General features: G+C 42.0%; 1 protein-coding gene across 3 annotated transcripts; it reads left to right on the top strand.

Moving 5' to 3' along the window:
- Window positions 1-14,021: 14,021 nt before the first annotated feature.
- masp1 (MBL associated serine protease 1) lies at window positions 14,022-69,161 on the top strand. 3 transcript variants are annotated; one of them, XM_023982730.1, is made up of 11 exons: window positions 14,022-14,130; window positions 14,516-14,567; window positions 22,221-22,398; window positions 22,774-22,905; window positions 34,817-35,013; window positions 44,842-44,989; window positions 45,763-45,884; window positions 55,609-55,687; window positions 58,393-58,530; window positions 66,806-66,880; window positions 67,104-69,161. In XM_023982730.1, exons 1-11 carry the CDS (start codon window positions 14,105-14,107, stop codon window positions 67,985-67,987), a joined length of 2,031 nt encoding a protein of 676 aa, XP_023838498.1. In that variant the 5' UTR covers window positions 14,022-14,104; the 3' UTR covers window positions 67,988-69,161. The 3 variants fall into 3 exon arrangements, with proteins under 3 accessions (XP_023838498.1, XP_023838497.1, XP_070294662.1); XM_023982729.1 differs by having other exon boundaries at window positions 14,516-14,744; XM_070438561.1 differs by lacking the exons at window positions 58,393-58,530; window positions 66,806-66,880; window positions 67,104-69,161 and adding an exon at window positions 55,930-56,209 and having other exon boundaries at window positions 14,516-14,744.
- Window positions 69,162-72,089: the final 2,928 nt, after the last annotated feature.

Below are 72,089 nucleotides of genomic sequence, written 5' to 3'. Positions count from 1 at the left end.
TCAACTTCGGAACTAGCAGCTAACAATAGCTACGTGGCACACACATGTCCAAATCCTCAAAGCGCAATACTACGAAAATTCCGAAAATAGCAATATACTCGCATAAACTGATATAAATCGGTTTAAAATAACTTCGTTATGATGTTTCTAACACCTATATCGAATTAAATCACAGACGGATGGATATATCTTATGCCGATAACGAGAGCTTTTGAGCATGCCATTCTGATGTCCTCTCTTGCGCCTTGACGAGCATTCAAAAGAACGGACATGTCACTCCATGGCCTTTTATAAACTCTGAGAAATACGTAGAGACTCCATTCCACTTCTCATTGGTTACTGACATCCAGGGGAAGGCGGGTGCAGTTCATTTCGACCCATAGGGCACACACAGAGCTTTAAACTGATCTGAGAACAGAGCCTAGTTTTCTGACCTTCGCATGTCCTGTCATGATTTTCGCTGTAGAAAGAGTTCTGGTTCACCCACAGGCATAATTCAAACGGTTTTAGAAACTAGAGATTGTTTTCTATCCAATAGTAATAATAATATGCATATTGTACGAGCAAGAATTGAGTACGAGGCAGTTTAATTTGGAAATGTAAAAAAAAAAAATTGTGCTAACAGCTCCCCCTATTGACAAAAGGTTAACAAAGCAAATTTGAAGAAAAGGATGCCTAAATTCTAACAGTATATCGACTGTAGTACTCGCGCAGCTAAAACACTAGACCGCTGTTATTCCAACTTCCGGGATGCATACAAGGCCCTCCCCCTCCCTCATTTCGGCAAATCTGACCACGACTCAATTTTGCTCCTCCCTTCCTATAGGCAGATAGTCAAACAGGAAATACCCGTTGTAAGGACTATTCAACGCTGGTCTGACCAATCGGAATCCACGCTTAAAGATTATTTTGATCATGCGGACTGGGATATATTCCAGGTAGCTTCTGGGAATAACAATGACGAATATACTGAAACGGTAACTGCCTTTATCAGGAAGTGTATAGGAGATGTTATACGAGCTGTGACAATTTAAATTTACCCTAACCAGAAACCGTGGACAGATGGCAGCATTCGCACAAAACTGAAAGCGCGAACCACAGCATTTAAACATGGCAAGGTGGCTGGGAAAATGGCAGAATACAAACAAAGTAGTCATTCCCTCCGCAAGGCAATTAAACAGGCAAAATGTCAGTATAGAGACAAAGTGGTCGCAATTCAATGTCTCAGACACGAGACGTATGTGGCAGGGTCTACAGACATTCCACGGACTACAAAAGGAAAAATAGCCACGTCGCCGACACCGACGTCTTGCTAAACACCTTGTTTGCCCGCTTTGAGGATAACACAGTGCCAACGACGCGGCCCGCTACCAAGGACTGTGGGCTCTCCTTCTCCGTGGCCGACATGAGTAAGACATTTAACCATGTTAACCCTCGCAAGGCTGCCGGCCCAGACGCCATCCCTAGCCGTGTCCTCAGAGCATGCGCAGACCAGCTGGCAGGTGTGTATCCCAGTCTGCAGTCCCCACATGCTTCAAGATGGCCACCATTGTTCCTGTACCCAAGAATGCAAAGGTAACTGAACTAAATGACTATTGCCCCGTTGCACTCACCTCTGTCATCATGAAGACTAGTCAAGGATCATRTCACCTCCATCTTACCTGTCACCATAGACCTAATTCAATTTGCTAACCACYCCAATAGGTCCACAGACGATGCAATCGCCATCACACTGCACACTGCCCTATCCCATCTGGACAAGAGGAAAACCTGTTCATAGACTATAGCTCAGCATTCAACACCATATTAACCTCAAAGCTCATCATTAAGCTTGAGGCCCTGGGTCTGAACCCCGCACTGTGCAATTGGGTCCTGGACTTCCTGACAGGCCGCCCTCAGGTGGTGAAGGTAGGAAAAAACACCTCCACTTTGCTGATCCTCAACACTGGGGCCCCACAAGGGTGCGTACTCAGCCCCCTCCTGTACTCCCAGTTCATCCATGACTGTTTGGCCAAGCATGCCTCCAACTCAATCATAAAATTTGCAGATGACACAACAGTAGTAGGCTTGATTACCAACAACGACGAGACAGCCTACAGGGAGGAGGTGATGGGTCTGGGAGTGTAGTGCAAGGAAAATAACCTCTCACTCAACGTCAACAAAACAAAGGAGATGATCGTGGACTTCAGGAAACAGCAGAGGGAGCATCCCCCCATCCACGGGACAGTAGTGGAAAATGTAGAAAGTTAAGTTCCTCGGCGTACACATCACTGACAAATAGTGTGGTGAAGGCGCAACAGCGCCTCTTCAACCTCAGGAGGCTGAAGAAATGTGGCTTGTCACCTAAAACCCACAAACTTTTACAGATGCACAATTGAGAGCATCCTGTCGGGCTATATCACCGCATAGTACGGCAACTGCTCCGCCCATAACCGTAAGGCTCTCCAGAGGTTAGTGAGGTCTGCACAACGCATCACCGGGGGCAAACTACCTGTCCGCCAGGACACCTACACCACCCGATGTCACAGGAAGGCCAAAAAGATCAAGGACAACAACCACCCGAGCCACTGCCTGTTCACCCCGCTATCATCCAGAAGGCGATGTCAGTACAGGTGCATCAAAGCAGGGACCRAGAGACTGAAAAACAGCTTCTATCTCAAGGCCATCAGACTGTTAAACAGCCATCACTAACATTGAGTGGCTGCTGCCAACATACTGACTCAACTCCAGCCACTTTAATAATGGAAAAATGTATATAATAAATGTATCACTAGCCACTTTAAACAATGCCACTTCATATAATGTTTACATACCCTACATTACTCATCTCATATGTATATACTGTACTCTATACCATCTACTGCATCTTGCCATCTTGATGTAATACATGTATCACTAGCCACTTTAAACAATGCCACTTTCATATGTTTACATACCCTACATTACTCATTTCATATGTATATACTGTACTCTATACCATCTACTGCATCTTGCCTATGCCGTTCTATACTATCACTCATTCATATATATTTTTTATGTACATATTCCTATTCTTTCCTTTACTCTTGTGTGTATTAGGTAGTTGTTGTGAAATTGTTAGGTTAGACTACTCGTTGGATATTACTGCATTGTCGGAACTAGAAGCACAAGCATTTCGCTACACTCACATTAAAATCTGCTAACAATGTGTGTGTGACAAATAACATTTGTTTTGATTTGATGCAGCCACCACTATGTTTGAACATTTGGAGAGTACTGTAGTACTCAATTGTGTTGTATTGGATTTGCCCCAAACTTGTCCGGACTTCTGGCAGTCTCTATGGGGGTGCCACAGGGTTCAATCCTCCTTTTCTCTGTATACATCAATGATGTCGCTCTTGCTGCCGGTGATTCTCCGATACACCTCAACGTAGACGGAATTCAAATTAAACGGCCTCGTACTCTGTTCTAGATCATACAATATGCATAGTATTATGACTATTGGATAGAAAACACTCTGAAGTTTCTAAAACTGTTTGAATTATATCTGTGAGTAAAACAGAACTCATTTGGCAGCAAACTTCCATACAGGAAGTGAAAATTCTGAAAATGAGGCTCTGTGTCAGGGCCTGCCTATTCAACTGGCTTTTATTTATGGATCTGTATGCACTTCATACGCCTTCCACTAGATGTCAACAGGCAGTAGAAGGTGTAATGGGGTGTCTAGCTTGATGTGAGGCCAAATAAGAGCTTTTGGAGTGACAGGTCCGCTCTTTTGTCAGTTTTCAACTGCGCGCCGGGGAACCTCCACCATTGTCTTCTGAAAAGCGTTCGGTATACACGACGAATTGGCTCCGGCTCTGATTTTATTGGATACATATGAGAAGAACATCATAAAGTAGGATTTTCAACCGAGTTGACCAGTTTATTCGACGTTTATTGGGAATTTTGGAATTTTTCGTTCCAGGCGCCAAGAGTTGATGGGCATGTTCGCGCCACAATGCTAGCCAAAGTTGCTAATTCGACAGAAGAAATGGACATTCTAACAAAAACAACGATTTATTCTGGAACTAGGATTCCTTGCACAACATTCTGATGGAAGATCAACAAAGGTAAAGAAGAATATTTATGATGTTATTTCATATTTTTGTGGTAATGTGAGCACTGTCTCACAATACTGCATGCTGTATGTTTGTACTAAAGTTATTTTAAAAAATCTAACACAGCGGTTGTGCATTAAGAACCGGTGTATCTTTCATTTGCTGTACAACATATCTTTTTTAGTAAAGTTTATGATGGTTCTTTGGTTAGATTAGGTGACTGTCCAAAATATCTCCGGGACATTTTGGCGTATTGTGGCTCAGTATTCACATGTAAAACCAGGATTTGTAACTCTAAATTATGCACATTTCGAACAAAACTAATGTAATTGTATAACATGATGTTATAAAGACTGTCATCTGAATGAAGTTGTCCAAAGGTTAGTGATTAATTTTATCTCTATTTCTGGGTTTTGTGAAAGCTATTTTGGCGGTGAATAAATGGCGTTGTGTGTTTGGCTATTGCGGTGAGCTAATAGAAATATATATTGTGTTTTTGCTGTAAAACACTTAAAAATCGGAAATATTGGCTGGATTCACAAGATGTTTATCTTTCATTTGCTGTACACCATGTATTTTTCATAAATGTTTTATGATTAGTATTTATGTATTTCACGTTGCTCTCTGTAATTATTCTGGCTGCTTTGGTGCTATTTGTGATGGTGGCTGCAATGTAAAACTACGATTTATACCTCAAATATGCACATTTTCGAACAAAACATAAATGTATTGTATAACATGATGTTATAAGATTGTCATCTGATGAAGTTGTTCAAGGTTAGTGATTAATTGTATCTCTATTTGTGGGTTTTGTGAAAGCCACCTATGCGGTGGAAACATGGTGAAAAACATGGCGTTGTGTGTTTGGCTATTGTGGTGAGCTAATATAAATACATATTGTGTTTTCGCCGGAAAACATTTTAAAAATCGGAAATGATGGCTGGATTCACAAGATGTTTATCTTTCATTTGCTGTATTGGACTTGTGATTTCATGAAATTATATTATATGATATCCCTGTCCCGTTAGGCTAGGCTATGCTAGTCAGCTTTTTTGATGAGGAGGATCCCGGATCCGGATGAGCTTCAATGCCATACAACTCTCCTTCCATGGCCTCCAACTGCTCTTAAATGCAAGCAAAACTAAATGCATGCTCTTCAACCGATCGCTGCCCCAACCTACCCAGGCGTCCAGCATCACTACTCTGGACGGTTCTGACTTAGAATATGTGGACAACTACAAATACCTAGGTGTCTGGTTAGACTGTAAATTCTCCTTCCAGACTCACATTAAGCATCTCCAATCCAAATTAAATCTAGAATCGGCTTCCTATTTCGCAGCAAAGCCTCCTTCACTCATGCTGCCAAACATACCTTAGTAAAACTGACTATCCTACCGATCCTTGACTTCGGCGATGTCATTTACAAAATAGCCTCCAAAACTCTACTCAGCAAATTGGATGCAGTCTATCACAGTGCCATCCGTTTTGTCACCAAAGCCCCATATACTACCCACCACTGCGACGTGTATGCTCTTGTTGGCTGGCCCTCGCTTCATATTCGTCACCAAACCCACTGGCTCCAGGTTATCTATAAGTCGTTGCTAGGTAAAGCCCCATCTTATCTCAGCTCACTGGTCACCATAGCAGCACCCACCCGCAGCACGCGCTCCAGCAGGTATATTTCACTGGTCACCCCCAAAGCCAATTCCGCCTTCGTCCGCCTTTCCTTCCAGTTCTCTGCTGCCAATGACTGGAACGAACTGCAAAAATCACTGAAGCTGGAGTCATATCTCCCTCACTAGCTTTAAGCACCAGCTGTCAGAGCAGCTAACAGATCACTGCAGCTTTATCTTGGCCGGGTCGCAGTTGTAAATGAGAACTTGTTCTCAACTAGCCTACCTGGTTAAATAACGGTGAAATAAAAAAATATATTATAAATGTATTTAGAATCTAAGGCACACTTAACCAGCATGGCTACCACAGCATTCTGCAGCGATACGCCATTCCATCTGGTTTGCACTTAGTGGGACTATCATTTGTTTTTCAACAGGACAATGACCCAACACACCTTCAGGCTGTCTAAGGGCTATTTGACCAAGAAGGAGAGTGATGGAGTGCTGCATCAGATGACCTTGCCTCCACAATCACCCGACCTCAACCCAATTGAGATGGTTTGGAAGGAGGTGAGTGAAGGAAAAGCAGCCACCAAGTGCTCAGCATATGTGGGAACTCCTTCAAGACTGCTTGAAAAGCAGTCCAGGTGAAGCTGGTTGAGAGAATGCCAAGAGTGTGCAGAGCTGTCATCAAGACAAAGGGAAGCTACTTTGAATAATCTGAAATATATTTAGATTTGTTTAACACTTTTTTGTATACTACATGATTCCATATRTGTTATTTCATGGTTTTGATGTCTTCACTATTATTCTACAACGTAGAAAATAGAAAAAATAAAGAAAAACCCTTGAATGAGTCGGTGTGTCCAAAATTTTAACTGCTACTGTAGTTCTGTATTATGCTTGTGTATGAATGTGGCTTACTTCCTAGAAGACATAGTCCATGTTACAGGCTTTGGTTTTTTCCATTTTTATTTTATAGTTGCACGTTAGCACAAGGGGTGCACCAATTGGTGTCACCTCATTAGTCAGTACTTGTGCTAGCTTGTCATCTCATTAGTGGGAAATTGTTTCACCTGTGCTGGCCCAGGTGATATTTGAGAGTGGCTGGCCTGGTACTCCAGTTGTTTTGGGAGATGTGGCGTGTTAACACCTTTGGTTGGCGCTCCATAGTTGATTTCTAGACCAACAGTCCTTTATCTTATTTTCCCTGTTTATATTTTGCTCCACCTGTTGGTTTACTTCCTGTCTTTAAGTGTGGTGTGTGGTTTACTTTTGTTTGCCTGTTCTTGGGCAAGTTTACTGGGTGACCATGGTGGGTGTCTTTTAGGTCCCAGTTGTTGTTGCAAGTAAATTTTCAGTGGGTGTCTTTCAGAACCCATCTTAAAACCACCTGTTTCATTTTAGTTGTGGCTAGTGACTCTGGTTGTGGCCAGTGACTCACACAAACTCTTCTGTTTGAGCGACATTTTTATCTTGCTGGCAAAGTAGCAAATTGGGGGCTCATCCGAGATATTGTTTCCCATGAGAATGCTATTCGTTCTGATCACCTACTCTGAATCTCTGCTGTGCCCAGTTATTTGAGTGTTCCAAATACACTTTTGTGGTTGAGTTTCTGTCACTGACTTCCACCTTGAGGGGTTAAAAGATTGGTTAAGTCATTTTGAAAGTTGCATAAACACACAGGCTTATAAAAAAGCCATGGACTTTAAGATGGAAGCATTTGTGGAAAACCCGACATGGGAGATGTTAGATAAATGTATGTAGGTGAATCTGCTAATTGTTGCAAAGCATTATGACATCAAAGTTGCAAATGCCGACTCAAAAGCAGTAGTCTATACTGCTTTGGTGGAGGAGGAAATGCTTCCGGAGAGGGAGGATGATTGAAAGCGGGCTACAGGTAGTGGGGTGAGTCCCATGCAAAATTGGAACAGAGATTAGTTGGAGCTATCCCTACACAAAAAGCAATAAAGCGAACTCACCACCTACTGCAAGGTTTCAGTCCTTTTCTACAGTGCACAAACATAAAGATGGCAGAAATCATATTTTTTTGTATCTGTCAGTTTGTCATTACTGCCACGAGAAAGGACACATTATCTGTGTCCTAAATTGAAACAGAATATTTAGAGAAAGAGATTTTTCTTGTGGGAGCACTCTAGCACATTAAGTCTCTGGTTTGGACTATATGTATGTATAAAGGTTCAATAAAATATACACCACCGTTCAAAAGTTTGGGGTCACTTAGAAATGTCCTTGTTTTTGAAAGAAAATAACATTTTCAGAAACATCACTCCTGTGTTCCAAGACAGAGTTGCCTTGGAAAAGAAAAAGCCATACTTCAGACTGGCCAATAAAATATTAAGATGGGCAAAAGAATAGACACTGGACAGAGGAACTCTGCCTAGAAGGCCAGCATATCAGAGCAGCCTCTTCACTGTTGACGTTGAGACTGGTGTTTTGCGGGTACTAAACTCAGCAAAAAAAGAAATGTCCTCTCACTGTCAACTGTGTTTATTTTCAGCAAACTTAACATGTGTAAATACTTGTATGAACAGCAAGTACTACAGCAGTTGGGTGTAACCCACTGCCCCTCTAGTGCCTACCACCCAGAGTCTCAAGGTGCTCTTAAGAGATCATAAGACCTGAAGTCTGTTGAGAGCTTACTGCATTGAGTTTGAGAAAGACTGGGATGAAGGGGTCCCTCTTGTGCTGTTTGTAGTGCAGGGGGAGGTTCAGAAATCTCGGTTTCAGTCCGAATGAGCTTGTGTTTGGACATTATGTCAGAGGTCCTTTGCGCTTGCTGAGAGAGAGGTTGTTGCAGGGCGACACCTTAACTTCTTATGGCTGGGTGGCAGTATTGAGTAGCTTGGATGAAAAGGTGCCCAGAGTAAACTGCCTGCTACTCAGGCTCAGAGGCTAAGATATGCATATTATTAATAGATGTGGATAGAAAACACTCTGAAGTTTCTAAAACTGTTTTAATGATGTATGTGAGTATAACATAACTCATATGGCAGGCAAAAACCTGAGAAAAAATCCAACCAGGAAGTGGGAAATCTGAGGTTTGTAGGTTTGTCTATACAATATACAATGGGATATTGGTCATTTTGCACTTCCTAAGGCTTCCACTAGATGTCAACAGTCTTTAGAACCTTGTTTGATGCTTCTACTGTGAAGAATAAGGGAAGGAGAGCTCTTTGAGTCAGGTGTCTGGCACGAGCTGAACATGCATGGTCACGTGAGATCAACCTGCTTTCCATCGCATTTCTGAAGACAAAGGAATTCTCCGGTTGAAACATTATTGAACATTTATGTTAACATCCTAAAGATTGATTCTATACAACGTTTGACATGTTTCTACGAACTGTAATGGAATTGTTTGACTTTTCGTCTGACCTGCGCGTCATGAATGTGGATTACTGGACTGAACGCACGAACAAAATGAAGGACATAAATGATGGACTAAATCGAACAAAACTAACATTTATTGTGGAACTGGGATTCCTGGGAGTGCATTCTGATGAAGATCATCAAGGGTAAGTGAATATTTATCATGCTATTCTGACATCTGTTGAGTCCACAACATGGCGGATATCTTTATGGCTTATTTGGGCTCTGAGCGCTGTACTCAGGTTATAAAGCATGGTGTGCTTTTTCCGTAAAGCTTTTTTGAAATCTGACACAGCGGTTGCATTAATTAAGGAGAAGTTTATCTAAAGTTCCATGTTTAATACTTGTATCTTTTATCAATGTTTATTATGAGTATTTCTGTAAATTGATGTGGCTCTCTGCAAAATCACCAGATGTTTTGGAGGCAAAACATTACTGAACATAACGCGTCAATGTAAACTAAGATTTTTGGATATAAATATGAACTTTATCGAACAAAACATACATGTATTGTGTAACATGAAGTCCTATGAGTGTTATCTGATGAAGATCATCAAAGGTTAGTGATTAATTCTATCTCTATTTCTGATTTTTGTGACTCCTCTCTTTGGCTGGAAAAAATGGCTGTGTTTTTCTGTGACTTGGCTCTGACCTAACATAATCGTTTGTGGTGCTTTTGCCGAAAAGCCTATTTGAAATCGGACACTGTGGTGGGATTAACAAGAAGTGTATCTTTTTAAAATGGTGTAAAATACTTGTATGTCTGAGGAATTTTAATTATGAGATTTCTGTTGTTTTGAATTTGGCGCACTGCACTTTCACTGGCTGCTGTCATATCGATCCCGTTAACGGGATCTCAGCTGTAAGAAAACACATAAAACATAAATCTGTTGGTGCACGTTAGTGCTTTGTTAGTTTGCCAGTGAGAATCTGGAATAGGGCGCAAACGAAATTTAAAGTTTGGTATGATAAAAGCTCGAAACCACATTTTCGAGGTTGGTGACCAAGGCCTGGTTCTGTTATAAGTTCTGGGGTCACCTTGGCAAGCTTGCTTTTCAGGCCCTTACCCCATAGTGAAAAAAATTGGTAATCTGGATTACATCAATGCCACACTGGAGCGCAGGGAACCAACCTGGCTGTGTCATTTCAATATGTTGAAACCATACTTTGCTACGGTCAGGTAGTGATGTTCTGCTTATGGCCGCTGCTGTCACCGTTGACTATAGTCTTCCTCAAAAACACAAGGAAATCCCAATATCCCTGGTGCCTGTGGGACAGCTGAGTAATTCAGAGATTCTAGAAAACCTTAATGTCTTTTTGGCATACTTGTCTCTGGAGGAAAAAGTCGACATTGTTGCACTGCTTTTAGAATATCTCTGTTTATTCTCAGATGTGCCAACTCAGACAAATGTACTATAGTATGACATTTACGTTGGGGACTCTTACCCAATCGAACAAAATGCCTATCGAGTGAACCCTGAAAAAAGAGAAGCTCTTCAGTGAGGAGTTCATGCTTGAACACAACATGGCAACAGTCTTGTCCCATTTAGCTCAGTTGGTAGAGCATGGCGCTTGTTACGAAAGTAACACTTTTAGTTTTTTTATTACTCAGAAATCGATAGAGCTTGAGACAACATTCTATGACAAACAATTTATGTCTTCTACCATTAGCAACTGTCATTTAATTTATAGGGTAAATTAGTTGAAATTAAATAGACCGAGAAAAGAGCTACTGCAATGTTACTTTTGTTCCTGCCGGTAGCACAGATGGACACACAGCCTTGGGACGGAAGTAACAGCTGGCGAGAAGTGCACAATATCTGTCTTATCTCCATATTTCTGGTTTTAGTACATTTGTTGAAAGTAACAAGTATTATTATTATTATTATTACAAGTAGTTTGTGTCGGGGGGTTAGGGTCAGTTGGTTACCTGGAGTACTTCTCCTGTCTTATCCAGTGTCCTGTGTGAATTTAAGTATGCTCTCTCTAATTCTCTCGTTCTCTCTTTCTCTCTGAGAACCTGAGCCCTAGGACCATACGTCAGGACTACCGGGCATGATGACACCTTGCTGTCCCCAGTCCGCCTGGCCTTGCTGCTATTCCAGTTTCAACTGTTCTGCCTGCGGTTACGGAACCCCTACCWGTCCCAGACCTGCTGTTTTCAACTCTTAATGATCGGCTATGAAAAGCCAACTGAGATTTATTCCTGATTATTATTTGACCATGCTTGTCATTTATGAACATTTTGAAAATCTTGGCGCTCTCTAATTTTCTCCTTCTCTCTTTCTTTCTCTCGGAGGACCTGAGCCCTAGGACCATACGTCGGGACTACCGGCCGTGGTGACTCCTTGCTGTCCCCAGTCCGCCTGGCCTTGCTGCTATTCCAGTTTCAACTGTTCTGCCTGCGGTTATGGAACCGCCACCTGTCCCAGACCTGTTGTTTTTCAACTCTTGATGATCGGCTATGAAAAGCCAACTGAAAATTATTCATGATTATTATTTGACCATGCTTGTCACTTATGAACATTTTTGAACATCTTGGCATAGTTCTGTTATAATCTCCACCCGGCACAGCGAGAAGAGGACTGGACACCCCTCATAGCCTGGTTCCTCTCTATGTTTCTTCCTAGGTTTTGGCCTTTCTAGGGAGTTTTTCCTAGCCACCGTGCTTCTACACCTGCATTACTAGCTGTTTGGGGTTTTAGGCTGGGTGTCTGTACAGCACTTCGAGATATTAGCTGATGTACGAAGGGCTATATAAAATAAAATAAATTGATTGATATTATCAGCCATAATTTCATGTTTTTGTCGATTTTGAGTAATGATTGCTATAGGGTCGAAATTTATGAAAATGAACCATGCATCAACAACGCAATGTTGCACAACCCCAATATTTTGCCTTACAATATTAATTGTACTAAAATGATCACAAAATAGCTATATTAACCATACATTTCTCATCTCACTTTAATGGGAATGTAGTAGGATATGTTTTCACCATTTTCAATTACTATTCATGTTTAGCCCTACCAATCAGGTGCCCTCCAGCTGTCCTTGTCATGCACACTTCTCATGTCTTGATAGAATAAACGTTTTTATTCTCTTCACAAATGGCAAACTCATCATGCTTATCACATTTCCATAGCATGACACAAGGTAATTGACCCCCAGAATCATAGATGTATATTTTTAAGTCAGTCAATCTGGAACATTTCAAGAACTTTTAAAGTTTCTTCAAGTGCAGTCGCAAAAACAATCAAGTGCTACGATGAAACTGGCTCTCGTGAGGACTGCCACAGGAAAGGAAGACCCAGAGTTACCTCTGCTGCAGAGGATAAGTTCATTAGCGTTACCAGCCTCAGATTGCTGCCCAAATAAATGCTTCACAGAGTTCAAGTAACAGACACATCTCAACATCAACTGTTCAAAGGAGACTGCGTGAATCAGGCCTTCATGGTCGAATTGCTGCAAAGAAACCACTACTATAGGACACCAACATTTTTTTAAATGACTTGCTTGGGCCAAGAAAAACAAGCAACGGACATTAGACTGGTGGAAATCTGTCCTTTGGTCTGGTGAGTCCTTATTTGAGATTTTTGGTTCCAACTGCTGTGTCTTTGTGAGATGCAGAGTAGATGAACGGATCTCCGCTTTTGTGTTGTTCCCACCATGAAGCATGGAGGAGTTGGTGTGATTGTGTAGGGGTGCTTGGCTGGTGACACTGTAAGTGATTTATTTCGAATTCAAGGCACACTTAACCAGCATGGCTACCACAGAATTCTGGAGTGATAGGCCATCCCATCTGGTTTGCGCTTAGTGGGACTATCATTTTTTTTTCTCCAACAGGACAGTGACCGAGCATTTGACTAAGAAGGAGAGTGATGGAGTGCTGCGTCGGATGACCTGGCATCCACAATCACCCAATCTCAACCAGGCTGAGATGCTTTGGGTTGAGTTGGACCGCAGAGTTAAGGAAAAGAAGCCAACAAGGGCTCAGCATATGTGGGAACTCCTTCAAGACTGTTTGAGAGAATGCCAATAGTCTGCAAAGCTGTCAAGGCAAAAGGTTGCCACTTTGAAGAATCTAAAATATATTTTGATTTGTTTAACACTTTTTTGGTTACTTCATAATTCCATATGTGTTATTTCATAGTTCTGATGCCTTCACTATTGTTCTACAATGTAGAAAACAGTAAAAATAAAGAACCTTTGAATGAGTAGGTGTCCAAACTTTTGACTGGTACTGTATATACTTTATTTATTTCTTCACAAAAGTAGTGCACTGGGCCTTTACTAGTCCCGTATTAGCAGACAGATGTAGCCAGTAGGTATTTTTTGTATTTTTTATCCCCAGTTCAGAAAGTCTCTCCCTATTTCAGTCAGTTTTCCTGTTTGACGTCTATTGAATATGAATACGAAATAGATTTTTGCCTCACAAGTATGTTTGTGTGAGAGAGAAAAAGCGGGGTAGTGATAGATTAAAGATGAAGGGAGGTGTCATCAAAAACACTCAAGAGGATACAATGCCTAGTCAACTGAGTCCTTGACAACTTTTGCAACGGAAGTGGATGTCATCTACAGTTGAGCCTGAGACCTGCAGACTTGTGTTAGCTCCCCAAGGTAATGTCTAGGCTTTAGGTCAGCGGGCTAAAACAATGGCGCCTAAATCCCTGGATTAATCCAGTCATCACAAAGACATACTATCCAAACAAAACCAGTGCAAATACTAGACATCGAAGATTAAGCAAAACAAAGCAGGTCCTTCCTCCCTGGAATCTTGTAAATGCAATCGTATTTGAAGGAAGATTTATAGGCTTATTTAAAGCATTTGACTACTGCCGCCTCTGCTGAGGTGGAATATTGGTTACACAACTGCGGTGTTTGTCCCAATCTCCAGCTGTTTCCATTCTGAATGTTGCGCATGCGGTTGGTAGAAGTGACGTGCACACTGGTTGGGAAAGTGTGTTCGTGCAGGGATGTCGTGTTCAAAGAAGCTCAGCTGTTTCGCGCAGTAAGCGGGACATGGCTGCAACTTCGGCAATGATGGGGTAGGTGTAGGCTAGTATATACTTTTCAAATTGTTCTCTAAAGTAACAATAACCTAAAATGTTTATGGGATTGTTATGGTTTGTTTTAAATTAATAACTGTTTATTCTGTCGCTGCATGGGGGGGGGGGGGGGGGGKGGGTTGTGAATAAAAAATTGCTGTATCGAACAAGCGTTGTGATTTAGCCTACTTTAGTCTTAAACTAGGAAACACATTTTGTTGGGGGAAACGATCAGAAATAACCTTAAGAAAAATATACCCAAAAACAAACGTTTTTCCATCTATGTCATAGTCAGTTAAGTTGCGATTTACTTTACTTTGTGACAATTAGTTTTTATTATAAAATGTCGATAAAGATAGATTTATCATAATATCTCTCTCTCCAGAGTAATACCGTTCCTGTTAGACCTACTGTCCATGGTCCCCGCTGGAGCTCAGGTAATTTCTCTGAGTGACATGTATGGCACGATCAACTCTCCGAACTTTCCAGAACCCTACCCTAAAGAGTCCGAGGTGCGCTGGAACATAAGCGTTCCCGACGGGTTCCAAATCAGACTTTACTTTCTGCACTTCGACCTAGAACCCTCCTACCTCTGTGAGTACGACTATGTCAAGGTAAGTGAATAGTGACTGCGCGTGTGTGTGTGAGTAAACGGAGTAAATGCCTCAAAGGGACACATATCACATGTCCCACCTGGATTTAGTTCAGTCAATTAAATTATGAATTTTAATTAATTTTCAACTCTCATGACAAACATTTTTATTCTTTGAAGAGCTTTTTTTTGTAATAGAAGATTTTCCTGCCTGGCACAATAGACCCTGGCATATTGCTAAACTATTTGGCGTTAGTTTGTCTGTGAGAAGGTGTATGGGTTTAGCCAGCCAAAGACATCAGTGTGCCAGCATGGGCCAGTGTAATACGCTATGCCAGTGAAGAGAAGGATAATGTGGCACTGGCACAGGAGCCTGGTCGGAGCTGGTGCCAGTTCGGGTTGGTTTGCCAGGCTTTGGTGCCAGTTTGGGTTGGTTTGCCAGGATTTGGTGCCTGACTCATCTCTTGTTTTCTAGGAACCAGAGTTATGGCAGAATGGTTGGAATTCTGAACAGGGTTTAGCACGGAAACAGCATAAGCAGCATGGAACTGTAGTGTGGAGTGCTCTTACTGCAGCAAAGCACTCGGGGGAAATGCTCCTGTCCCTTTTGTCTCTCTGCTGTGTCTGACACAGTATCTTCGGCCATGGTCCGATTCTACCCTTTTCCCAAAATCTGATCATGAACACTCCCCGAAGTGTGCGCTTGTATACTTTATGATCTGTCGTAAAACTGTGCGCATTAACTCCACCTGGAAAATGCACTCCATTTGCCTTTTGTAGTCACTATAGCACCCTATATTTCCTGTGTAATTTGGCAATATTGGAATTAGGCCACGGCAGTTTGTAAAAGAAAGAGCAATGGCATATTTGAACACATTTCTGTAGGTGTGGGCAGAATGTTTCGATATTTTGCAGTGACCTTTTCAAACTAAACATAACAGGTGCCTGTCAAATCAAATTGTATGTCACATACACCGAATACATTGGGTGTAGACCTTACAGTTAAATACGTACTTACAGCCCTTAACCAACAATGCAGTTTAAGAAAAGTAAGTGTTAGGTAAAAAATAGAAAGTAAGAAAATAAAATAAAGAGCAGCAGTAAAATAACAGTAGCGAGGCTATATGCCAGTTGGTACCGGTACAGAGTTAATGTGCGGGGGCACAGGTTAGTYGAGGTAATTGAGGTAATATGTACATGTGGGTAGAAGTAAAGTGACTATGCATAGATAATAAACAGAGTAGCAGCAGTGTAAAAGAGGGGGTCAGGGGGTACAATGCAAATAGTCTGAGTAGCCATTTGATTAGTTGTTCAGGAGTATTATGGCTTAGGGGTATAAGCTTTTAAGAAGCCATGACTATGACTAGTGTGGCTGGAGCTTTTGACAATTTTTTAGGGCCTTCCTCTGACACCGCCTGGTATTAAGGTCCTGGATGGCAGGAAGCTTGGCCCCAGTGATGTACTGGGCCGTACTCACTACCCTCTGTAGTGCCTTGCTGTCGGACGCTGAGCAGTTACCATACCAGGCAGTTATGTAACCAGTCAGGATGCTCTCGATGGTGCAGCTGTATAACTTTTTGAGGATCTGAGGACCCATGGCAAATCTCTTCAGTCTCCTGAGGGGGAATAGGCGTTGTCGTGCCCTCTTCACGACTGTCTTGGTGTGTTTGGACCATGATGGTTTGTTGATGTGGACACCAAGGAACTTGAATCTCTCAACGTGCTACACTACAGCCCTGTCGATGAGAATGGGGGCGTGCTCGGTCCTCCTTTTTCCTGTAGTCCACAATCTCCTTTGTCTTGATCATGTTAAGGGAGAGGTTGTTATCCTGGCTTCACACGGCCAGTTCTCTGACCTCCTCCCTATAGGCTGTCTCATCGTTGTCACAGTTGTGTCGTCGTTAAACTTAATGATGGTGTTGGAGTCGTGCCTGGCCATGCAGTCATTGGTGAACAGGGAGTACAGGAGAGGACTGAGCACGCACCCCTGAGGGGGGACCCCGTGTTGAGGATCAGCATGGCAGATGTGTTGTTACCTACCCTGTCCACACATTCTTCAAGATTGATTGTATATTGGAAACAATTTAAAAGTAGGCTAAAGCCCCCATTTATATGCAAACAATGAATTGTTGTTTTAATATTTTGTTTATCTATAGATTTTTGTGTTTCTATGTCCTGTCTTGGTATAGGCTCTGAGATTAAATGGGTTTATGATGTTGCGCTCCTATTGCACAGCAATACTGTAGCCTACATGTACTGTCAAATATTTTACATACTGTAAGCTACCAATCTATCTACTGTGTTGTCAGAATGTTTAAAAAAGTATTCAGTAATTTATGGACTGTGACAGTTTCTGAAAGAGAAACCAATGGCACATTCTGTCAGCACACCGTTTGACTGAAACCATGTTTTACATGGACTTTTCCCCCAACCTCAATATGCTGGACTGACCACGAGTTCTGAAACATTGTCTAGGCTACTAAAAACAAATTGAAATTACAGTTGGCTACATAGAGTAGTAACATACATACATCTAAGTAAAATCGTTCACTTTCTTGATGCACTGCCTATGGGATCATTCACACCCCTTGACTTTTTCACATTTTGTTCTGTTACAGCCTGAATTTAAATGTAGATTTTTTTTTGTCACTGGCCTACAGACAATAACCCATAATGTCAAAGTGGAATTGTTTAAAATGCGTGTCAAACCTCTTCGTTATGGCAATACTAAATGGGTTCAGGAGTAAAAATGGGCTTAACAAGTCAAATGATAAGTTGCATGGACTCACACTGTGCGCAATAATAGTGTTTAACATGATTTATGAATGACTACCTCATCTCTGTACCCTACAAATAGAATCATATGTAAGGTCCCTCAGTCAAGTAGTGAATTTCAAACACAGATTCAACCACAAAGACCGTGGAGTTTTTACAATCCCTTGCAAAGAAGGGCACCTATTAGTAGATGGGTGAAAAATACAAAAAGCAGACATTGAATATCCCTTTGAGCATGGTGAAGTTATTAATTACACATTGGATTGGTGTATCAATACACCAAGTCACTACAAATCTACAGGCGTCCTTTCTAACTCCGTTGCCAGAGAGGAAGGAAACTGCTTAGGGATTTCACCATGAGGCCAATGGTGACTTTAAAACAGTTTAGAGTTGAATGGCTGTGGTAGAAAACTGAGGATGTATCAACATTGAACAAAAATATAAATGCAAATTAACAATTTCAAAGATTTTACTAAGTTACAGTTCATATAAGGAAATCAGTCAATTGAAATAAATAAATTAGGCCCTAATCTATAGATTTCACATGACTGGGAATACAGATATTCCTCTGTTGGTTAGATACCTTAAAAAATAGGTAGGGGCATGGATCAGAAAATTTGTCAGTATCTGGTGTGACCACCATTTACCTCATGCAGCGCTACACGTCTCCTTCGCATAGAGTTGATCAAGATGTTGATTGTGACCTGTGGAATGTTGTCCCACTCCTCATCAATGGCTGTGTGAAGTTGYTAGATATTGGCGGGAAATGGAACACCCTTTCGTACACATCGATCCATAGCATCCCAAACGTGCTCAATGGGTGACATGTCTGGTGAGTATGCAGGTCATGGAAGAACTGGGACATTTTCAGCTTCCAGGAATTGTGTACAGATCCTTGCGACACGAGCCTGTGCATTATCATACTGAAATATGAGGTGATGGCGGCAGATGAATGACACAATGGGCCCGCATCTCGTCACGGTATCTCTGTGCGTTCAAATTGCCATAGATCAATTGTGTTCGTTGTCCTTAGCTTATGCCTGCCCATACCATAACCACACCGCCACAATGGGGCACTCTGTTCACAATGTTGACATCAGCAAACCGCTCGCCGATACGACGCTATACACACTGTCTGCCATCTGCCGGGTACAGTTGAAACCGGGATACATCCGTGAAGAGCACACTTCTCCAACGTGCCAGTCATCATCGAAGATGAGCATTTTCCCACTGAAGTCAGTTAGGATGCCAAACTGCAGTCAGGTCAAGACCCTGGTGAGGACGACGAGCACGCAGATGAGCTTCCCTGAGACGGTTTCTGACAGTTTGCATAAATTCTTTGGTTGTGAAAACCCACAATTTCATCAATTTCAAGAATCTGGATGTAGAGGTGTGTTTACACGTGGTCTGCGGTTGCGAGGTCGGTTGGACAAACTGTCAATTTCTCTAAAACGACGTTGGATGTGGCTTATGGTAGAGAATTAAATTATAATTTATCTGGAAACAGCTCTGGTGGACATTCGTGTAGTCAGAATACCAATTGCAATTATTGATATGCCACACCTGCCAGGTGGATGGATTATCTTGGAAAAAGAGAAATGCACATTAACAGGGATGTAAACATTTTTCACAACATTTTAGAGAAATAAGCTTTTTGTGAGTATGGAACATTTCTGGGAAATTTTATTTCAGTTCATTAAACATGTTGCGCTTATATTTTTGTTCAGTGTTGTTACACCACCATACTAACCTAATTGACAGAGTGAAAAGGAAGCCAGTACAGAACAAAAATATTCCAACAAGGCACTCAAGTAATACTGCAAGAAATGTGGCACAGCAATTAACGTTTTGTCCTGAAATAGAAAGTTATGTTTGGTGCAAATCCAATACAACACATTACTGAGTACCACTTTCCATATTTTCAAGCATAGTGGTGGCTGAATCATGTTATGGGTATGATTGCAATCGTTAAGGACTGTGGAGTTTTTCAGTATTAAAAAAAGAAATGGAATGGAGCACAGGCAAAATCCTAGAGGAAAACCTATTTAAGTCTGTTTTCCACCAGACACTAGGAGATTAATTCACCTTCAGCAGGACAATAACCTAAATCACAATGCCAAATCTACAGTGGAGTTGCTTACCAAGAAGAATGTTCCTGAGTGGCCAAGTTATAGTTTTTACTTAAATCTGCTTGAAAATCCTGTGGCAATACTTGAAAATGGTTGTCTAGCAATGACCAACAATCAATTTGACAAGAGATTGAATAATTCTGCAAAGAATAATGGGCAAATATTGTACAATCCAGGCGTGCAAAGCTCTTACAGACTTACCCAGAAGACTCACTGCTGTAATCGCTGCCAAAGGTGATTCGAACATGTGAATACTTAAATTAGATTTCTGTATTTCATTTTCAATACATTTGCAAAAATTTCTAAAAACATGATTTCACTTCGTCATTATGGGGTATTGTGTGTAAATAAGTGAGATTAGTTTTTATATTTAATCCATTTTGAGTTCAGGCTGTAACACATCACAATGTGGAATAAGTCAAGGGGTATCAATACTTTCTGAATGCACTGTATTCATATAGCCCCAATGAAATGAGAGATGCGTATGGTAATTTGTTGTATGCTTACCTCAGAAATATGAACCCATCACTGCCAGAAAAGGTGAGGAATTTATTCCGCAATGGTTATAAAAATAAAATGTATTGGAAATAAATTCCATGATTTTTGTTCCTCTCAGTAACGACAAATGGCTACATCTTATGTATTTATGAAGTGTGTCATCATATCCCCCATTTGCACAAAATACTTACCTGTTTGCAATACAGTACTTCAACCACTAGAAGATGTGCGTACACATGGTCTAACGTTTTTTTGGAGGAAAGGACATTTTCAAGAAGCACCAATCAAATGCTTTTCAATGCATGAGGAAGTGAAGGGTAGAGAATTGGAACACAACCAGAGTGTCATTACATCCCCTATGAGAACCAGAAAATAGCTGAGAGAGAGTGGCAAATTGTATGGATAATTCTTCTGCAGAACCAATCTCCCGCTGGGGGTAATCAAGTTCCACTAATGTTGAGGGGCTGCGTGTGTGTGAGAAAGACTGAGAGGGTGTATGTATGACAGACAGGCAGGTCAGCGTGCTGGTGTCCTGCCCATGGTGTTATTAGCATTCATTCCACTGCGACTCTGAAGCATTCACTTCCCACCAAGCTCATATTCAAATAACTCTACAGGGCACCACCGCAATGCACCCAGCGCCACACCAGCAGCCAGACGCAAAAGGACAACAGAGGGACCAGATGACGGCTTTCCCACAATGGAATGCATTCTTGTCTGTGTTTTACAAGGGGGTGGTTTTGTGTCAGGGTGGGGGGGTGATTGTGTGTATGCGCTTGTTTCTATGTTTGTTGTAAGGCTTGATCATTACCGTCGCTGCCACGCCACACTTTATTTATCTCTGAAATCACGTGTTCCAATGCCGCCCCAAAAATTTAACCTTTTTTATGCATTGCCACTCGATGCTGATCTTGGGTCAGTTTGGCATTTTCCGCACTAATGGCTAAGGTTAGAATTGGATCTGTATCTAGTGGAAACTTTACCCCAGAGCGCGTCCAAACTCTAATAACGGCATAAGTCGCCTCCCAATTCCCACTGCCAAAATCACAGCTCATCAATGAGGCTCTTTTGGTTCCATTGTGGGCGTCTGCTTGAATTCCGCCACCTTGTCCAGACCCCCACCCCCTGGGGTGCAGCATGCATAGGGATCCTTGTGCATACACACACACACACACACACTCAGACGCTCACACACACAACACTACTCATCTACCCACAGTTCTCAGTCCTGCGACCGGTGACCGACACAGATAACATTGTATTGTCCTCTCCTTGAATGAAGATGTACTGTATATGTCTGATGCTGATCTGTGAGTGTGTGTGCCTGTGTGTTTGTGAATGTATGCTTGCACATTTACATCGGAGTGAATAAGCACACAATGGAAGTGTTTTATAATATCTGTGGTATAACTGTGATTGTTGCTTTGCTTGTAGTTGTAGAAATGTTCTAGTGTTGGGTGGTATTGGGGATGTGGCCAGTGTGGCTATGCTTGCACAAAATTGTCTCTTAATCTCCCACATGCTGCTCTGTTGTAGCTGGGGTTAACCGACCGTTCACTGACACACTCAGTGTAAACATGCTATCAGAGACCCAGATAAGACTGGTGTTCTAAAAAGTGTTTGTGCGTACATCTGTTTCACCACCAATATATACACACACAAACACACACACACACACACACACACACCTGTCTCTTATACACATCTAGATGTGTATAAGAGACAGCACACACACACACACACACACACACACACACACACACACACACACACACACACACACACACACACACACAGAGATGGTGAGAAACAGGGGGGAGATATTTGGAATGGATTAATTAGTGGACAAAAAGGCCACTTATCGGTAATCATTAGAAAACTTCAACAAAAATATTAATTTAAACATTCCAATATTCATCTGAAATGCGATTTATGAAAAGCTTTACATGAGAAAATCAAGTCAATAGCTGATAAAAGTGGCAATTCATGTCAATGCCATGTACTGTAGGCCTACATATTTTTGTGTGTGTGTGTCTGCGTACGTGCAGCTGTATGTGACTTTGTGCTCACACGTCCATTCTACTCTTCCTCTGCAGGTGGAGGCTGATGGAGAGGAGCTGGCAGTGTTCTGTGGGCGCGAGGACAGTGACACAGAGCAGGTCCCAGGAGAGCAGGTCATCAGCTCCCCTAGGAGCTCCTTCAGTGTCTCCTTCCGGTCCGACTTCTCCAATGAGGAACGCTTCTTGGGCTTCGAGTCACACTACAGCGCTGTCGGTGAGCGGCCTGTACTATCACTTCCATTCATTGTTAGCTAATGGTCGCTAAAGTTAGCTGAAGTTTGTAGTGTCTGTTTAAAGGAAACCGGACCATGGATGACAGTCTTTTATGGCCCATGGCTACTTTTAGGGTAACGGAAACATCTAACATTGTTAATCAGTGTTCTTCAATACTGGGCCAGGCTAGACCCATAGGCTGTTCAGGCTTTTGTTCTAGCCCAGCAACAATAGGATATAATAGTTAATAAAAGTTCATTTTTTTATTCTATTTTAACACAGCTATTCAGCTAATCAAGGGTTAGGTGATTAGTTGAATCAGGTATGTTTAGTGCAGGGTTGAGCAAAAAGTCTCTCTTTGTCTCTCTCTCTCTAGACGTGGATGAGTGTAGGGACAGGAACGATGAGGACCTGGCCTGTGACCATTTCTGCCACAACTACATCGGTGGCTACTACTGCTCCTGTCGCTATGGCTACCTGCTGCACTCTGACAACAGGACTTGTCGAGGTATTGTTTACCTTCTCCCCGAACTCATAGTCACAGGTTCTAGGCTTTTCGTCTTTGCAAAGTACAGTTGGGGACTCTAAAGAGTACATTTTTTTATGACACGCGCTCACTAGGAGACGATAGAGCGCTGTGTTACACACACACGACCTAACTGTATTTGTGAATAACTGTAAATTATGATGCATTATATGTTGAAGATTCCCCATTTCAAGCCCTTTTTTGAGTGCATTCCAACCTCCTTCCCTACATGCCAACTGTTTTTGATGTTGAAGTTTGTATTGTGTGTCGACAATACATTTCGGGAGGGGGAAACAAAGTGTTTAGCAGCTAATGCTCTGCGAAATATGAATGTATTTATGAAGGCAGTACGATTCCAATGTATTGGCCTATCGGATCTTTCCCCCCAATGTGTTAACAGCAAAAACCACGTGGAATCTAATCTTTGTGTAACATTTATTGCACATTCATAAACTCAGCAAAAAAAGAAACAGCCCCTTTTCAGGACCCTGTCTTTCAAAGATAATTCGTAAAAATCCAAATAACTTCACAGATCTTCATTGTAAAGGGTTTAAACACTGTTTCCCATGCTTGTTCAATGAACCATAAACATTTAATGAACATGCACCTGTGGAACGGTCGTTAAGACACTAACAGCTTACAGATGGTAGGCAATTAAGGTCACAGATATGAAAACTTAGGACACTAAAGAGACCTTTCTACTGACTCTGAAAAACACCAAAAGAAAGATGCCCAGGGTCCCTGCTCATCTGCGTGAACATGCCTTAGGCATGCTGCAAGGAGGCATGAGGACTGCAGATGTGGCCAGGGCAATACATTGCAAAGTCCATACTGTGAGACGCCTAAGACAGTGCTACAGGGAGACAGGACGGACAGCTGATCGTCCTCGCAGTGGCAGATCATGTGTAACAACACCTGCACAGGATTGGTACATCGGAACATCACACCTGCGGGACAGGTACAGGATGGCAACAACAACTGCCCGAGTTACACCAGGAACGCACAATCCCTCCATCAGTGCTCAGACTGTCCGCAATAGGCTGAGAGAGGCTGGACTGAGGGCTTGTAGGCCTGTTGTAAGGCAGGTCCTCACCAGACATCACCGGCAACAACGTCGCCTATGGGCACAAACCCACCGTCGTTGGACGGGTCACGGTTTTGTCTTACCAGGAGTGATGGTCGGATTTGCGTTTATCGTCGAAGGAATGAGCGTTACACTGAGGCCTGTACTCTGGAGCGGGATCGATTTGGAGGTGGAGGGTCCGTCATGGTCTGGGGTGGTGTGTCACAGCGTCATCGGACTGAGCTTGTTTTCATTTCAGCCAATCTCAACGCTGTGCGTTACAGGGAAKACATCCTCCTCCCTCATGTGGTACCCTTCCTGCAGGCTCATCCTGACATTGCCACCAGCCATACAGCTCGTTCTGTGCGTGATTTCCTGCATAACAGGAATGTCAGTGTTCTGCCATGGCCAGCGAAGAGCACAGATTTCAATCCCATGGAGCACGTCTGGGACCTGATGGATCAGAGGTTGAGGGCTAGGGCCATTCCCCCCAGAAATGTCCGGGATCTTACAAGTGCCTTGGTGGAAGAGTGGGGTAACATCTCACAGCAAGAACTGGCACATCTCGTGCGGTCCATGAGGTGAAGATGCACTGCAGTTCTTAATGTAGCTGGTGGCCACACCAGATACTGACTGTTACTTTTGATTTTGACCCACCCTTTGTTCAGGGACATATTATTCAATTTATGTTAGTCACATGTCTGTGGAACTTGTTCAGTTTATGTCTGAGTTGTTGAATCTTGTTATGTTCATACAAATATTTACACATCAAATCAAAGTTTATTTGTCACGTGCGCCGAATACAACAGGTGTAGGTAGACCTTACAGTGAAATGCTTACTTACAGGCTCTAACCAATAGTGCAAAAAAGGTGAACAATAGGTAAGTAAAGAAATAAAACAACAGTACATAGACAGGGGCTATAAAAGTAGCGAGGCTACATACAGACACCGGTTAGTCAGGCAGATTGAGGTAGTATGTACATGTAGATATGGTTAAAGTGACTATGCATATATGATGAACAGAGAGTAGCAGTAGCGTAAAAGAGGGGTTGGCGGGTGGTGGGTGGCAGGACACAATGCAGATAGCCCGGTTAGCCAATGTGCGGGAGCACTGGTTGGTCGGCCCAATTGAGGTAGTATGTACATGAATGTATAGTTTAAGTGACTATGCATATATGATAAACAGAGAGTAGCAGCAGCGTAAAACGAGGGTTTGGGGGGGTTTGGGGGGCGCACAATGCAAATAGTTCGGGTAGCCATTTGATTACCTGTTCAGGAGTCTTATGGCTTGGGGATTAGAACTGTTGAGAAGCCTTTTTGTCCTCGACTTGTCACTCTGGTACCGCCATGCGGTAGTAGCGAGAACAGTCTGTGACTGGGGTGGCTGAGGTCTTTGACAATTTTTAGGGCCTTCCTCTGACACCGCCTGGTGTAGAGGTCCTGGATGGCAGGCAGCTTAGCCCCAGTGATGTACTGGGCCATACGCACTACCCTCTGTAGTGCCGTGCGGTCAGAGACCAAGCAATTGTCGTACCAGGCAGTGATGCAACCAGTCAGGATGCTCTCGATGTTGCAGCTGTAGAACCTTTTGAGGATCTCAGGACCCATGCCAAATCATTTTAGTTTCCTGAGGGGAAATAGGCTTTGTTGTGCCCTCTTCACAACTGTCTTGGTGTGTTTGGACCATTCTAGTTTGTTGTTTATGTGGACACTGAGGAACTTGAAGCTCTTAACCTGCTCCACTACAGCCCCGTCGATGAGAATGGGGGCGTGCTCGGTACTCCTTTTCCTGTAGTCCACAATCATCTCCTTAGTCTTGGCTACGTTGAGGGATAGGTTGTTATTCTGGCACCACACGGCCAGGTCTCTGACCTCCTCCCTATAGGCTGTCTTGTCGTTGTCGGTGATCAGGCCTACCACTGTTGTGTCATCTGCAAACTTAATGATGGTGTTGGAGTCGTGCCTGGCCATTTAGTCGTGGGTGAACAGGGAGTACAGGAGAGGACTGAGCACGCACCCCTGTGGAGCTGCAGTGTTGAGGATCAGTGTGGCAGATGTGTTGCTACCTACCCTCACCTCCTGGGGGAGGCCCGTCAGGAAGTCCAGGATCCAGTTGCAGAGGGAGTGTTTAGTCCCAGGATCCTTAGCTTAGTGATGAACTTTGAGGGTACTATGGTGTTGAACGCTGAGCTGTAGTCAATGAATAGCATTCTCACATAAGTGTTCCTTTTGTCCAGGTGGGAAAGGGCAGTGTGGAGTGTAATAGAGATTGCATCATCTGTGGTTCTGTTGGGGCGGTATGCAAATTGGAGTGGGTCTAGGGTTTCTGGGATAATGGTGTTGATGTGAGCCATTACCAACCTTTCAAAGTACTTCATGGCTATGGATGTGAGTGTTACGGGACTGTAGTCATTTAGGCAGGTTGCCTTTGTGTTCTTGGGCACAGGGACTATGGTGGTCTGCTTGAAACATGTTGGTATTACAGACTCAATCAGGGACATGTTGAAAATGTCAGTGAAAACAACTGCCAGTTGGTCAGCACATGCCCGGAGCACACGTCCTGGTAATCCGTCTGGCCCCGCAGCCTTGTGTATGTTGAACTGTTTATAGTTCTTACTCGCGTTGGCTACGGAGAGCGTGGTCACACAGTCGTCCGGAACAGCTGATGCTCTCATGCATGCCTCAGTGTTGCTTGCCTCGAAGCGAGCACAGAAGTGATTTAGCTCGTCTGGTAGGCTTGTGTCACTGGGCAGCTTGCAGCTGTGCTTCCCTTTGTAGTCTGTAATAGTTTGCAAGCCCTGCCACATAAGACGCCAATCGGAGCCGGTGTAGTAGGATTCAGTCTTAGCCCTGTATTGACACTTTGCCTGTTTGATGGTTCATCGCAGGGCATAGCAGGATTTCTTGTAAGCTTCCGGGTTAGAGTCCTGCACCTTGAAAGAGGCAGCTCTACCCTTTAGCTCAGTGCGAATGTTGCCTGTAATCCATGGCTTCTGGTTGGGGTATGTACGTACAGTCACTGTGGGGATGACGTCCTCGATGCACTTATTGATAAAGCCAGTGACTGATGTGGTGTACTCCTCAATGCCATCGGAAGAATCCCGGAACATGTTCCAGTCTGTGATAGCAAAACAGTCCTGTAGTTTAGCATCTGCTTCATCTGACCACTCTTTTATAGACCGAGTCACTGGTGCTTCCTGCTTTAATTTTTGCTTGTAAGCAGGAATCAGGAGGATAGAGTTGTGGTCGGATTTACCAAATGGAGGGCGAGGGAGAGCTTTGTACGCGTCTCTGTGTGTGGAGTACAGGTGATNGGATAGAGTTGTGGTCGGATTTACCAAATGGAGGGCGAGGGAGAGCTTTGTACGCGTCTCTGTGTGTGGAGTACAGGTGATCTAGAATTTTTCCCTCTGGTTGCACATTTAACATGTTGATTAGGATTTGGTAGAACTGATTTAAGTTTCCCTGCATTAAAGTCTCCGGCCACTAGGAGCGCCGCCTCTGGGTGAGTGGTTTCCTGTTTGCTTATTTCCCTATACAGCTGACTGAGTGCGCTCTTAGTGCCAGAATCTGTCTGTGGTGGTAAATAAACAGCCACGAAAAGTATAGCTTTAAACTCTCTAGGTAAGTAGTGTGGCCTGCAATTTATCACGATATGCTCTACTTCAGGCGAGCAAATCTAGAGACTTCCTTAGATTTCGTGCACCAGCTGTTGTTTACAAATATGCACAGACAGTCTTACCGGAGTGTGCTGTTCTATCTTGCTGGTGCAGCGTATATCCCGCTAGCTGAATATCCATGTCGTCATTCATCCACGATTCCGTGAAACATAGGATATTTTCAGTTTTTGATGTCCCGTTTGTAGGATATTCGCGATCGTATCTTTTCTAATTTATTGTCCAATGATTGCACGTTGGCGAGTAGTATTGACGGTAACGGCAGCTTTCCCAGTCGCCTTCACCGGGTCCTGACCAGGCATCCGGCTCTTTGTCCTCTGTACCTGCTTCGCTTCCTCTTGCAAGTAACGGGGATGTCGGTCCTGTGGGGTGTTTGGAGAATGTCTTGTGCGTGCGTCGTCTTTGTTATAGAAAAAATCTTTGTCTAATCAGAGGTGAGTGATTGCTGTCCTGATATCCAGAAGCTCTTTTTTGCCGTAAGATATGGTTGCAGAAACATTATGTATGTCAAGGTTCCTGACATTATTTCCTTTGTTTAGTCTTTGTTTAGTTGGTCAGGACGTGAGCTGGGTGAGCATTCTATGTTTTGTGTTTCTATGTTGGGTTTGTTGTTTGGCCTAATATGGTTCTCAATCAGAGGCAGGTGTTTGTCATTGTCTCTGATTGGGAACATTTAAGGTAGCCTGTTTTCACTGTTTGTTTGTGGGTGATTGTTCCTGTTCCAGTGTTTCCTGTGTTAGTGTTCACGTTACGGGATTGTATCGTCTTCGTTCCTTTTTGTCGGTTTGTTGTTTTGTTCGGTGTTTAAGTATTTCCATTAAATATGGATGATATTCACGCTGCATCTTGGTCCTCCTCTCTTTCACCACGAAGACAGTCGTTACAATGTACAAAATAAGTTACAAATAACGCGAAAAAAAACACATAATAGCACAATTGGTGGGGGCCCGTAAAATGCTGCCATTTCTTCCGCCACCGTTTTATCATATGTTAAGTTTGCTGAAAATAAACGCAGTTGACAGTGAGAGGACGTTTCTTTTTTGCTGAGTTTACATGATTCCATTTGTGTTATTTCCAAGTGTTTGTCTTTACTATTCTACAATGTAGAAAATAGTAAATAAAGAAAACCTGAATGAGTAGGTGTGTCCAAACTTTTGACTGGTACTGTAATATATCGTTTGGGTATATTGTGTTTGTTGTATTATTAAAAACAGTTGTGGGAAGACAAAGAGTTAAGTGCCTTGCTCAACGTCGCAGAGATTTTTTTCACCTAGTCAGCTTGGGGATACGAACCAGCAACCTTTCAATTAATGCCAACGCTCTTAACCGCTAGGCTACCTGCCGCTAGGCTACCTGCCGCTAGGCTACTGGCTCATGCCACCTAGTAAGGATAACTTGGCTATATACAGGGGTACCAGTATTGAGTCGATGTGCAGGAGTACGAGATAATTGAGGTACATGGGGGAAAAAAGTATTTAGTCAGCCACCAATTGTGCAAGTTCGCACACTTAAAAAGATGAGAGAGGCCTGTAATTTTCATCATAGGTACACTTCAACTATGACAGACAAAATGAGAAACAAAAATCCAGAAAATCACATTGTAGGATTTTTTATGAATTTATTTGCAAATTATGTTGGAAAATAAGTATTTGGTCACCTACAAACAAGCAAGATTTCTGGCTCTCAAGACCTGTAACTTCTTCTTTAAGAGGCTCTTCTGTCCTCAACTCGTTACCTGTTTATGGCACCTGTTTGAACTTGTTATCAGTATAAAAGATACCTGTCCACAACCTCAAACAGTCACACTCCAAATCCACTATGGCCAAGACCAAAGAGCTGTCAAAGGACACCAGAAACAATATTGTAGACCTGCACAGGCTGGGAAGACTGAATCTGCAATAGGTAAGCAGCTTGGTTTGAAGAAATCAACTGTGGGAGCAATTATTAGGAAATGGAAGACATACAAGACCACTGATGATCTCCCTCGATCTGGGGCTCCACGCAAGATCTCACCCCGTGGGGTCAAATGATCACAAGAACGGTGAGCAAAAATCCAGAACCACACGGGGGGACCTAGTGAATGACTGCAGAGAGCTGGGACCAAGTAACAAAGCCTACCATCAGTAACACTACGCCGCCAGGGACTCAAATCCTGCAGTGCGAGACGTGTCCCCTGCTTAAGCCAGTACATGTCCAGGCCCGTCTGAAGTTTGCTAGAGAGCATTTGGATGATCAGAAGAAGATTGGGAGAATGTCATATGGTCAGATGAAACCAAAATATAATTTTTTTGGTAAAAATCAACTCGTTGTGTTTGGAGGACAAGAATGCTGAGTTGCATCCAAGAACACCATACCTACTGTGAAGCATGGGGGTGGAAACATCATGCTTTGGGGCTGTTTTTCTGCAAAGGCACCAGGACGACTGATCCGTGTAAAGGAAAAGATGAATGGGGCCATGTATCGTGAGATTTTGAGTGAAAACCTCCTTCCATCAGCAAGGGCATTGAAGATGAAACGTGGCTGGGTCTTTCAGCATGACAATGATCCCAAACACACGCGCCGGGCAACGAAGGAGTGGCTTCGTAAGAAGCATTTCAAGGTCCTGGAGTGGCCTAGCCAGTCTCCAGATCTCAACCCCATAGAAATCTTTGGAGGGAGTTGAAAGTCCATGTTGCCAGCAACAGCCCAAAACATCATGCTCTAGAGGAGATCTGCATGGAGGAATGGGCCAAAATACCAGCAACAGTGTGTGAACTTGTGAAGACTTACAGAAAACGTTTGACCTCTGTCATTGCCAACAAAGGGTATATAACAAAGTATTGAGATAAACTTTTGTTATTGACCAAATACTTATTTTCCACCATAATTTGCAAATAAATTCATAAAAAATCCTACAATGTGATTTTCTGGATTTTTTTTTCTATTTTTGTCTGTCATAGTTGAAGTGTACCTATGATGAAAATTACAGGCCTCTCTCATCTTTTTATGTGGGAGAACTTGCACAATTGGTGGCTGACTAAATACTTTTTTGCCCCACTGTAGATATGTACATATACTGTAGGTAGGAATAAAGTGACTAAGCAACAGGATAAACAAACAGTAACAGCAGCGCATTTGATGAGTCAAAAGACTCATCAAATGCAGATAGTCCGGGTAGCTATTGGTTAACTATTTAGGAGTCTTTTGGTTTGGGGTAGAAGCTGTTCAGGGTCCTGTTGGTTCCAGACTTGGTGCATCTGTACCGCTTGCCGTGCAGTACCAGAAAGAACGGTATGACTTGGGTGGCTGGAGTCTTGGACACCGCCTGGTCTGGCTGGGACCACAACCCCAGTGGTGTAATGGGCCGTACGCACTATCCTCTGTAGCGCCTTGCTGTCGGATGCCAAGCATTTACCATACCAAGTGGTGATGCAGCCAATCAAGATGGTCTCAATGGTGCAGCTGTAGAAGTTTTTGATATGGATGTGGGCGTGCTCGGCCCTCCTTTTCTTGTAGTCCACGATCAGCTCCTTTGTCTTACTAGCATGTTGTGAGCCATGACCAGCCTTTCAAAGCATTTCATGGCTACAGATTTGAGTGCTGCAGGGCGATAGTCATTTAGACAGGTTACCTTGGTGTTCTTGGGCACAGGGACTATGGTGGTCTGCTTGAAACATTTAGGTATCACAGACTGGGTCAGGTAGAGGATGAAAATGTCAGTGAAGACATTTGCCAGCTGGCCCTGCGGCCTTGTGAATGTTAACCTGTTTAATGGTCTTACATCGGCTACGGAGAGTGATCACACAATCGTCCGGAACAGCTGGTGCTCTAATGCATACTTCAGTGTTGCTAGCCTCAAAGCAAGCATACACGGTATTTCGTTTTAGATAGGTTTGCGTCACTGGCCAACTCACTGCTGGGTTTCCCTTTGTAATCCGTGATAGTTTGCAAGCCCTGCCACAACTGATGAGTGTCAGATCCGGTTTAGTAAGATTCAATCTTGGTCCTTTATTGACGCTTTGCCTGTCTGATGGTTCGTCATAGGGCATAGTGGGATTTCTCATAAGCGTCCGGATTAGTTCCAGTTCCTTGAAAGCGGTAGCTCTAGCCTTTAGGTGCATCGATGGCATCGTCTCACAGTGACTGTACGTATATACCCCAACCAGAAGCTATAGATTATAGGCAACATCCGCACTGAGCTAAAGGGTAGAGCTGCCACTTTCAAGGAGCGGGACTCTAACCCGGAAGCTTATAAGAAATCCCGCTATGCCCTCCGACGAACTAAGATTGAATCGTACTAGACCGGCTCCGACGCTCGTCGGATGTGGCAGGGCTTGCAAACTATTACAGACAACAAAGGGAAGCAAAGCCGCTAGCTGTCCAGTGACACGAGCCTTCCAGACAAGCTAAATGTCTTCAATGCTCACTTCAAGGCAAGCAACACTGAAAAATGCATGAGAGCATCAGCTGTTCCGAACAACTGTGATCACGCTCTCCATAGCCGATGTAAGTAAGTATCACGTTTTAGGGAAGACCCAGATGCAGACAGTGTCAAAGTAACAACATTTTATAACTAGAACAGGGGGCAGGCAAAATGACAGGTCAAGGGCAGGCAGAGGTCAGTAATCCTGGGTGGTGGGGCAAGGTACAGGACTGCAGGCAGGCTCAGGGTCAGGGCAGGCAGAATGGTCAAAACCGGGAAAACTAGAAAACAGGAACTATAAAAAAGACAGGAGCAAGGAGAAAAACACTGGTAGGCTTGACGAACAAAACGAATTGGCAACAGAAAGAGAACATAGGTATAAATACACAGGAGATAATGAGGGGAGATGAGAGACACCTGGTGGGGGGTGGAGACAAGCACAAAGACAGGTGTAACAGATCAGGGTGTAACAGTAAGAGCTTTTAAACAGGTCAACATTCACAAGGCCGCAGGGCCAGACGGATTACCAGGACTTGTACTCCGAGCATGCGCTGACCAACTGGCAAGTGTTTTCACTAACATTTTCAACCTGTCCCTGACTGAGTCTGTAATACCAACATGTTTCAAGCAGACAACCATAGTCCCTGTGCACAAGAACATTGAGGTAACCTGCCTAAATTACTGCCGACCCGTAGCACTCACGTCTGCAGCCATGAAGTGCTTTGAAAGGCTGGTCATGGCTCACATTAACACCATTATCTCAAAAACCCTAAGACCAACCCCAATTTGCATACTGCCCCAACAGATCCACAGATGATGCAATCTCTATTGCACTCCACACTGCCCTTTTCCCACCTGGACAAAAGGAATGCCTATGTGAGAATGATATTCATTTACTACAGCTCAGTGTTCAACACCATAGTGCCCTCAAAACTCAACACTAAGCTAAGGTACTGGGACGAAACACCTCCCTCTGCAACTGGATCCTGGACTTCCTGACAGGCCGCCCCCAGGTGGTAAGGGTAGGTAACAACACATCTGCCACGCTGATCCTCAACACGGAGGCCCTTCAAGGGTGCGTGCTCAGTCCCCTCCTGTACTCCCTGTACTCGCTGCATGGCCATGCACGACTCCAACACCATCAAGTTTGCAGATGGCACAACAATGGTACGCCTGATCACCGACAACGGTGAGACGGTATATAGGAAGGAGGTCAGAGACCTGGCTGTGTGGTGCCAGGATAACAACCTCTCCCTCAGCATGATCAAGACAATGGAGATGATTGTGGACTACAGGAAAAGAAGGACTGAGCATGCCCCCATTCTCATCAACAGGGCTGTAGTGGAGCAGGTTAAGAGCTTCAAGTTCCTTGGTGTCCACATCACCAACAAACTAACATGGTCCAAGCCTATTCCCACTCGGGAGACTGAAAAGATTTGTCATGGGTCCTCAGATCCTCAAAAAGTTATACAGCTGCACCATCGAGAGCATCTTGACTGGTTGCCAATCTGCCTGGTATGGCAACTGCTCGGCTCTGAACGCAAGGCACTACAGAGGGCCGTGCGTACGGCCCAGTACATCACTGGGACCAAGCTTCCTGCCTACCAGGACCTCTATACCAGGTGGTGTAAGAGGAAGGCCCTAAAAATTGTCAGACTCCAACCATCATGATCATAGACTGTTGTCTCTGCTACCGCATGGCAAGCGGTACCGGAGAGCCAAGTTTAGTTCCAAAATGCTTCTTAAAGCTTCTACCCCCAAGCCATAAGACTCCTTAATAGCTAATCAAATGGCTACCCAGACTATTGGCATCCCCCCACCCCCTCTTTTACACTGCTGCTACTCTCTGTTTATTATCCATGCATAGTACCTTTAATTCTACCTACATGTACATATTACCTCGACTAACCAATTTGTTTTTATTTTTGACTTAACCAACAATGCAGTTAATAAAAATATGTGGCTTGTAAGTAAGCATGTAAGGCTTGTAAGTAAGGGCTTGTAAGTAAGCATGTTGTATTCGGCGCATGTGACAAATACAATTAGATTTTATTAGGTCAGTGCGGATGTTGCCTGTAATCCATGGCTTCTGGTTGGGATATGTACGTACTGTCACTGTGGGGACGATGTCGTTGATGCTCTTATTAATGAAACCCATGACTGATGTGGTAAACTCCTGCGCGCCCACTCACATGCATTTGTGCATGGATGCGTGAGTGGATTGTGTGATAGTTAGAAAGGTCTGTTTTGTATCCATTCACTCCCCTCTTTCTATCTCACTGATAGCTGTCACTGATTGATGACAAATATTTACATTGAAGCAGCTGAAGATATGTGAAAAATGTCTGTTTACTTCAGAGAGTTACAGTATGTGTTGCAGATGCTATAATCTTCTCTTACTGCTCCAGTCGGTTCACGTTCAAAACTGTCACTGGAAATAAGACGTGTGTGTTCTATGCACTGTGTCTATAAATGGGTTATTACCGTGTGTTGTGTGTAGGGTAGATTTTCATGGAACTTGTGGAGTATTTATCAAACATGATCATAAATCCTATTTTATTAGTGTGTGCATAGAATGTATTGATTGATTAAGTGTGTGTGTGTGTGTGGTGGTGTGTGTGTGGTGGTGTGTGTTGTGTGTGTGTTGTGTGTGTGTGTGTGTGTGGTGTGTGTGTGTGTGTGTGTGTGTGTGTGTGTGTGTGTGTGTGTGTGTGTGTGTGTGTGTGTGTGTGTGTGTGTGTGTGTTCCAGTGGAGTGCAGTGATAATGTGTTTACGAAACGGTCGGGGGTGCTTTCCAGTTCCGACTTCCCCAACCCCTACCCCAAAAGCTCTGACTGCCTGTACCACATCGAGCTGGAAGATGGATTCCTGCTCAGCCTGGAGTTCGACGACACCTTCGACATCGAGGACCACCCTGATGTCACGTGTCCCTACGACTATGTCAAGGTTTTTCAATTTATTTTGATTTGTATTCAACCTTTATTTAAAGGGAGTTATATTGAGACACATGTCTTTTTTCCAAATGAGCCCTGTAATACAAGAATACACATATTAAATATGAAATCTATCAATAAATAATAATCGTAATAACAATCAATCAGACAGTTTCCCAATTTCCCACCCCAACAAGACAATAAAAGTTTTAAAAAACACTCCTCTGTGAACAGGTCACTCACCAATGCCCTTAAGTGACCGGAAGGCACTAGGAAATCTAATCTGTGTCCTGAAATTCGTTCCATGTATGTGGTGGGTAAAAACTAAAGGGCATTTTACCTAGATCAGTAGCAACAAAAGGAATATCAAGAATTAGCCATTCCTGGGAGCGAGTGAGGTATTTTGTTCTTCTGTATGTTAGAAGCCGTGTAAATGAACAGAAGGCAACGGATGTCTCCAAGTGGCCACACACCTCTCCAAAGTGTGCACAGTTCCTCAGTAATTTCAATACACTTTTATGACTCAAGGAAAGAACTATTAGGTGCTTTTTTTTAGCTCTGTTGCTGTGCCGTTAAGGAACTGAAGCGAGCACACTTGTAAGTGTGTTGTTTGGAACACGACCCTCCATCCCCACTGTTTTATTTTACACAATCCAAAAAAYGTTCCATTACAAATCACAAACTGGCTCAGGTGGGCGTCATTTGAAATCTAACTTTATTGGCAACATGATTAGCTATGTCAGGGATGGGCAACTGGTTGCCTGTGGGCTGCCCCCCATGTGTAGGCCCGTGGATCAATTTCCCAAAATAATTAATATTGAATCAATGGAACTAAGTCGGGCTCTCAACCTTCTGTTGAGAGTTAGAATAGTAGTTAAAAAAAATAATAATGTGGTTGTGCATCAGATAGTCACTCAATTAGCCCATGTCAGGAAACATTTCTTAGACTGCTAAGTTAGTCAACTGGCCAGCTATCTAAACTTGTATTAATCATGGTCAAATTACCCACCGGCCCCCATTGATTTTGTTTGTCACTCTCACTCAGATATCTTATTAAAAACAGCTAATATTTATCTCCACCCTATGGCAAAACATGTAGAATTGCAGCAAGCTTGCTTTAAAACTGCAACATGTTCTCTACGCCTCATGGAAAAATGTGTAGAACTGTAGGAAATTAACTCTAAAACTTAAAACCTTTTCTCAATATAGGGGGTGCTGTTTCCACTTTGGAAAATATCGTCTCCAAATTAAACTGCCTCATACTCAATTCTTGCTCGTACAATATGCATATTATTATTACTATTGGATAGAAAACAATCTCTAGTTTCTAAAACCGTTTGAATTATGTCTGTGGGTGAACCAGAACTCTTTCTGCAGCGAAATCCATGACAGGAACTGCGAAGGTCTGAAAACGAGGCTCTGTTCTCAGATCAGTTTAAAGCTCTGTATGTATCCTATGGGTCGACATGAACTGCACCCGCCTTCCCCTGGATGTCAGTAACCAATGAGAATTGGAATGGAGTTTCTACGTAGATCTCAGACCTTATAAAAGGCCAAGGAACGAAGGGAGCTCTCTTTTCGACGTTCGTCATTGCGCAAAGCAAGACCTCAGGATGGCATTTTGAAACGCTCAGTTATCGGCCTTAGATATATCCGTCTGTAATTTAATTCGATATAGGTGTTAGAAACATCATAACGAAGTTATTTTAAACCGAGTTATATCAGTTTATGCGAGTATATTGCTATTTTCGGAATTTCCTTAGTATTGCGTTTTGAGGATTTGGGCATGTTGTGGCCACATAGCTATTGTTAGCTGCTAGTTCCGAAGTTGAAGACGACGTTTTACAACCAAGCAACGATTCTTTTGGACAAAGGACAACTTGCCCAAGTTTCTGATGGAAGCTCGTCCAAAAGTAAGAGCTATTTATGATGTTATTCCGTATTTATGTGGAAAAATGTAAACGCATTTGTCCGCCATTATTGCGGCACTAGTCTGGCTGTAACGCACACTGTATGTCTAGAAACGTTAATTTTAAAATCTAACTCAGCGGTTGCATTAATAACTAATGCATCTTTCATTTGCTGTACAACCTGTATTTTTTTGTCAAGTTTACGATTATTTATTGATTAGATTAGGTGCCTTTCCAAGATGGCGCCGGCCAGAATGCATGAACTGTTGCCACTGATCACATTGTATAACCACGATTTGTGCTGCTAAATATGCACATTTTYGAACAAAACCTATATGCATTGTGTAATATGATGTTACAGGACTGTTATCTGATGAAGTATATCAAGGTTAGTCAAAAATTATATATCTTTTGCTGGATTGTTACGATCGCTAACCTGTGCTGCTGGTAAATTGCTTGTGTTTCTGGCTATTGTGCTAAGCTAATATAATGCTATATTGTGTTTTCGCTGTAAACCACTTAAAAAATCTGACATATTGGCTGGATTCACAAGATGTTGGGCTTTCATTTGCTGTACGCTGTGTATTTTTAAGAAATGTTTTAAGATGAGTAATTAGGTATTTGACGTTGGTCTCTGTAATTATTCTGGCAGCTTCGGCACTATTTCAGATTGCAGCTGCAATGTAGAACTGTGATTTATACCTGAAATATGCACATTTTTCTAAAAAAACATATGCTATACAATAAATATGTTATCAGACTGTCATCTTATGAAGTTGTTTCTTGGTTAGTGGCTATATATATCTTTATTTGGTCGAAATTGTGATAGCTACCCATGCAGGAAAAAAATGGTGGGAAAAAAAAGTTGTGTCTTTTGCTATCGTGGTTAGCTAATAGATTTACATATTGTGTCTTCCCTGTAAAACATTTAAAAAATCAGAAATGATGGCTGGATTCACAAGATCTGTATCTTTCATCTGGTGTCTTGGACTTGTGATTTAATGATATTTAGATGCTAGTATTTACTTGTGGCGCTATGCTAGGCTATGCTAGTCAGCTTTTTTACTGTGGGGGGTGCTCCCGGATCCGGGATGCGTAGCAAGTAGAAGTTAATTAAAACTTTTTTTTTTATTGCATAGGGCCCCCAAAAGGCTAGGGCTCTGACTGGGTATGGATGTGGGTACACAGACCAGTGAGCCACTCATAATAAGTTCTGAGTTTTGTTGGACCCACCCCCATCCAAATTGCCCATCCCTGCTCTAAAACTTATTTTGTTTATCTTTGTGGTCAAGAGGGGGGCCCTAGAATGTTTTGCTGGCAAGGTGATTTTGCTTAGGGCCCCCAAAAGGCTAGGGCCGGCTCTGACTGCATGTGTGGGTATGGATGTGGGTACGCAGACCCGCAAGCCATTGAGGCACATAATAATTTTTTGTGGTCCCCACCCCCATCAAAGTTGCCCATTCCTGAGCTAAATATAAAATACAATCTTACTTTCACAAGGCACTTCAGAGAGATACACTTTTGGTAGTGCTTTTGGTGTGCCAAGAATGGAGTCTTCCACTGTTAATTTACTTCACCATAGTGGCAAACATTCTGTTCAGAACAACCCGGGGTATGATGCAATGTCATCCATGTAACTGTGAAATAGTCGATAGGCCTACTGTAAATTACATGCGTTTTGTTATATGGAAAAGTAAAGAGCACTTTGGACTCCTTGACGTCTCGTCTATCAGAACACGCTTGCCCCTCACAGGTTAGCGTTTTTCGTCATAAATCTTGTTCTGGAGGCAGCTCTGCCTCCAAAGGGAGAATGATGTGATTGGTTGACTTAATGGTGAGGGCTGAGCTTACATTTCAAACATGCTGCATGCTCTGAGAGGACATTTGACCAGTCTGCTATTACGGTGAGTGAGCATTTATTGCATGTGATTAGTGATTTATTGCATGATTATGGTTTAATAGATAATTGTATTTCTCATTTGAAAGTTGTTTCTTTTCTAATCTCACAAATAAAGTGAACATTTCATATCTTGTTCACTAACTGACCTGCCTAGCTGGTGGTGGTAAGATTTGTTAGCTAGCAAACTGGCTAGGTGCTATTAGCAAAAGGTATTGTTGCTGTATTCTGATTATAGCAACCATCTTGCTAACATAGCCACATCATTAGCTAGCAATCTAGCAGGCTAATTGGGGAAACCACATTTAACAAAGTTCTGTTTCGCAAGAAAAGGGTAACTATGTTTTTTTTTATCAGACTATTAATTGCATTGTATAGATAGCATGAGCTAATAGCCCATGATGCCTTTCTGTCATAGTATCTTCCCTGGGAGCAGCACAGTTCATACCTTCTCTGTACATCTGACCTTGGAGTAGCAAGAACATTGCTTACTCACCTCAGCCAACAGTATCACTCATTCTGCCATAACTTTCTCCAGTGCAGAAGAACAATTGCATTACTCCTCTCCAAATTAATCTTCCTTTGAGGCAACAAAACAAAAAGTATTGTCTATTCTATAACATCGCCTTCCTCAGAGGCAGCAGTGTTTTCAACGTAGCAATTCTACTCTAGTAACCTCAGCTGAGGTAGCAATAACTGTACTAGATTACTTACATATTATTATATTACGAAACTGGAAAAAAACAACTTGTGTAGAAAGTAAACATCCGCACCTCAATGGTGTCAACTGTGCTTATGTCTGTGTAATGAAAAAGTAGGGGAAAAATTAAAACTTCGGACTATTTCTGGTCTAGCGATCTATGACAAACGAGCTCGCTGCCCAGACTTACATAATTACAAAGAGGAGATTCTCCTGATTTAAAATAGTGCCCGTGTAACAGTTTTGCTTCCGTCCCTCTACTCGCCCCTACCTGGGCTCGAACCAGGGACCCTCTACACACAGATAAAAGCCACCCTCAAAGTATCGTTACCCATCGCTCCACAAAAGCCACGGCCCTTGCAGAGCAAGGGGAACAACTACTTCCAGGTCTCAGAGCGAGTGACGTCACCGATTGAAACGCTATTAGCGCGCACCCCGCTAACAGGCTAGCCATTTCACACTGGTTACACCCGACTTGAAAAAATTGTAAATATATTATTTGCGAGATATTTGGCGAAATAGACAGACATGCTGGGAAATATGGTTATATTATGAAACTGGGCTCCACGGCGGATGTAGAAAGTAAACATCCGCACCTCGATGGTGGTAACTGTGCTTATGTCTGCTTAATGAAAAAGTAGGGAAAAAATTGAAACTGACTTATATATATCTGACTATTTATGGTCTAGCGATCGATGAGCGAGTGATGTCCTCGATTGAAATGCTATAATATTAATAAAATTAATTAAGCCAAATTTCTTAATCAATCCCATATACTATGTTATTACAAAAAAGGTTTTAAATTCTCTGGTCATGCCAATACGGAATACTATCAAATGCTTCTCAGATGCCCTCTGGTGGTCAAACTAGCAATAACTTGCAGTAACAGAAGAAATGGCTGAGAATTAAATGATGTGCCACAGAATGCTGCAGCAGCACGCAGGGTGTGCCGCAGTATGATGCAACTTTTAAAGGAGGAACCACTGTAGGCGTACAGAGGCCCATTATCAGCAACAATCGCTCCTGTGTTCCAATGGCACGTTGTGTTAGCTAATCCAAGTTTATCACTTTAAAAGGCTAATTGATCATTATAAAACCCTTTTGCAATTATGTTAGCACAGCTGAAAAACTGTTGTTCTGATTAAAGAAGTAATAAAACTGTCCGCCTTTAGACTAGTTGAGTATCTGGAGCATCAGCATTTGTGGGTTTGATTACAGGCTCAAAATGGCCAGAAACAAAGAACTTTCTTCTGAAACTCTTCAGTATATTCTTGTTCTGAGAAAGGAAGGCTATTCCATGTAAGAAATCGCCAAGAAACTGAAGATCTGGTACACCGCTGTGTGCCACTCCCTTCACTGAACAGAGAAAACTGTCCCTAACCAGAATAGAAAGAGTGGGAGGCCCCCGTGCACAACTGAGCAAGAGGACAAGTACATTAGAGTGTCTTGTTTGAGAAACAGACGCCTCACAAGTCCTCAACTGGCAGCTTCATTAAATAGTACCCGCAAAACACCAGTCTCAACGTCAACAGTGATGAGGTGACTCCGGGATGCTGGCAAAGCAAAAGCCCTATCTCAAGTCACTCTGCATATTTTGAAAAGGACTTGTAAGTAAGCATTTCTCTGTTAGTCTATACCTGTTGTTTACGAATCATGTTAGAAGTACATTTTGATTTGTTTCTAACATAACATTCTGATAGGACAGACTTCAATTGAAATTATAAATCAAATAATTTCATGAGTTGGATGATCAATTATGCAAATACTATGCAAAGTTTGCAGAAACACAGATTTTGGTGTACTCGTTTCTACTGAAACTAGGGTTAGTTTAGTAAGCAGCTGATGTGTCATGCGTTTCATCCTAGTGCTTGAGAAGTGAACAGGATGGAGCTGTGTTGACTAATCATAAATGTCCTTTCAACAAAAAAATCCTGTTAATGTGAGATGATTCAGTAAGTGGGGGGGTCTGACTTATTTGGTTAAAAAGTTTCTGTGGGAAGTAAGCAAGGAGAGCAAATTTTTCCGTTTTGGAGATTTCAAATAGAAACGCTTCCATTCCCACTGAAACGTGACTTCCGACCTGTGTGGCTCAGAACACTTAAGTATCTGATCTGATTACTCCTTAACAACACTATCAACAAAGCAGGTCCTACAGGCCCTAGTTTTGCCGCACCTGGACTACTATTCAGTCGTGTGGTCAGGTGCCACAAAGGGGGACTTAGGAAAATTAAGAAGTCTTGACATACTGAATGCACCAAGCTGTCTGTTTAAACTACTAATGTATAGCTCGGACACCCATGCATACACCACAAGACATGCCACCAGAGGTCTCTTCACAATCCCCAAGTCCAAAACAGACTATGGGAGGTGCATAGTTCTACATCGAGCCATGACTACATGGAACTCTATTCCACATCAGGTAACCGGTGCAAGCAGTAGAATCAGATTTCAAAAACAGATAAAATTACACCTTATGGTACAGCGGGTTCTGTGAGGAGACACACACACACAGGTACAGACACGCATACGCACACAAATGCTAGCACACGCAGTGGTGTAAAGTACTTAAGCAGTACTTTAAAGTATTTTTACTTAAGTTGTTTTTGGGGGGTAATCTGCACTTTACTATTTATATTTTTTGACAACTTTTACTTTTACTTCACCACATTCCTAAGGAAAATAATGTACTTTTTACTCCATATATTTTATCTGACACCCAAAAGTACTTGTGCTTCGCACGACAGGAAATCGTCGTGCGACGATTTAAATTCATGCACTTATCAAGAGAATATCCCTGGTCATCCCTATTGCCTCTGATCTGGCAGACTCACTAAACACACATGCTTCGTTTTATAAATTATGTCTGAGTGTTGGAGTATGCACCTGGCTAAAAAAACAAGAAAATATTGCAGTCTGGTTTGCTTTTTAGGTCATTTGAAATCATTTATACTTCTACTTTTGATACTTAAGTATATTTCAGCAATTTACTTTTGATACTAAATTATATTTAAAACCAAATACTTGTAGACTTTTACTATTTTACTGGGTGACTTTCACCCTGAGTCATTTTCTATTAAGGTATGTTTACTTTTACTCAATTATGACAATTGGGTACTTTATCCACCACTGCACACAAGTGCATTGTAATATTGTTGTATGGTGGTATTATACATTTTGTATTGTAGATATGTAGTGGTATATTATGTACTATTTTATGTTTTGTTTTGTGTGATGTAAATGCCTTCATGTGTTTGGACCCCAGGAAGGCAGCAGCTAATGGGGATCCCTAATACATACAAATACAAACATAAATTACTGTTACTACTTTTGTGTATTTGGATTACGTAATCTAAATGAGATGTAATCCACGTTACATGTCATCTGTTACTACCCAACCCTTTGCCAAGATATGTTGATTCTCTAACCTTAACCTTAGATGCAAATCCAAGTTACTAAATATGGTCAAAATCTGCAGTAGGATCACAGCGGTGCCACAATTAGCCCTCGCTGAGCTATACAAGTAGCACGTCAGCCACAAGGCTTCCTCTCTTTTGGCTTCTCAATCGTACCCTCAGTACTGTGAGTTTGAACTGTTAGCTTCGTCCTTCGGGAGACGGTACAGCGTACCCATGCTTAAGACTGCTAAAGCTCAAGCATCTTTGATCCCCAAGGCAATAGCTGCAGTGAATTCTAAAGTGTGATTAACCTTGCTTGATTGACTTTTGGCCTTTGTACATTTGCACTACTTGCATTTTGCACTTATCGTCAGTGGTGGAAAAAGTACCCAATTGTCATACTTGAGTAAAAGTAAAGATACCTTAATAGATAATGACTCGAGTGAAAGTCACCCAGTAAAGTACAACTTGACTAAAATTCTAAAAGTTTTTAGTTTTAAATATACTTAAGTATGAAAAGTAAAAGTAGAAATCATTTCAAATTCCTTATATTAAGCAAATCTTTTTAATTTATGGATAGCCAGGTGCACACTCCAACACTCAGACATAGTTTACAAGCAAAGAATCTGTGTTTTGTGAGTCTGTTAGTTCGCCAGATCAGTGGCAATAGGGATTACCAGGGATGTTCTCTTGATTAGTGCGTGAATTGCACAATTTTCCTGTCCTGCTAAGCATTAAAAATGTAAAAAGTACTTTTGGGTGTCAGGGAAAATGTATGGAGTAAAAAGGAAGGAAACGAGTGAAGTAAAAATAAAAATGCTCAAAATCGAAATAGTAAAGTACAGATACCCCAAAAAACGACTTAAGTACTTTACACTACTGCTTATCGTACTTGCACTTTTCCAATGTTGTAGCATTATATGGTTTTATATTGTGTTATTTATACCTGCCTTTTTATATTTAACTCAAATTGCACTTCTGGGACAATGAAGATATACTGAACTGAACTGGTCATACCAAACATTCAAACTAAGATTTAGGTACATCATTTATCTGTAAACAACAGCCATTCACTACCACAGTTTGTTATCATTTAATTACTATGTGAAGGCAATTAACATACATTTGTTGACCCACTGATCTGTATACAGTATATGTGAGCCAATTTAGCCAAACCATTCAGAAAATGTAGGAGATAAAATCCCGACCAATTTTACAGCATCAGTGGGCAGCACAGACAGACAGACGGACGGACGGACGGACGGACGCTCTGCTCTGCTCCTAAAAGCTGTTATACCATTCGCCAAGAATAACCAACCAGGCTAGGCCAGACCATGGCCAGTCAGACAGGGTCACATTGGGCTTTCCCACAATCACCCTCAGCCACAGCTTTGGAAAATCTGGAACGCTTAGATTTTACAACCAAGCCAGTCAATGTCGCCTCGCATCATGCACACAATTAATCAACTTAAACTGAAGGAGATTTGGGAGGGAGTGACCGCAAGCCAAAGCTGATTGAATTACTGTATGAGTGTTTCTTTGGAAGGGTTTGTGTAGGATATTTGGTCATGGGGTTGTGTAATAATGAGATGAGGAGGAGGATCAATGACCATGACAGTAATGATTGTAGTCATGATGATGATTGTAGTGATGACGACTATGATGATGGTCATGATAAAAGTGAGACACCTTGATGAGACCATGCTTCCTGCCTTGCATCCGGACTTTCTCTCCCCGCTTGACCACCTCCCTCAGATGACCACTCAAGGCATGAACCTTCTAATGACTGTCCATCTCATGATGTCGTGATGTTGTTTTTCTAAATGACGTGTATTTTTTGTGTGCTTTGAAGCGCTTTGAGATTCTTTGAAAAGCACTGTATAAATGATGATGATGATGATGATGATGATGATGAAGTGGTGGTGTGTTTGACCTGCAGATCCAGGCTGGAGAGAAGGAGTATGGTCCGTTCTGTGGTGGCCGGCCACCAGGCAGGATCCAGACAGAGAGCAACAAGGTCCAGGTGTTCTTCCACAGTGATAACTCTGGAGAGAACATCGGCTGGAGGCTCTCCTACACCTCTTCAGGTCAGCCTCACTGTAAATATTCATATGTCCTTGTGTCCACTTTTTTAACTCTGTTGAATGTCTTCATTTGTGTGAAGGAAGAAGGCATATAGTGCTCTATTTTGGACCAGTGCCCATGACTTCTCACAACCAACCAGCAGCCCATACTTGTTATTTATGTAAATCTAAAAGGGTTGGGATAGGCATTACGTACATTCGGTACACTCAGAGGGTTTTTCGGCCATTCCCCATAGGGCAAGGCTGCCCAATTCCGATTCTGGAGKGCCGAAACACTTTTGGTTTTCATCCTCTCCTTCTAATCAGGGACTGATTCAGACCTGGGACACCAGGTGAGTGCAATTAACTACCAGGTAGAAACAAAAAACAGAAGTATTTTTCTGCTCTCCAGGACCGGAATTGGGCAGCCCTGCCATAAGGGGAACCTTTTATCGTTCTAGCCTAGATAGAGCCCTCTGTGTTTTCTCAAATTCAGGTAACTTTCACAAAATTCCATGGTTTTCCAGAGCATTCCTAGAGTACTAGAGAGGATAAGCAGAAAATTCATCCAACCAGGATTTCTGAGAAAAAAATACCACTTCACTGATGGTTTTGGTCTAGCCACCCCAACAAAACATGTGAAAGTGAACACGCACGCAATACAAGTAGAATACAACAACGGAAATTATAAAACTTCAATATCTTAAATAATCAATGAATTAATGAAGTCCGTTGTAAGCAACAACAAAAAATGTTTCCTGGTCTGATTATCTAGCCTGTATCCTATTTGTTTTCAGGAAAGAGTCAGTGTCGCGTCCCTGTGAAGCCCCTCTATGGCCAGCTGGATCCGGTCCAGATCCAGTACTCCTTCAAAGACCACGTCCTGGTATCCTGTGACCCAGGATACAGACTGATAAGGGTGAGACTGACAGACAGGTTGGGACCATACACTCTTGTTAAAGTCTTGTTCTCCACTGTAACAATACTCTTTATTTATATGAAGGGATGACCATCTGGCAACCACCCAGTCACCATGGTGAGAAAAACTACACTCTTAAAGATAGCAATCTGCATGTTTGACAGTACCAGTCAAAAGTTGGGTCACACCAACTCATTCAAGGGTTTTTCTTTATTTGTACTATTTTCTACATGATATAATAATAGTGAATACATCAAAACTATGAAATAACACATGGAATCATGTAGTAACCAAAAAAGATTAGATTCTTCAAAGTAGCCACCTTTTGCCTTGATGATAGCTTTGCACACTCTTGGCATTCTCTCAACCAGCTTCACCTGGAATGCTTTTCCAACAGTCTTGAAGCAGTTCCCACATATGCTGCGCACCTGTTGGCTGCTTTTCCTTCACTCCAACTCATCCCAAACCATCTCAGGACAATAAGATAGCATGAGCAACAGTATCAACAACTTTTAACAGGTCCAAAAACAAAGCAACACATTTGATTTTAGTGTCTAAAGCATTGACAAGATCACTAACAACTAAAGTGGTTGCTGTCATAGTGCTATACTAAAGCCTAAAACCTGATTGGTTTTCATTCAAAATACATTTCTCAGATAAGAAAGAGCAATGTTGTACATTTACCAAGGATTCAAGAATCTTAGCTAGAAAAATCAAATCAAATTTTATTGGTCACATACACATGGCTAGCAGATGTTAACGTTTTATGGCTGCCATCCCACTACCGGTTTGATATGACTACAGCGAGTGAAAGTCCAGGGCGCCAAATTCAAAAAGCAGAAATCTCATAATTAAAATTCCTCAAACATAGATTTGTTTTATATCATTTTAAAGGTAATCTTGTTGTTAATCCCACCAAAGTGTCCGATTTCAAATATGTTTTTCAGGGAAAGCACTACAAACGATTATGTTAGATCACCACAAAACCACAATAAGCACAGCCATTTTCCCAGCGAAATATAGCTTTCACAAAAACCAGAAATAGAGAAAATGAATCACTAACCTTTGATTATTTTCATCAGATGACACTCATAGGACTTAATGTTACACAATACATGCATGTTTTGTTTGATTAAGTTCATATTTATATCAAAAACCTGAGTTTACATTGACGCGTTAGATTCACTAGTTGCAAAAACATCAAGTGACTGTGCATAGCCACATCGTTTCAACAAAGATACTCATCATAAATATAGATGATAATTCAAGTTATACACATGGAATTATAGATATACCTCTCCTTAATGCAACCACTGTGTCAGATTTCAAAAAAACTTTACGGAAAAATAAACCATGCAATAATCTGAGACGGAGCTCAGAACAATAGCCAAATTAGCCGCCATGTTGGACTCAACAGAAACCAGAAAATACATGATAAATGTTTCCTTACCTTTGATGAATTCATCAGAATGCAGTCCTAGGAATCCCAGGTCCACAATAAATGCTTGATTTGTTCGTTAATGTCCGTTATTTATGTCAAATTAGCTACTTTGGACATGTTTACCAAACGCCAAAGCCAAAGCGCTTAATGTCCAAAAGTTCCGTTACAGTCAGTAGAAACATGTCAAACGATGTACTGAATCAATCTTTAGAATGTTGTTAACATACATCTTGAATAACGTTCCAACCGGAGAATTTCATCGACTTGACCGATGGAACGGAGCTGACTCTCACGTGAACGCGCGTGTTCAATGCGTGATCACCTCCTGCCARAGCTCACTAATTCTTGTCTCCTTCGGCACCCCTTTACATTAGATTCATCAGACAAAGTTCTATTGAGGAAGTGAAAACTCATCAATATCTCTCTKTGATTTCAATGAGAACTTGGTTGAAAATTGGCACCCCCAGAAAAAATACAAACAGGAAGTGGAACTTCTCAGGTTTTTGCCTGCCATGTGAGTTCTGTTATACTCACAGACATAATTCAAACAGTTTTAGAAACTTCAGAGTGTTTTCTATCCAATATGAATAATAATATGCATATATTAGCAACTGGGAATGAGGAGCAGGCCGTTTAATATGGGCACCTCTGTGCACCTTTCATCCAAGCTACTCAATACTGCCCCTTCAGCCATAAGAAGTTAATGCAAGTGTAGCGAAATGCTTGTGCTTCTAGTTCCGACAGTGCAGTAATATCTAACAAGTAATTTAACAATTCAACAACAACTACCTAATACACACAAATCTAAAGGGATGGAATGAGATATATGGATGAGCGATGACCGAGTGGCATAGGAAAGATGCAATAGATGGTATAAAATACAGTATACAGTCTTGGCCAAAAGTTTTGAGAAGGACACAAATATTAATTTTCACAAAGTCTGCTGCCTCAGTTTCTATGATGGCAATTTGCATATACTCCAGAATGTTTGAAGAGTGATAAGATGAATTGCAATTCATTCAAGTCCCTCTTTGCCGTGCAAATTAACTGAATCCCCCAAAAATATTTCCACTGCATTTCAGCCTTGCCACAAAAGGACCAGCTGACATCATGTCAGTGATTCTCTCGTTAACACAGGTGTGAGTGTTGACGAGGACAGGGCTGGAGATCACTCTGTCATGCTGATTGAGTTTGAATAACAGACTGGAAGCTTCAAAAGGAGGGTGGAGCGTGGAATCATTGTTCTTCCTCTGTCAACCATGGTTACCTGCAAGGAAACACGTGCCGTCATAATTGCTTTGCACAAAAAGGGCTTCACAGGCAAGGATGTTGCTGCCAGTAAGAGTGCACCTAAATCAAGAACTATCAGATCATCAAGAACTTTAACTATCTAACGTTAGCTGGCTGGCTTGTTAGCTAACGTTACATGACTTGTGTACATCACCCGTTGAATATGGCTGGTGTCAGTAAACGTCTGCAAAAAAGCATAATGAAATTGTTGCCAGCCGAGCTGGTTAGGCTGTTTTCATGTTGTCCRGAGGTAAACAAATCATCGGCCAGAGCATCAAGTGTGCGCTCCGAGAGCGCTCCGAGATGGGTGGGGCTAAAGCTTAAGAGGGTGTGAACAATGCTGAATGGGTGTAGACAAAGAAGATCTCTTCACTCGATAGCAAAACATTCAAAGGCGATTTTTTCAAAAGTGAGTTTACAAGGTGATCAACTTTCAAAGCAGAATTACTTTCCCATTGTTCCTCAAATGCAGTGTATGTTTTACCATTTTGTAGCTCTGAGTCTCTACTTTTATCCAATGTCAAAAACACCACTTCACATTTTGCTACATGAGACCGAATCCAGGTTGTGAGTCACAAATCAGAAAGGCTGAATCTGATTACTATGTAACCGCTCTTTCGGATTGTAATGAGAACCCGGCTAAATTCTGGAAACTGTTAAATCCCTGAAGGGATTGACTTCCTCCTCTCTGCCACCAGAAATTAATTAAGACAATGGTCTCGTTACGGTGAAAAAATGCCATCATTGGTGCATTTAATCACCATTTTATTTCAGTGGGCTCTCTCTTTGAAAGACCTTCTAAGCCTATTCACAATGATATTGGGCTGGATGCTGATAGGGGAAACCTGCTGAATGGTCAGAGAAATCACAGGCAAAGCTTTTCTTTAAGACTATTGTTGTGGAAATTCTACATAGGGACATTCGAAGTCAATCTTAAATGAATCATTCTTTATTATCAGCATGGTGGAGAGGTTCCAACCAACTCAATGCACCAAGTACACATGTCGATCAGGAGCAATTCCCGGGGCAGTCCCGTTAGTTCTCTTATATACAGACAAGTTATATTTCCAGGATTTAGCTTATTCATCATTCATAATTAATTCATCATTAACATTGGCTTCATCCATGTGACCGACCAATACAGGGTCATGCGTGTGACAGACCAATACCTCACAAGGCTTTTTCTCTCTAAGCTGAGACCTTGAAACTGAGATATCCCTTTCTCAAAACAAGGTTCTGGGCATACTGCCAAATTGCAGATACTGATAGTGAGGATTCGTTCAATCAGTCATTTGCATGAACACAGAAATTGGTTATTAGAAAATCACAAACATAACAATTTCCATCACATTGACAGAAAAAGAAGCACTGGATCCTTTGCTAGCAATAGACAGCAAAAAATCCACAGGGTGTAACCAATTGGATCCCGGTCTGCTTAAGTGTGTAGTGCCCATCAATGTTGGCTCAATAACCCATATTTTGTATTTAACAATGTTATAAAGAAATATTTCAAAAGTATGGAAATAMGCACTGTGCTGTCACTCCATAAGGGCAGGGATAGTATTGATCGTAATAATTATCGCCCCATTTCTAGGCTTCCTTGTCTTGCTAAGATTTTTGAATCCTTGGTAAATGTACAACTTTGCTCCTTAATTATCTGAGAAATGTATTTAGAATGTAAACCAATCTGGTTTTAGGCCTTAGCATAGCACTATTACAGCAACCACTTTAGGTCTTAATGATTTTCTCAATGCTTTAGGCACTAAAATGAAATGCGCTGCTTTGTTTGTGAACCTGTCAAAAGCTTTTGATACTGTTGATCATGCTATTTAATAGAAGAAGTTGTCCTCGAAAGGCCTGAGTTCTGACACCTGTTTGTAGTTTCACGATTATCTTAGTGTCACGTCTGCTCCCGCTCCCCCTCTCCCACGCTCAAGGCCACCAGTTCACTCATTACGCACACTTGCCACCATCGTTACGCTCATTCCCGAGTCAGCATTGATGCTGTTTCTCCCGTCCAGACGCTCTTCTTGTTTTGTTTCATGCCTATTTATTATTAAATCCACACCCTGTACTTGCTTCTCGTCTTCCAGCGTCTGTCGTTACAGAACCGTTACAGTAAGTTACAGAACTCAGGCCATCGTGATTGATGGGGTTAGGTCTGAATTTCAAGAAGTACATAAAGGTGTACCACAGTGGTCGATTTCTTCACTATTTATATAATCACCATTGGTCAATCTGTAAAAAAAATCGTAAACTTAATCTAAACTCAGCAAAAAAAGAAACGTCCTCACTGTCAACTGCGTTTATTTTCAGAAAACTTAACATGTGTAAATACTTGTATGAACATAACAAGACTCAACAACTAAGACATAAACTGAAGAAGTTCCACAGACATGTGACTAACAGAAATGGAATAATGTGTCCCTGAACAAAGAGGGATCAAAATCAAAAGTAAGTCAATATCTAGTGTAGTAAGTACTGCAGTGCATCTCCTCCTCGTGGACTGCACCAGATTTGGCAGTTATTGCTATGAGATGTTACCCCACTCTTCCACCAAGGCACCTGCAAGTTCCCAGACATTTCTGGGGGGGGAATGTCCCTAACCCTCACCCTCTGATCCAACAGGTCCCAGACGTGCTCAATGGGATTGAGATCTGGGCTCTTCGCTGGCCATGGCAGAACACTGACATTCCTGTCTTGAAGGAAATCACGCACAGAACGAGCAGGTGGCATTGTCATGCTGGAGGGTCATGTCAGGATGAGCCTGCAGGAAGGGTACCACATGAGGGAGGAGGATGTCTTCCCTGTAACGCACAGCGTTGAGATTGCCTGAAATGACAACAAGCTCAGTCCGATAATGCTGTGACACACCACCCCAGACCATGACGGACCCTCCACCTCCAAATCGATCCCACTCCAGAGTGCAGGCCTCGGTGTAATGCTCATTCCTTCGACAATAAACGCAAATCCGACCATCACCCCTGGTGAGACAAAAAACGCGACTCGTCAGTGAAGAGCACTTTTTGCCAGTCCTGTCTGGTCCAGCGATGGTGGGTTTGTGCCCATAGGCGACGTTGTTGCCGGTGATGTCTGGTGAGGACCTGCCTTACAACAGGCCAACAAGCCCTCTCAGCCTATTGCGGACAGTCTGAGCACTGATGGAGGGATTGTGTGTTCCTGGTGTAACTCGGGCAGTTGTTGTTGACGTCCTKTACCTGTCTCTCAGGTGTGATGTTTGGATGTACCGATCCTGTGCAGGTGTTGTTACATGTGGTCTGCCACTGCGAGGATGATCAGCTATCCATACTGTCTCCCTGTAGCACTGTCTTAGTGTTAGGAGAATTATGTTCTCCAGGTACATAACCCAATTTAATTATATTACTCAGTCTGCAAACTAGAATTTGTAAGATCCTGGTCGAATGAAACAGACGGAGGCCCAGCTAAAATAGTTAAAAAGGTTTATTCACGGGAACGTTCGAAAATAAAAAACAATACATTTTATACTGACTTCTCATGCCCACACATTCACACAACCATACACTCAAACAGACACACACACATACACACAAACAGACGCACACAATGTCCTGCTACGCACACACTGTCTCACTACCCAGCCGACAGAGATTAGTGACCTTGTCCTAGACACGTACTCCCTGTTCTCTCCCAAATCTCTAGTCAGGTCGGCACCAAGCTCAGACAGTCTGTGTTTAAAATACCAGAAAGACATATTGTCTTTACCCTAATTCTGACTAGACTACACATTTATTGATTCTGATTTTATACATTCCAATCAATTCCATACAATTATATGTTTCAGGGCGGAACATTCTAATCATTCAATTAACAGATCATTTTCACCTAACACTTAGGCGTCTCACAGTTACGACATTGCAATTTATTGCCTTGGCCACATCTGCAGTCCTCGTGCCTCCTTGCAGCATGCCTAAGGCATGTTCACGCAGATGAGCAGGGAACCTGGGCATCTTTCTTTTGGTGTTTTTCAGAGTCAGTAGAAAGGCCTCTTTAGTGTCCTAAGTTTTCATAACTCTGATGTTAATTGCCTACTGTCTGTAAGCTGTTAGTGTCTTAATGACCGTTCCACAGGTGCATGTTCATTAATTGAAGCATGGGAAACGGTGTTTAAACCCTTTACAATGAAGATTTGTGAAGTTATTTGGATTTTTACGAATTATCTATGAAAGACAGGGTCCTGAAAAAGGGATATTTCTTTTTTTGATGAGTTTATATGCGTATGATACTATTATACATGCTATCACCCCGACTGTTGATCTGGCTTTGTCAAAATTACAGTTAGATTTTATAGCTATACAGGAATCCCTTGCAGATTTTAAACTTTGTCTTTATACTGGCAAAACTAAATACATGTTTTTAATCTCTCGTAATAATGTTTCAGATGAACTACATGTTCACAGATGGTTCTCCAATCGAACGTGTTCCCGCATTTAAATACTTTGTCATTTTGGATTGATATGGATTTGACGTTTAAAAATAGTAGTATCATCCACATATTGATTAAGTTTACAATTTTTTACAGAACACCAAGGTAACCTGCCTAAATGACTAGCACTCACGTCTGTAGGCATGAATTGCTTTGAAAGGCTGGTCATGGCTCACATCAACACCATTATCCCAGAAACCCTAGACCCACTCCAATTTCCAACCACACCAACAGATCCACAGATGATGCAATCGAGAACATCACCACCTGGTATGGCAACTGCTCGGCCTCCGACCGCAAGGCACTACAGAGGGCAGTGCGTACGGCCCAGTACATCACTGGGGACAAGCTTCCTGCCGTCCAGAAACTCTATACCAGGCGGTGTCAGAGCAAGGCCCAACAATTTGCCAAAGACTCCAGCCGCCCTAGTCATAGACTGTTCTCTCTGCTACTGCGCGGTAACGGGAGCACAAGTCTAGGTCCAAAAGGTTTCAGCTTCTACTCCCAAGCCATAACACTACTGAACAACTAATCAACTGGCTACCTGGACTCTTTGCATTGTCCCCACCCCACCCCCATTTTTAAGCTGCTGCTATTCTCCGTTTATTATCCTTGCATAGTTGAGAAAGGGAGAGAGAGACCTTTTCAAATAATCATTACATGAATTGCATCTGGAGTGAAAGAATATATGAATTCTACTTTATAATTTCACTTTCTGTGAAACTATGAATAATATTCTGTAAATGAGTTCATGCCAACAAATCCAATACATGTCATTAAAAACTGTTCAGTAAGGACAACTTTTATCAGACCAGGGGTGAAAACCTGATTGGCTGAACACGGTACACAACACACTGGCCTTCTTGCCTTTAAATCAGGTTAAGGAGGAAACTGTATCCTTTGCAGTCTGAATGGAGAATGTTTTATGTACAAACCGGTCCATGGATACGAGTGTRTTTATTTATTTTTTATTTCACCTTTATTTAACYAGGTARGCCAGTTGAGAACAAGTTCTCATTTACAACTGCGACCTGGCCAAGATAAAGCAAAGCAGTGTGACAAAAACAACAACACAGAGTTACACATGGGATCAACACACATACAGTCAATAACACAATAGAAACATCTGTATACACTGTGTGCAAATTAAGTAAGGAGGTAAGGCAATAAATAGGCCATAGTGGCGAAGTAATTACAATTTAGCAATTAACACTGGAGTGATAGATGTGCAAGTAGAAATACTGGTGTGCAAAAGAGCAAAAAAACAAATATGGGACGAGGTAGGTAGTTGGTTGGATGGGCTATTTAAAGATGGGCTGTGTACAGCTGCAGCGATCAGTAAGTTGCTCTAACAGCTGATGCTTTAAAGTTAGTGAGGGAGATATACGTCTCCAAATTCCAGTCATTGGCAGCAGAGATCTGGAAGGAAAGGCGGTGAAAGGAGGTGTTGGCTTTGGGGATGACCAGTGAAATATACCTGCTGGAGCGTGTGCTACGGGTGGGTGTTGCTATGGTGACCAGTGAGCTGAGATAAGGCAGAGCTTTACCTAGCAAAGACTTACAGATGACCTGGAGCCAGTGGGTTTGGCGACGAATATGTAGTGAGGACCAGCCAACGAGAGCATACAGGTCAAGGATCGGTAGGATAGTCAGTTTTACGAGGTTATGTTTGGCAGCATGAGTGAAGGAGGCTTTGTTGCGAAATAGGAAGCCGATTCTAGATTTAATTTTGGATTGGAGATGCTTAATATGAGTCTGGAAGGAGAGTTTACAGTCTAGCCAGACACCCTGGTATTAATAGTTGTCCACATATTATATGCACATTTGTGGCCTGCTGGAGGTCATTTTGCAGGGCTCTGGCAGTGCTCCTCCTTGCACAAAGGCGGAGGTAGCGGTCCTGCTGCTGGGTTGTTGCCCTCCTACGGCCTCCTCCACGTCTCCTGATGTACTGGCCTGTCTCCTGGTAGCGCCTCCATGCTCTGGACACTACGCTGACAGACACAGCAAACCTTCTTGCCACAGCTCGCATTGATGTGCCATCCTGGATGAGCTGCACTACCTGAGCCACTTGTGTGGGTTGTAGACTCCGTCTCATGCTACCACTAGAGTGAAAGCACCGCCAGCATTCAAAAGTGACCAAAACATCAGCCAGGAAGCATAGGAACTGAGAAGTGGTCTGTGGTCACCACCTGCAGAATCACTCCTTTATTGGGGGTGTCTTGCTAATTGCCTATAATTTCCACCTTTTGTCTATTCCATTTGCACAACAGCATGTGAAATTTATTGTCAGTCAGTGTTGCTTCCTAAGTGGACAGTTTGATTTCACAGAAGTGTGATTGACTTGGAGTTACATTGTGTTGTTTAAGTGTTCCCTTTATTTTTTTTGAGCAGTGTATATAAACAATTTTTTTACATAGAACTATGCATAGTGATGCAGGAAAAAGCTGTTTTAGCTGTTTGAAAAATGCTATATTTTGTTGATCAATTGTATGTTTCCTCTCTCTCTCTCTTTTCTCTCTCTCTGAAAGGATGGAGAGGAACTGGAGCACTTTCAGATCGAGTGTCAGAAAGATGGCTCATGGAACAGTTTTGTCCCACTTTGTGAAAGTAAGAAGTGGTCATGTGTGTGTGCGCCTGCATGTGTTTGTATGTTGTATGGCATTGAATTTGGTTCAGTGCGAGTGTCATGTTTAATGAGGCCTCTAATTCACATAGGAACTACCTGGTCCTTTCATTGTATTCTGCCTCTGTGTATATATTTGCATTGTACAGTACTCTGTCTCCTCTTTCCCTCCCTCCATATTCTCTCTCTCCCTCTTTCCCTACTCCTCTCATCCACCGCCATCCAGAAATTGAATCTCGGAGGAGCCGTCGATCTCTGCCCAGCATTCTAAGAAATCAGATACTGTACTAAAGCCATGCAGTGACATCTAACCAGTACCCCTATACAGACTTGGTGTCTTTAAGTTCAGTGCTTCTCTAGATTACAAGGTTATGGCATTGGCAAGGAGAGAAGAGCAATCGTAGGAAGTCATAAGGAATCTTTTCCCCTTGTCTCCCTCATCACACTGTACTGTTGACTCTGGAGTGTGACATCACACACTGCAATAAACTCTGGAATCTTTCTTATTCAGTGTGTTTGTGTTTATTTCACTGTAATACTTTATTTGTATTTATTTAGTTAACTAGGCAAGTCAGTTAAGAACAAATTCTTATTTACAATGACAGCCTACCCCAGCCAACACTGGGCCAATTGTGCGCCACCCTATGGGACTCTCAATCACAGCCAGATGTGATACAGCCTGGATTTGAACCAGGGACTGCAGTGATGCCTCTTGCACTGAGATGCAGTGCCTTAGACTGGTGCGCCACTCGGGAGCCCAATACACATTTCAATTGAATAACCACAGCCTAGAACATAGAATCTCAGAGCAGAAGGAGAAGCATGCCATATTTAGCACTATGGAGAATCCACAACCTCTATGGTGGACTGAATTCTTTAGCGTCATGAGCACATGACGAGATGTACAGTGCCACTAAAATATGCTTTCTCCCGTTGGCTCATCTCTCTTCTATCAGTCATTTTATTGGTGATCATCAGACTCCCATCCATTCAGTAGTCTGTAATAGTCCGGGTTTTCCCCAAAGAATATAAGAAAGGCGCTGCGTCACATTGTGGACTGGCTGCACCACTATGTAAAAATTGAAAGAAGGAAATGGCAGTTACAGGGTGTTCAAAAATCTCGGCGCTTTTCATTTATCTGCATTTCCAGCCATTATAGTTAGCCTCACAAAGTGTTTTACCATTTTCTTTTCATGATAACCAAGTAGAAAACCATTTTTTTTTTTTACATAAACAGTTACATACATGAGTTTTATTGACTAAATTAGGTCAGTCAAAGCAAAAACCTAATAAAAATCCATTTACAGTACCAGTCAAAGGTTTGGACACATCTAATCATTCAAGTGTTTTTCTTTATTTTTACTATTTTCTACATTGTAGAATAATAGTGAAGACATCAACACTATGAAATTACACATATGGAATCATGTCGTAACCAAAAAGTGTTAAACAAATCAAAATATAGTTTATATTTGAGATTCTTCAAAGTAGCCACCCTTTCCCCTGACGACAGCTTTGCACACTGTTGGCATTATCTCAACCAGCTTCATGAGGTAGTCACCTGGAATGCATTTCAATTAACAGGTGTTTCTTGTTAAAAGTTACATGTGCATGTTCGTGAGAGTCTCTGCTTTTCATTAATAGTTTGTAGCACAAACCATTTCAGACTCTACAGATGTTTTTTTAACTCAAACAGGATTGGTGGGTCCCCCGCGGGACGGTTGGGCTAACGTAGGCTAATGCGATTAGCATGAGGTTGTAAGTAATAAAAACATTTCCCAGGACATAGACATATCTGATATTGGCAGAAAGCTTAAATTATTGTTAATCTAACTGACTGTCCAATAAACAGTAGCTATTACAGTGAAAGGATACCATGCTATTGTTTGAGGAGAGTGCACAGTTATGAACATGAAAAGTTATTCATTAACAAATTAGGCACATTTGGGCAGTTTTGATACAAACGGTTGAACGGAAATGCAATGGTTCATTGGATCAGTCTAAAACGTTGCACATACACTGCTGCCATCTAGTGGCCAAAATCTAAATTGCGCCTGGTTTGGAATAATACATTATGGCCTTCCTCTTGCATTTCAAAGATGATGGTACAAAAAAACTAATGTTTTTTTCTTTGTATTATCTTTTACCAGATCTAATGTGTTATATTCTCCTACATTAATTTCACATTTCCACAAACTTCAAAGTGTTTCATTCAAATGGTATCAAGAATATGGATATCCTTGCGTTAAGTCCTGAGCTACAGGCAGTTAAATTTGGGTATGTCATTTTCGGGATCCATCCTTGTCTCACAAACACCACTCTAGCTCAGCCCCCGTTAATCACACAGACTAATGGTTGGTACCAACAGATGCAGAAGACAAAATCCAACGGTATACACCTGAAGTCTTTAGCTCAAACACACTTAGATTTGGGGTTAAAAGTCCAAATCTCGCCGGCGTCGCGGTGGGACTGATTGTGTTAAAAAAAATCCTGTGGAGAACCCTGAAGTCATTAAAAAATCATTCATATTATCAAGTACATGGAGAATAAATTATATCCGCCGATCTAATGACATGTTTGTGCTGCTCATGTCCCATGTTTCCTCTTTAACTCTTGTCCAGTTGTCGATCCATTTCTTCAAACCATACAGTATTTGCTAATACTCTTTTTCCTCTCCTTCCTCTCTCAGTGGTGGATTGTGGGACTCCTGGGGAGGTTGCCATGGGTGACGTCATCTTCGAGAGCTCTGGCAACAGCACCCTGTTCGGTTCTAAAATCCAGTACACCTGCAGGGAGTCCATGTACCAGATTCACCCCAAGATCAACAGTATGTTCCCATCTTAGGGCCCAAAGTTTTCTTGACCATGCAACCTGACCAGGAAAAACTCTGGTCCCTATAAGAGCCAGGGCCCGGTTTCCAAAAAGCATCTTAAGGCTAAATTCATCGATATAACCTTCATAAGGTAATCTTTAAATTTCCGAGCGGCTTCCCAAAATCGTCTTTATTAACGTTGCACTTGAAAACGCTCGTACTATAACGCCTGCCTCAGAGCACTCTTAGAACAGCAAAGTGCGTCGCTAGATTTCCGCTAAACATAGAATAAAGATGTTTCTGTCTCTCTGTGACCGCTGAAAATGTAATTGTTAAATATAAATAGCCTAAAAAGTTTGCAATGTTATATACAAGGGAAGCAAGGATTCAATTTTATTTTTATGAAAACCGAGATGCACCAAATTGTAAAATGCACCAAATTATATGATAGCTAGATTGGGCTACATATTGACATTACTTTCATATATATGTACAATCGATAGACCTACCTAGTACTAAACCATTGGATTAGGCTACACCTGAGCCGCTTCAATATTCGTATATTAGGCCTATAGGCTACTATTAAATGAAAGCTCGTGCATTTCACTGTAGCCTAACCAATAATCTAAAGGTCAACATAGAGGGGTGCCAGTTGATGTATGACACATCCTGATCGCCATGTTGGAAGCCCACCACATCAATTATTTCGACAACTACAGCCGAGTGGCTACCACATGCTGCATGATAACAGTGCCTAAAATAAGTTGATTCATCATCACGGTCAACTTCTGTGCAGTATTTGGCTGCTCTAACAAAGCAGGAAAGACCACAGGATTTTTTTTTTTTACAGATGACCTGCAATCATGAAACACCAACGGAGACAAGACTCAAGAACTGTCAGAAAAGCAAAGAAACCTTTTTACCCGTGAAGACCTGAACCCACTGGTAAGTCCGATCGTTTTTTTTTTCTCTCCCCCGTTTAGTTTAGCTGTTATGCTAAGTTATCCAACATTAGCTAGCTATATAGCTTTTAGTCTAGCTATTAACATGTCTCTTACATAGGCAGAGAGTGAGTTTCAAGTATTTCAGGAAGCAATTTTTTTTACCATAAAAATGCAGCTTTATAACGAAGGATTGTATGCATCTATCATTGCATTTGCAGACTAATGTAAGCCTACTATTCCTAATGTGATGAGTAGATTGGATAGTCATAATTTAGGCTATTAATGAGTGTGTAGTGGAATAGGCCTACGGGTATCTTTCCTTTGCACAGGAAAAATGTGGCCTTCGATAAACATTTAATAAAATTCTACTACACTTTACATGACTGGAGACATTAGCAGAATCTTTTTTAAGATTACGGTAGCCTAGGCCTACTCTGTTGACAGAACAATAAAACAACCTTTTCTTAGATGCAACCATGCAATCTAGGCTTATGAGAAGGGGTAATGGCTAGAAGGGATCCAGCTTTTGTCAAATTAATGTTAAAAGTATATATTTTTTAGCAATTTAGCTGAACCTTTTCCTAACCTTAACCTAATTATCTTAACCTGCTGTGCAATTTCTACTAACCTGCTACAAAAAAGTCAAATTTGATGTTAATTTGACAAAAGCTGGATCCTAGCCATGACCATGAAAAGGGGAGAAACAAATTCTACAATATGACATCCAAATAGCCTAGAAGAGGATATTATTGTCTAAAAAGACTCCAGTGGTACTGACCCAATGATAATTTGTTGAGAACTTAATTCATAAGAGGGGAAATGTATGGACATTACAGTCATAGGAAAAAGGCCTCAATGGGGTAGGACAACCTGCTGTGTTGACGATTGGTTGTTCCAGCAATAGATTGAATCTTTATACAACACTAAAACAACTGAATGAATTAAACACAACCAAACAATCAAGAGCCCTGATGATATAGATGACCTAATGAGTTTACAGTATATTCTAACATCAGGTGTGCTTTTCATTTGTTTATGTACTGTAGGTTCACCAGCTGACCTCTATCAAGACACCCATCGACTTGATTCCCACTGTGAAGATGAGCAATGCTGCAGCAGTTTAGTACTTTGTCCTTTTCCAGATATGAAAGGAGACATCACTCAATTATACTAGATGGTTGTAATATGCTGTGCTTTGGTCAATCTAAAGGATTCTGTTGTGCCATTTGAGTACAAAGCACCTTCACCTTGTCCTCATGCCCCCTTATACTGTATGACTATATAACATGTGATTTGGAACATGTTAAATACTATTGTTTATGAGTTTGKGAGTTTGTATTTCAATAATAGGCTATATTGTTGTATGGGTGAAATGAAAAGTATTTTGTGTGTCATCTCTGCGTTTTCCTTGCCCCATTGAATAAAATGTATTTCTTATAGCCTAACTATTCTTTCTTTACAATTTAAACACATTAGGCAAACCATATTCATTATCAAAGTGGCAACTCCAAGTGCCACTGAGACCTTCTGGGAGAAAAGTATCTGTCATTGAACTTGGTGGTAGTAGTAGTTGTGAGTTTGTTTTAAACTAAGGAGCCTAACATCTGCTTCCAGACATTTCACTACCTAGGTTACAAGGGGTTAGATTTGCACTAAACAATTTCATGTCAGCACAATACATGTACAAAAACTGGTATAATGATTAGCCTCATATACATTGTCTACTGGTATCGTTTTTAAATTGAGAACATATAGCTCAACACTATGTAAACAATGTGTGAGTTAAGCTATTCTTTGCTTCAGATGCAGAATGTCAATGGGTGCGTTGCAAATGGCCATAAGGCAAATGCCATCATACTGTAGGCCAGTGGTTCCAAACTCCGATCCATGAGTATCCCTGACAGTACACATTTTTATTGTACCCCCAGACAAGCACACCTGATTCAACTTGTCAACTAATCGTCAGCCCCTCAATGAGTTGAATCGGGTATGTTTGTCCGGGGTTACAACAAGAATATGTGCTGTTGGGGTTACTCAAGGACTGGAGTTGGTAACCGCTGCTGTAGGCCTATGGCTGAATTGCCGTTGCATGCCAATATCATTTGCTTAATTAATGGGTTCACGTGGCTGATATCCTGAAAAAAAGAGTGATAATCAAATAAAACTAATTGGAGAGCTTACAACTGAACAAAAAGGTAGTGTTCATTTGAGAATAAAACACAGAAACAGACAAATTAGAGACAGATTCCCTTCCTCTCTTTATTGCAGGATTGTGACCTGGGATTAATCAACATTGACACTAGTTCATCTTGAATAATAGTTTTAAGTTAACAAGTTTAAACACTTCACTTCAAATAATTAACACTTTCATATAATTTCAAAGTGCACAAGCTAACTCAAATGTAAAGGTTAGTTGGACATCTTAATAACAAGTAGGCTATTATTAATAAAGCATAATTTCAGCCCATACCAGAGGTGGCCAACCTTGCTCCACTGATCCCTGATTTACTGGGTGAGCAGACATCTATTCAAGCCCAGCAATAGCACACTTAATAATCAACTCATTAGGTTGAGTGTTAGTGCTGGGCTGGAACAGAAGCCTGCACACACAGCAGGGTTGACCTGCTCCAGTAGGTATTAGGTATTTTTTACCTTAGTCTCGAGGTATTGCTCGCCTGAGGTAGAGTACCTTATGATGAGTTGTCGACCACACTATCAACCAAGAGTTCTCATCTGTATTATTCGTTGCCGTCTATTTACCACCACTGGCGCTAAGACTGCTCTCAACCAACTCTATAAGGCCACCCTAGACCCACTCCAATTTGCATTCCGCCCCAACAGATCCACAGATGACGCAATCTCAATCGCACTCCACACCGTCCTTTCTCACCTGGACAAAAGGAACACCTATGTGAGAATGCTGTTCATCGACTACATCTCAGCGTTCAACACCATAGTGCCCACGAAGCTCATCACTAAGCTAAGGACTCTGGGACTAAACACCTCCCTCTGCAACTGGATCCTGGACTTCCTGACGAGCCGCCCCCAGGTGATAAGAGTAGGCAACAACACGTCTGCCATGCTGATCCTCAACACTGGGGCCCCTCAGGGGTGTGTACTTAGTCCCCTCCTGTATTACCTGTTCACCCAGGACTGCGTAGCTAAACACGACTCCAACACCATCATTAAGTTTGCTGACGACACAACAGTGGTAGGCCTGATCACCGACAACGATGAGACAGCCTATAGGGAGGAGGTCAGAGAACCGGCAGTGTTGTGCCAGGACAACAACCTCTCCCTCAATGTGAGCAAGACAAAGGAGCTGAACGTGTACTACAGGTAAAGGCGGGCCGAACAAGCACCCATTAACATCGACGGGGCTGTAGTGGAGCGGATCGAGAGTTTCAAGTTCCTTGGTGTTCACATCGCCAAAAAACTATCATGTTCCAAACATACCAAGACAGTCGTCAAGAGGGCACAAAAAAACTTTTCCCCCTCAGGAGACTGAAAAGATTTGGCATGGGCCCCAGATCCTCAAAAGGTTCCACAGCTGCACCATCGATAGCATCCTGACCGTTTGCATCACCGCCTGGTATGGCAGCTGCTCAGCATCTGACCGTAAGGTGCTACAGAGGGTAGTGCGAACGGCCCAGTACATCACTGGGACCAAGCTTCCTGCCATCCAGGACCTATATAATAGGCGTTGTCAGAGGAAAGCCCATACAATTGTCAGAGCCTCCAGTCACCCAAGTTATAGACTGTTTTTTCTTCTACCGCACGGCAAGCGGTACCAGACCGCCAAGTCTAGGACCAAAACGCTCCTCAACAGCTTCTACCCCCAAGCCATTAGACTGCTGAACAATTCATAAATATCGCCACCGGACAATTTCCATTGACCCAGCCCCTTTTGTACACTGCTGCTACTCGCTGTTTGTTTGTTACCTGTGCATAGTCACTTTGCCCCCACCTACATGTACAGATTACCTCAACTAGCCTGTACCCCTGCACACTGACTCGGTATCGGTGCCCCCTGTATATAACCTCGTTATTGTTATTCTTATTGTGTTACTTTTTATTATTACTTTATATTTTAGCCTACTTGGTAAATACTTTCTTCTTCTTGCACTGCACTGTTGGTTAAAACTTATTATGGCTGCAGTCCCGTTAACGGGATCGATATGACAACAGCCAGTCGAAGTGCAGGGCGCCAAATTCAAAAAACTGAAATCTCATAATTAAAATTCCTCAGACATTCATGTGTCTTATATCATTTTAAAGGTAATCTTGTTGTTAATCCCACCAAAGTGTCCGATTTCAAATAGGCTTTTCAGCGAAAGCACTACAAACGATTATGTTAGGTCACCACAAAACCACAATAATCACAGCCATTTTTTCCAGCTAAAGATAGCTTCACAAACACCAGTATAGAGATAAAATGAATCACTAACCTTCGATTATTTTCATCAAATGACACTCATAGGACTTCATGTTACACAATATATGCATGTTTTGTTTGATTCAATTCATATTTATATCAAAAAAATCTGAGTTTACATTGAGGCGACTAGATTCACTAGTGGCAAAAACATCAAGTGACTTTGCATAGCCACATCGTTTCAACAGAAATACTCATAAATATAGATGATAATACAAGTTATACACATGGAATTATAGATATACCTCTCCTTAATGCAACCGCTGTGTCAGATTACAAAAAAACTTTACGGAAAAAGAAACCCACGCTATAATCTGAGACRGCGCTCAAAAGKAAAACRCCACASCCGCAAAGATGGCGTCAACATAAAMAAKAAAATATATGATAAATATTCCCTTACCTTTGATGATCTACATCAGAAAGCACACCAGGAATCCCAGGTCCACAATAAATGTTTGTTTTGTTTGAAAAAATCCGTTATTTATGTCCAAATACCTTCTTTTGTTAGCGCGTCTGGTTTACATATCCAAACGCTAATTCTGGTCAGCGTTATATCGGACAAAAACTTCAAAAAGTGATATTACCGGTCGAAGAAACATTTCAAACTAAGTACAGAATCAATCATTAGGATGTTTTTAACATATAGCTTCAATAAAGTTCCAACCGGAGTATTCCTTCTTGTCTTCGTGAGCAATGGAACGTAAGTGACTTCCACGAGGAAAAAGCATGATCAGAAAATGGCTGCTTGATGGACACCTGACTGATTCTGCTATCATTCTCCCCCACAACATCATAGAAGTCTCATTATAATTTCTATTGATGGTTGACATCTAGTGGAACCCCTAGGCATTGCAACATCATTAATAGCTCAAGGGGATTTCTTTAGGGACTCTGGTGAATACATACAAGCTCAGATTTCTGACTTCCTGTTTTGATCTGTTTCTGTTAATCTCACAGACATAATTCAAACAGTTTTAGAAACTTTAGAGTGTTTTCTATCCAATACTAATAATAATATGCAAATATTATCAACTATGACTGAGGAGCAGGCCGTTTGATATGGGCACCTTTCATCCAAGCTACTCAATACTGCCCCTTCAGCCATAAGAAGTTAAGGACTTGTAAGTAAGCATTTCACGGTGGAGTCTACACTTGATGTATACGGCGCATAAAGTTTGATTTGAATTACAGAATATTTATTATTTTGTTGGAAAAATGGTATTGTGTAAAACATGTTTTAAAAAATTATGACTTTTAAGATTTACAGTGATTTCTTTAGCATATTTCTGGAATAATTTTCAGTACAGGAGCTCCCACAATGGCAGAGTCAAGTGTGACTTTGTAACTCGTGCACTGCGTGGTGTTTTGGGAAATGGGTGTTTTACAATGCATCATTAAAACACTCGTAAGCCTCAATTCCATCACTATTGGGAAAACGGACCCGGAGTTTTTCCAAAATCAAGTCAATTAGTCAGAAAACATTCTGGGTTCTTTCATTTGTTATGATGATTTGAGCCAATGCTGATATTTCTATTTGCATATATGCATATACAGTTGAAGTCGGAAGTTTACATATACTTAGGTTGGAGTCACTAAAACTCGTTTTTCAACCGCTCCACAAATTTCTTGTTAACAAACTATAGTTTTGGCAAGTCAGTTAGGACATCTACTTTGTGCTTGACACAAATCATTTTTCCAGTAGGTCAGAAGTTTACATACACTAAGTTGACTGTGCCTTTAAACAGCTTGGAAAATTCCAGAAAATTATGTCATGGCTTTAGAAGCTACTGATAGCCTAATTGACATAATTTTAGTAAATTGGAGGTGTACCTGTGGATGTATTTCAAGGCCTACCTTAAAATCAAAAGAAATCAGCCAAGACCTCAGAAAGGAAGGAGGAGATGCGTTCCGTCTCCTAGAAATTAACTTACTTTGGTGTGAAAAGTGCAAATCAATCCCAGAACAACAGCAAAGGACCTTGTGAAGATGCTGGAGGAAACAGGTACAAAGTATCTATATAAAGCTATTCCTATATCGACATAACCTGAAAGGCCGCTCAGCAAGGAAGAAGCCACTGCTCCAAAGCCGCCATAAAAAAAGCCCAAAGATCGTATTTTTTTGAGAAATGTCCTCTGGTCTGATGAAACAAAAATAGAACTGTTTGGCCATAATGACCATTGTTATGTGTGGAGGAAAAAGGGGGAGGCTTGTAAGCCGAAGAACACCATCCCAACCGTGAAGCACGGGGGTGGCAGAATCATGTTGTGTGGGTGCTTTGCTGCAGGAGGGACTGGTGCACTTCACAAAAGAGATGGGGAAATGATGTGGATATATTGAAGCAACATCTCAGGACATCAGTCAGGAAGTTAAAGCTTGGTCGCAAATGAGTCTTCCAAATGGACAATGACCCCAAGCATACTTCCAAAGTTGTGGCAAAATGACTTAGGGTATTGGAGTGACCATCACAAAGCCCTGACCTCAATCCTATAGAAAATGTGTGGTCTTAACTGAAAAAGTGTGTGCGACCAAGGAGTTCTACAAACCTGACTCAGTTACACCAGCTCTTTCGGGAGGAATTGACCCAACTTATTGTGGGAAGCTTGTGGAAGGCTTCCCGAAACGTTTGACCCAAGATAAATAATTTAAAGGCAATGCTACCAAATACTAATTGACAGTATGTAAACTTCTGACCCACTGGGAATGTGGGTCAGAAGAAATAAAATCTGAAATAAATCATTCTCTCTGCTATTATTATGACATTTCACATTCTTAAAATAAAGTGGTGATGACAGCGAATTTTTACTAGGATTAAATGTCAGGAATTGTGAAAAACTGAGTTTAAATGTATTTGGCTAAGGTGTATGTAAACTTCCGACTTCAACTGTATGTAATTTATTGACTGTCTGTGCAGGTATGTACACCTGTGGGGAGAAGGGAGAGTGGACCAACTCAGAACATGGGACTAAAATTCCTACCTGTTTGCCAGGTAAGCTTCACTACTGCAGGCCTAACTGTTGAATTTGTACAGTAAGAGTGTATGGATCTGTAGGGATCCGAGTCCCGGTCTCTTGTTCAGGAAACCATCATCTTAACTATTTCAAAATTCTCTCTTGGACCGAGCGTGCCGCTGGTTTTAAGATGCAAACAGGGCTACCTCATCACGAGAGCATGAGTCCAACTCACACACTGTGTGTGTCTGTGTGTTTCAGTATGTGGGGAGCCGTCCCAGCCCTTCCCAGCACAGATTAAGCGTATTGTTGGGGGACGTAGCACTGTGCCAGGTCTCTTCCCCTGGCAGGTCCTCCTCACCGTGGAAGATATGTCCCGTGTCCCGGAGGACCGCTGGTTCGGGAGCGGTGCCCTGCTATCCGAGTCTTGGGTCCTCACGGCCGCTCACGTTTTGCGCTCCCAACGCCGTGGCGCCACCGTAGTGCCTGTGGCGCCCGAACACATCCGAGTCTACCTGGGCCTGCACGACGTCCGTGCCAAGCAAAACGCCACCAACCGCTCTGTGGAACAAGTCATCCTCCACCCTCACTTTGACCCTCGCAACTACAACAACGACATCGCCTTGGTCAAGCTGAGTCAGGCGGTGCCCGTGGGGGAGCTAGTGCGGCCCGTCTGCCTGCCCCCTCCCCAGGGCAAAGACAGGCCCCAGAGCCCCCAGCTCAACACCCTGGGCCTGGTGGCCGGCTGGGGCATCTCCAACCCCAATGCCTCTGTGGCCGCCGACACCACCGCTCTCTCCTCTGACCTGGGCATGGTGTCGGACGTGCTGCAGTATGTCAAGCTGCCTGTGGTGGCGCAGGAGGAGTGCAAGGCCAGCTATGCATCACGCTCCATCAACTACAACATCACTGACAACATGTTCTGTGCCGGCTTCTACGAGGGTGGCCACGACACGTGCCTGGGGGACAGCGGGGGGGCGTTTGTGATGGAGGAGCCCGGAAGTGGGCGCTGGGTGGCCCAAGGCCTGGTGTCATGGGGGGGCCCGGAGGAGTGTGGGAGCCAGAGGGTTTATGGGGTTTACACCCGGGTGGCCAACTACGCCGATTGGTTGCAGAGCCAACTGGGGACGGGGCCTTGGTGGTGAGAGGGAATAGGGGGGGTCAGTTACGTCCCGATGACAAGCAATTTCCATGTCAAACTCGACTTGAAATCCTTGTGCATTCTTATATGATGAACTCCGTTGTATCATTCCCCTCTGTTCAACCTATCCCCTATCCACGTCTCATGTCCTCAGTCTCCTGTTCACCCTCGTCCCCTTTCCCCATTCATAACTTCTCTCTTCAGGGTTTGGGATCAAGTCCATTTAAATTCAGCTTTATTTAGGAGATGAGTTGACATTCCAATTTAAGGATCGAAAAGTGCCATTTCTATTTTTTTTATTCAATTGACACCACCCAACGTAATATTTGTATTGTATATTGTGAATTCGAAAGATTATCTCCAACTCAGGCCCCACATGATACCAGAAAAGCTGATCATGAATTATTGTACTCCAACAATGCACTCCAACCTCATCTTATCACACTCATAAGCCTTTATATTTTATATGATCGTGTCAATTACGTCCCGATGACAAGCAATTTCCATGTCAAACTCGACTTGAAATCCTTGTGCATTCTTATGTGATGAACTCCAATGTATCATTCATGTGCTCTCAGATACAAACTGCACTCCTAAACTCATATAATGCTGTAGCCATTTATATCTGACAAGTTACCCCGTATAAGGTATAAGAGTAGGGACATACTGTACATGTCATCTAATGATGTTTTATAATTTGCGCATGGCATTGGCCAGTATTATTTTGTATTTCCTTGACATTATCATGGATGGTAAAATTGATAATGAAATAACCACATTTTTTGAGAAGGCATTGCAATGCTGTTGTGTTACTGAGGTTCTGTTCTTCTTGATCCCTCTCAGACCATAGCTACCGGTATTGGTGTCAGATTACATTTTTCTGCAGTGGAATTGACAATTGAACAATGTCCATGTGCTTTCGACATCGTGGATTAAAATCGAGTCAATTGTGAATTAAAATATAATCAATTCAACTTTACTCTTAGTCTTCTGTAAGTATGTGTGTAAACTCTACTGTCAGCAGTTAGCAATCCCAACACCAATGCAGACCTATACCATGAGAGTAAAACACTTAAAGTCAGTGGTTGTCTTATCAGTTTTTAATGTCAAGGCCATTGCCAGTGGGGATACTTATTTTCCACCATAATTTGCAAATAAATTCATAAAAAATCCTACAATGTGATTTTCTGGATTTTCTTTTCTCATTTTGTCTGTCATAGTTGAAGTGTACCTATGATGAAAATTACAGGCCTCTCTCATCTTTTTAAGTGGGAGAACTTGCACAATTGGTGGCTGACTAAATACTTTTTTGCCCCATAGCTTTTTTGTGGCTCCTTACCACAATCAATCAGTATGGAAAAAATAATCTCTGCTTAGAGGGCCTTAGAAATGTTTTTTTGCAGAGAGAGAAGCTAGTGTGGAAGGAGCGTCTTCCACTTTGGAAGATGAAGAATTTCTGAATATGAGGATCATGTCTCTGAGTCTGACAGTGAATTGGAAGAAGAGGATGAGATTGACACAGCCAGCCCCAGGACCAGCCCGTCAGCAACCAGCTCATCAACAGCCTGCAGGAGGAGAAAAATGAATGTAAAAAGAAATGTGAAATTGAATGGTCTTCTTGCCCAAGGAATGAGCTACCCCGCATGGCTGCCATTGTGATAAGGATGCAAGCAGGGCCGTATTCATAGTATTCTTTTGAACTGTTCATCCCAGACACCATCCAGAAAATCATTCTGGACTGCATTAATTTGGAGGGAAGGCATGTTTTTGGAGAGAGATGGAAGGAGATGGACCAAACTCATTTACATGCATACTTTGGGTTTCTTATCCTTGCTGGTGTTTTCAGATCCAATGGGGAATCCATAAAATCCCTGTGAGATGCAGCCAAGACATCAGTCAGGAAGTTAAAGCTTGGTTGCAAATGGGTCTTCCAAATGGACAATGACCCCAAGCTTACTTCCAAAGTTGTGTCAAAATGGCTTAACTTCTTGGCGCACAGATCCCTTTAGCGGGATCATTTTCGTAAACAACCACTGAATTGCAGAGCGCCAGATTCAAAACATAATACAAAAAATATTTATAATCATGCAATCACAAGTGAAATATACCAAAACACAGCTTAGCTTGTTGTTAATCCACCTATCGTGTCAGATTTTGAAAATATGCTTTACAGCGAAAGCAATCCAAGCGTTTGTGAGTGTATCAATCAATGCTAGAACAGTTAGCCTTAAATTAGCTTGGTCACGAAAGTCAGAAAAGCAATAAAATGAATCGCTTACCTTTGATCGGATGTTTGTACTCACGAGACTCCCAGTTACACAATAAATGTTCTTTTTGTTCGATAAATATTAGTTTTATAACAAAAAAACGCCATTTGGGTTGCGCGTTATGTCAGAAACCACAGCCTCGTTCAGTTCCTGAAAGCAGACAAATTCCCAAAAGTATCCGTAATGTTCGTAGAAACATGTCAAATGTTTTTTATAATCAATCCTCAGGTTGTTTTTAACATACATAATCGATAATATTTCAACCGGACGGTAATCTATTCAATAAAAGAGAGAAAGAAAATGTCGAGCTACCCCTCTCGCGCGCAGGAACCAATCAAAGGACACCTGACTCGTTTTGAAAAATCTCGCTCATTTTTCAAAATAAAAGCCTGAAACTACGTCTAAAGCCTGGTCACAGCCTGAGGAAGCCATTGGAAAAGGAATCTGGTTGATACCCCTTTAAATGGAGGAGGGGCAGGCAACGGAACAGCGATAAAAATAAATTAAAAAAGCACTTCCGGGTTGGATTTCCTCAGGTTTTCGCCTGCAGATTCAGTTTGTTATACTCACAGACAATATTTTGACAGTTTTGGATACTTTGGAGTGTCTTCTATCCCAATCTGTAAATTATATGCATATTCTACAATCTGGGCCTGAGAAATAGTCTCTTTACCTTGGGAACGTTATTTAAAAATTAAAAATCTGGCCCCTAGCGTCAAGAAGTTAAGGTCAACAAAGTCAAGGTGTTGGAATGGCCATCACAAAGCCCTGACCTCAATGTTTCCCACAATAAGTTGGGTGAATTGTGGCCCATTCCTCCTGACAGAGCTGGTGTAACTGAGTCAGGTTTGTAGGCCTACTTGCTCGCACACGCTTTTTCACTTCTGCCCACAAACTTTTTGTGGAAGGCTACCTGAAACATTTGACCCAAGTTAAACAATTTAAAGGCACTGCTACCAAATACTAATTGAGTGTATGTGAACTTCTGACCCACTGGGAATGTGATGAAAGAAATAAAAGCTGAAATAAATCATTCTCTCTACTATTATTCTGACATTTCACATTCTTAAAATAAAGTGGTGATCCTAACTGACCTAAGACAGGGAATTTTTACTAGGATTAAATGTCAGGAATTGTGAAAAACTGAGTTTAAATGTATTCGGCTAAGGTGTACGTAAACTTCCGACTTCGACTGTATATCACAGAAACGTCCACCAAAAGGAAATATAAGAATCAAGAYCAAACCTCAAAAGACCACTAGCCCATATGAATATATGTGGCCTTAGAAATAAGGTTCATGAAATGTAATAACTTGCTGACATCAGATTGCATTCATCTATTAGCCATTTCTGACACTCACTTAGATAATTCATGTGATGATACAGCAGTAGCAATACAAGGATATAACATCTATAGAAGAGACAGAACTGCTTATGGGGGAGGTGTTTCTGTATATATTCAGAGCCATATCCCTGTAATGCTTAGAGAAGATCTTATGTCAAGTTGTCACGCCCTGACCTTGGAGATCTTTTTTATGTCTCTATTCTGGTTGGTCAGGGCGTGAGTTTGGGTGGGCATTCTATGTCTGGTGTTCTATGTTGTTCTATGTTTTGTATTTCTATGTGTTTGGCCTGGTATGGTTCCCAATCATAGGCAGCTGTCTATCGTTGTCTCTGATTGAGAACCATACTTAGGTAGCCTGTTCCCACCTGTGTTTGTGGGTAGTTGTTTTCTGTTTTGTGTGTCTTCACCTTACAGAACTGTTTTGTTTCGTTCACTCTCTTTGTTTTTTTTTGTTATTGCAGTGTTCAGTTTATTTATTAAAATTAACATGGACAC

Source organism: Salvelinus sp. IW2-2015, linkage group LG4p (genome assembly GCF_002910315.2).
Source record: "Salvelinus sp. IW2-2015 linkage group LG4p, ASM291031v2, whole genome shotgun sequence".
Taxonomy (NCBI): domain Eukaryota; kingdom Metazoa; phylum Chordata; class Actinopteri; order Salmoniformes; family Salmonidae; genus Salvelinus; species Salvelinus sp. IW2-2015.
The sequence above is the reverse complement of the archived record's forward strand: the minus strand, read 5'-3'. Positions and strand labels throughout refer to the sequence as shown.

Bases quoted from the DNA above. Each gene is read 5' to 3' on its own strand.
- masp1 (XM_023982729.1), top strand. From the start codon at position 14,105: ATGGCTGCAACTTCGGCAATGATGGG. The intron at 22,906-34,816 runs GTATTGTTTACC...TGTGTGTTCCAG, and splicing joins TGACAACAGGACTTGTCGAG to TGGAGTGCAGTGATAATGTG. The intron at 44,990-45,762 runs GTCAGCCTCACT...ATTTGTTTTCAG, and splicing joins GCTCTCCTACACCTCTTCAG to GAAAGAGTCAGTGTCGCGTC.